This window comes from Leptonotus elevatus, chromosome 14, assembly GCF_054856555.1.
Source record: "Leptonotus elevatus isolate MCC_2025b chromosome 14, RoL_Lele_1.0, whole genome shotgun sequence".
NCBI classification, from domain to species: Eukaryota; Metazoa; Chordata; class Actinopteri; order Syngnathiformes; family Syngnathidae; genus Leptonotus; species Leptonotus elevatus.
This window is the reverse complement of record NC_141252.1, coordinates 19380364-19452452: the sequence shown is the minus strand read 5'-3', so window position 1 is coordinate 19452452 and position 72089 is coordinate 19380364. Positions and strand designations below refer to the sequence as shown.

General features: G+C 39.2%; 3 protein-coding genes across 4 annotated transcripts in view; all 3 read right to left on the bottom strand.

Moving 5' to 3' along the window:
- Nucleotides 1-23013, bottom strand: part of ccdc88c (coiled-coil and HOOK domain protein 88C) — a 72173-nt gene extending 49160 nt beyond the window's left edge. For both annotated transcript variants that reach the window (XM_086094310.1, XM_086094311.1), the window contains exons 1-3: nt 22437-23013; nt 21038-21150; nt 12112-12220 (exon numbers count right to left, since the gene is read on the bottom strand). In XM_086094310.1, the coding sequence (XP_085950436.1) occupies nt 12112-12220; nt 21038-21150; nt 22437-22496 (282 nt within the window). In that variant the 5' untranslated portion in view covers nt 22497-23013. The remainder of the gene's footprint in view (nt 1-12111; nt 12221-21037; nt 21151-22436) is intronic.
- Nucleotides 23014-31639: 8626 nt separating this feature from the next.
- On the bottom strand, nt 31640-34744 carry LOC147163253 (splicing factor 3B subunit 6). The gene is made up of 4 exons (XM_086094342.1): nt 34601-34744; nt 34275-34393; nt 32294-32432; nt 31640-32134 (listed from the first exon to the last, which is right to left on the bottom strand). Exons 1-4 carry the CDS (start codon nt 34628-34630, stop codon nt 32045-32047), a joined length of 378 nt encoding a protein of 125 aa, XP_085950468.1. The 5' UTR covers nt 34631-34744; the 3' UTR covers nt 31640-32044.
- A 6747-nt stretch (nt 34745-41491) lies between these two features.
- pals1a (protein associated with LIN7 1, MAGUK p55 family member a) lies at nt 41492-71799 on the bottom strand. The gene is made up of 17 exons (XM_086094322.1): nt 71609-71799; nt 55539-55840; nt 55099-55270; nt 54614-54714; nt 52520-52627; nt 50973-51050; nt 50726-50866; nt 49228-49389; nt 48943-49020; nt 48630-48813; nt 48474-48545; nt 44366-44437; nt 44117-44281; nt 43946-44035; nt 42746-42858; nt 42499-42609; nt 41492-42424 (listed from the first exon to the last, which is right to left on the bottom strand). The coding sequence occupies exons 2-17, from the start codon at nt 55716-55718 to the stop codon at nt 42248-42250; spliced, it is 2004 nt and encodes a 667-aa protein (XP_085950448.1). The 5' UTR covers nt 55719-55840; nt 71609-71799; the 3' UTR covers nt 41492-42247.
- Nucleotides 71800-72089: the final 290 nt, after the last annotated feature.

Genomic DNA, 72089 nt, shown 5'->3' with positions numbered 1-72089 from the left:
AAAGCATAAACAAGTATCTAAATTTTTAATGCCTCAACATATTTAATGCTTCTTAATGCCATTCAAGACCTTTATTTTAGTAAAATCTATTAAATGATTTTTAATGAGTCTCAAGTTGCTTTCACGGCCCCTCCAAATGATTGTTAATCACAGCATACAAGAGTTGCTACAGGGTTACGAGTATGTAAAACTTCAAATTGATTATATTATTGGTAATTTATTACAAATGTGAATTCCAAGGTAGTAAATGACCACAATGTACCCCACTAAGCATTCCCCATTTTATGGTCCTGTTTACCATAAACGTTGCAAAGACTCAGGTTCCAATAATGAGGTCAGAATAGACAGATAGAGCAGATGTGACTCAATTGGTAGTGCGGATGGATCATCCCCTGACTAAAGGATCGGTGGTTCAAATCCATTATCGAATGTCCTTGGGCAAGACACGAAACTGTAAATTTCCTTCAGGTTGGCATTGTTAGTGAGAAACTGTTCTCAGTTACTTTATCTGATTCAAAAAAGGAAATTATTATAGACAGAAATAGTACGATTAACTATCTTTTGAAGTGTATTAAATACTGTCTATGAGGGGAAAAATACTCATCAAATTTGCAGAGGTTGGAATCTCAGTATATGCAGTTACAAAAACACAACATTTGAATGCAATCTCAATCATTTACTGGATTGCTCATTGAACAAATCCCGATTCATCCTTCTGATTGATGCATTTGTAATTTTCAGTTTTACACACATAGAGCAAAAACAATGCAATAAATATAAATGCAGTGGCCTTTCTAGAGCATTCTGCGATTGCATTGATGATGTCCTGCAGCATAAACCACAGTTAATATCTAACACTTAAAATTGACAGGAGGCCAATATATGATGCAACAATGACCTATTTACACACACAACATCCATGCACACACGCACACAGACACACACAAACACAGAACTCTAATCCATGCAGCACTAACACTGGGTTTATATATCTAATCCGAGATCAATATGTTGGTGGCAACTACCAGGCGATCTGATGTTAACAAAGCCGCTAAGGTTTCACAATACTTTTGACAAAATTGTTATTTATTTATTTATTCATTTTTTTCGTGGTCTACAAACACACTATACAGGACAAAGTTATTTCTTTTGTACTTGTTTTGGAGCCTTAAAAATACCCAGTTTACCTGCCGCATGGAAAAGTGGAACTAACAAGTTTTAAACAGCTACTTAACTCATTTGCTCCCAAAAACATATATATAAATTTAAATTATTAAGTATAAATAAGTTTTTTAATACTTTGTCCTGCACTCCCAAAAACATATTTATACGGGGTTTTTTTTAAATGTTTTTTTTATGCTAGAGCATATAGAAGGCTTAGATGCAGTCTCTGACCTGAAGAGGTCGCTTAAAGCAATGATACAGTAATTTCTGGACTACAAGGCGTACCTGACTATACGCCGCGCTAGCTAAATTTGGGGAATACTACACATAAGCCGCACCCGACTGTAAGCCGCAGGTGTTTTTAATGTTACCGCACCGGGTTCCCGCTACTTTGTTTCCCAGAATGAGGGTGCAAATTGGCTCACTCTCGTTCTGTCTCTTCTACTGTATTTGGGCTCACTTGGTTTGTTTTGCTCTGCCTGACGCTTTTGCGCTTTCTTTATAGTGCGTCCCATTGTGATGAATAAGCCACACCTTTGTTGACCACCAGGGTTGAATGCAAGTGAAAAAAGTAGAGGCTTGAAGTCCAGAAATTACTGTAGTAACAGCAGGTGGCAGCAGAGTAAGAGATCAAAAAGCTCTTTTGCTCAGTGTTTTCAACAGGTTTGTGAATAATGATGAAACTTAGCTATATTCTAATGCTAATTGCTGCAAAACGGAAACAGATACAAATATACATTTTTTCTTGATGAAAGAAGAGACTCTAATCTTTCTTTTGGTAGGTTCCAAGTTTTTCTAGCAATAGAACACAATATTCTGTGGTCCTTGCAAAATCAGTCAAAATCCAGTACAACAGCCGGGAGCGAAGGGGGTTGCTTCAGTGAAAATGGAGTCAATGAGTTAAGAAAGGTGTTTTGAGTGGAGTGGAAAGTAGAAACTATTGAATCCGGGGGTCTGTTGGTTCTGGGTTCATTCAATCAGGGTTCCACTGTACTCACAAGGGCCTCACCAAGAAACCTGAACCCACAAGTGCCACCCACAAGGCCCAACAATGGAACAACTTCCAACAACTTCTCATCACCATCTGCTAGGGGAACTGTTACATGTTTGACCACAGCCGCAAATGTCCTCCTTCCAATTATATCCATTCGCCACACCTAATTACCCCCAGATTTGTTGGGGGGAGGGGGGGGGGGGGGTCATACGGTGAATGGTACCTGTCAGACAAAGGGAACAAGAGCTCAAACGCATCAAAGAAATTGAACAATACATGAGAAAAAAAATGACTGGAAAAGGTAATAAAGCCATTTCCAAAGCTTTGGGACTCAAGCAGACCACAATAACTCACAGCCATTATCCACAAATGTAGAAGACTGGGAACAGTAGTGAACCTTCACAGGACAAGTGAGAAAACCACAAAAAATAAAAAAAATATTAAAAAAATTACATCCAAAGAAATTAAGGTCAAGTCCATGACTCAACTTCAAGAAATATTCTGGGCAAATAGCACCAACACCACTGCTGACAAAAATAATACTAATCTGGCAAGAAACAACTTTATGACCCTCTTACGGAAGCATATTGCATTCCGTTCCGTCTTCAATTCCGCTTATCCGGGGTCGGGTCGCGGTGGCAGCAGCTTTAGCAGGGAAGCCCAGACTTCCCTCTCCCCAGCCACTTCAGCCAGCTCCTCCGACGGGATCCCAAGACCTTCCCAAGCCAGCCGTGAGTAGTCTCTCCAGCGTGTCCTGGGTCGTCCCCGGGGCCTCCCGCCGGTAGGACATGCCCGGAACACCTCCCCAGGGAGGCGCCCAGGAGGCATCCGAACCAGATGCCCGAGCCACCTCAACTGGTTCCTCTCAACGTGGAGGAGTAGCGGCTCGACGCTGAGTCCCTCCCGGATGACCGAGCTTCTCACCCTATCTCTAAGGGAGAGCCCGGCTACCCTGCGGAGGAAACTAATTTCGGCCGCTTGTATCCGGGATCTTGTTCTTTCGGTCACGACCCACAGCTCGTGACCATAGGTGAGGGCAGGAGATCACGGCTTGAAGAAGCCAACAGCACCACATCATCTGCAAAAAGCAGAGATGCAATATTGAGGCCACCATACCGGACCCCCTCAACACTCCGGCTGCGCCTAGAAATTCTGTCCATAAACGTTATGAACAGAATCGGTGACAAAGGGCAACCTTAGCGGAGTCCAACCCTCACAGGAAACTAATTCGACTTACTGCCGGCAATACGGACCAAACTCTGACATCGGTCGTACAGGGACCGAATAGCCCGTATCAGGGGGCCCGGTAACCCATACTCCCGAAGCACCCCCCACAGGACTCCCCGAGGGACACGGTCAAACGCCTTCTCCAAGTCCACAAAGCACATGTGGACTGGTTGGGCGAACTCCCACGCACCCCCAAGGATCCTGCTGAGGGTGTAGAGCTGGTCCACTGTTCCAAGGCCGGGACGAAAACCACACTGCTCCTCCTGAATCCAAGATTCAACTTCCCGACGGACCCTCCTCTCCAGCACCCCCGAATAGACCTTACCTGGGAGGCTGAGGAGTGTGATCCCTCTAAAGTTGGAACACACCCTCCGGTCCCCCTTCTTAAAAAGGGGAACCACCACCCCGGTCTGCCAATCCAGAGGCACTGTCCCTGATGCCCACGCGATGTTGTAAAGACGTGTCAACCACGACAGCCCCACAACATCCAGAGCCTTTAGGAACTCCGGGCGAACCTCATCCACCCCCGAGGCCCTGCCACCGAGAAGCTTTCCAACCACTTCAGTGACTTCGACCCCAGAGATAGGGGAGCCCACCTTAGAGTCCCCAGACCCTGCTTCCTCAAAGGAAGGCGTGTCGGTGGAATTGAGGAGGTCTTCGAATTATTCTCCCCACCGATTCACGACGTCCCGAGTCGAGGTCAACAGCACCCCATCTCCACTATACACAGTGTTAATGGCGCACTGCTTTCCTCTCCTGAGACGCCGGATGGTGGACCAGAATTTCCTCGAAGCCGTCCGGAAGTCGTTCTCCATGGCCTCACCGAACTCCTCCCATGTCCGAGTTTTTGCCTCAGCGACCACCGAAGCCGCATTCCGCTTGGCCAGCCGGTACCTGTCAGCAGCCTCCGGAGTCCCACAGGCCAAAAAGGCCCAATAGGACTACTTCTTCAGCTTGACGGCATCCCTTACCGCTGGTGTCCACCAGCGGCTTCGAGGATTGCCGCCCCGACAGGCACCAACCACCTTACGGCCACAGCTCCGATCGGCCGCTTCAACAATGGAAGCGCGGAACATGGTCCACTCTGACTCAACGTCCCCCGCCTCCCCCGGGACAATGGAGAAGCTCTGCCGGAGGTGGGCGTTGAAACTCTTTCTGACAGGGGATTCTGCCAGACGTTCCCAGCAGACCCTCACAATACGTTTGGGCCTGCCTGGTCGGACCAGCATCTTACCCCGCCATCGGAGCCAACACACCACCAGGTGGTGATCAGTTGACAGCTCCGCCCCTCTCTTAACCCGAGTGTCCAACACATACGGCCGCAAATCCGATGACACGACTACAAAGTCGATCATCGAACTGCGGCCCAGGGTGTCCTGGTGCCAAGTGCACATATGGACACCCTTGTGCTTGAACATGGTGTTCGTTATGGTCAGTCCGTGACGAGCACAGAAGTCCAACAACAAAACACCGCTCGGGTTTTGATCGGGGGGGCCGTTCCTCCCAATCACGCCCCTCCAGGTCTCACTGTCATTACCCACGTGAGCGTTGAAGTCCCCCAGCAGAATGAGTCCCCAGGGGGAGCGCTCTCCAGCACACCCTCCAAAGACTCCAGAAAGGGTGGGTACTCTGAGTTGCTGTTCGGTGCATAAGCACAAACAACAGTCAGGACCCGTCCCCCCACCCGTAGGCGGAGGGAGGCTACCCTCTCGTTCACCGGGGTAAACCCCAACGCACAGGCGCCTAGCCGGGGGGCAATGAGTATGCCCACACCTGCTCTGCGCCTCTCACCGTGGGCAACTCCAGAGTGGAAGAGGGTCCAGCCCCTCTCGAGAGGATTGGTACCAGAACCCAAGCCGTGTGTGGAGGTGAGTCCGACTATATCTAGTCGGAACTTCTCAGCCTCGCACATCAGCTCGGGCTCCTTCCCTGTCAGAGAGGTGACATTCCATGTCCCCAGAACTAGCTTCAGTAGCCGAGGGTCGGACCGCCAAGGCCCCCGCCTTTGGCTGCCACCCAACTCACTGCACACCTGACCCCTTTGGCCCCTTCCACCGGTGGTGAGCCCATGGGAAGATATTGCATTCACTTAAAAAAATAATAATAATCAGTTTTTCTGACTATTTTTGGGGGGTGCTTTGTTTTTTTGTGATTTCTTTTTTCTGTTTCTCTTATGATTTTTCTGAATATTTTTTATGACAGAAAAAAATATTCAGTAAAACAGAAAAAAAATCTGAAAAACTGAAAATAAAAATAAACAAAGCCCCCCCCCCCCCCCCCCCCAAAAAAAAAATTGGTCAGATTTTTTTCCCCCATCATTTTATTTTGTGGACTGACAAGACAAAGATTAAACTTTTTCTACACCTGGTGTAAAAATAATAATGATTACTTAAACAATGAATTATGCTGTCTAGCAGAAAATCTTTTAGGTGATTTCACTTCTTTTAGGTGATTTCACTTCTGAATGGCTGAATGAAAAAAAAATCCCATTGAGATGCTGCAGTAAATGAGCATTAAATTTGGAAAAATCCTCTTATATGGCATAGTTAAACAATTCTGTGACGTAAACGCTTAATTTCAGTTCTTGCTGCCAAGGGTAGTGCAAGTAATTACTAGTTCCAAGTGGCAATTACTTTTTCACACAGGCTCAGGTAGGTTTAAGTTTTTCCCATTCAAAATAAAAGCATCCTTTACAAATATAATTTTATATTTACTTGGGTTATCTTTATGAGATATTAAAATTGTATTGATGATGTGTAACGTGAAATAAACATGCAACAACAACAAAATTGGGCGGTGGAAAATACTTTTTCACAGCCCTGTGCAAAGCAGGCCAGAGGATATGGAGTTGAAAACATCCCATAGACTCTCAGCCCTTTGTTAGTTTCCAGAGTAACCAAGAAGGGTGAAGGTGCGGGCATGACGCAACCCTTAAATTTATTCGAGCTTAGGAACAGCAGAAGCTCGAAAGGCAGCAATGCGTACTATGATACTGCCAGTACACTCAAATATGACCACGCTATTTGTTTTTGAATGTGTATAAACATGATCAGTGTGTTAGATGGTCTTTGGAGCAGCTGGGGGGGGGGGGGGGGGGTTGGAGTAGTCTCGACAGCAGGTGATATCTTGTTACAGTGCTTTACACAAAAGGGAACAGGGAGAGGTGAGAGATACCATACTTCCATTCACACACATGCGTTCACATACACAAAAGTGTCACACTGTAGTGGGTGTTGGCACAGTCACATCGGTTTTGTGCCGTCTACTCATCAAAAAATTCCAATAAGCATATTTCACAAATGTGTTAGGGTGTGTGCGCATCAAGATTATTTTAGAAAACCAAAATTCAAAAAACATTAGTTTTCGTTAACGAAATAAAATACAAACGAAAATTATTTTTGAAAAACGAAAACTAATTGAAACTACAGTTTATGTTTACAAAACTAACTAAAACTAACTGTAGCAAAATGTCCTTTGTTTTAGTCTTTGGTAATTAATTTAATGCATGAGCCGTAGGGCATGATTTTAAATGTGATTTTAAGTATATTTATTTAACCCGAATAAGGACGTTTGAGAGTGTCACACAGAAGTGACGTCATCTACCAGCAGCCAATAGGAAAGCACCTTCAAATGACGTTGCTCCGAGGCAACAACAGGTAAGAAATTAGTTACTTTTCTCATTTTACCATAGTGTTTATACAATTTTGCGCACAAGCACAGGTGACAAATCCAGGTCCAGAAAGTAAAAACCCTGTCACAGTTTGGCTTTAACCCCAGGTGCTAGCTAGCTAGCTAGCTAGCTAGCTAGTTTACCTGCTAGGGAGCTAGCTAGCTAGCATCAATGGCTAAAGCCAAACTGTGGCAGGGTTTTTACTTTCTGGATCTGGATTTGCCACCTCTGCGTACAAGTAATACACACAAAAATAAAAAAATAAACTAATACTGAAACTAACTAAAGCTAAACTAAAACTAAGACATTTTTAAGTAACTACAACTATTAAAAACTAACAGAACCACCCTGAAAATGTATTAAAACTAACTAAATTTAAAAAAACAAAAACTCAAAACGAAATAAAAACTACATAAAATGAAAATTCCCAAACTATAATAATAACTAGGTGTGCATTTGTGTATGTGTTTTCAAAACTGAGTATCTGACCGTAGAGATCACCCACCCACCGAATTAACCCCAGACTGTGCAGAATAACCCACTTCAAAAGTGTGTGTACAGACTGTTCAGACAGAAAGACACACGGACCCACACCATTAGTTGAGATGCATTAAGTATGGGTATGACTATAGTTGGTGGTCTAATGACTTGGCGTGGGTCAAATTATTAATTCATTTATTTGGCGCTCTGTTTTTCTATCAAAAACTGCCTCCTCTTGCACTTCTCCTGCTGCTGGTAGGCCGGGAGCCAGGTCCACTCCGCAGCATGTTTTTTGTTACTTTTATTTTTTTTACTATGATTTCCTGTTATGTCATACCTTGGGCCATCACAAGTTGATAGGGACTACAACCAACTCGGAGTCGTTTGGTCACAGGGGCCAAAAAAAACACCTTTTGGGAAAAAGCTTCTGGCGAAATTGTGTAATTGCAAATGACAAGGTACAGCAACTGCATAAATAGTCAGAAAACTCTAAAATTGTGCATGGTGTATCCTGACACATGGGAGAACTAGCAGGAAAATAATCATGGGCTTCCTGTATTTCGATTCTCAAATATCACCCTCAACATAACCTAAAAGATAAAAATTAAAAAAATGTCTCTCCGCCTGACAAATTACCATCAAAACAAATCCATTTCAAACAATTTATTATACATCTCACTGCCTCAAATGTATATTAAAAACTTCCCACATTTGTAACCTTCAATTTAAGTCCAAGATGATCTTTCTATCCGAAGCATTAGAGGAGCTATGACCAAAATACTCCACTGTACCCTAAATTGGAAAATAAAAACCTGGAAATTCTGGAATAACCATTCCAAATGGGATAAAGCTATTTTTCTGCATCTAAATAAAATCTTAAACAATATTTGAAACATGGATTATGTAATACTATACTATCTATATATATAAGTGAATTGCATAAAAAGTGAATAACTTTATGTCCCCAAGTGGACCAGGGTGTCAAGACGCAACATTTAACATGATCACACAAAATTTGGGAACCAAATAGGAGATTTAAAAAAGAACAAGATCCTGACAAGGAATAAAAATGACTTGTAAAGTTCTGGTTCTTTTATCATGAATGCTTGCTATACTAATAATAACAACCGGGAGACTGCATATTCTCAGTTGAACTATTTACTGGATGTCAGAAAGATCGAGTTTACAGGAGTCTTATCCACTGAATGCACAAGAAGGTCTTCAAAATTCAAAATAGTCTCTACTCTTATACTGTCTTGGCTGCCCAACCACATGGGGGACAGCTCAGCCTAGCCCATATGAAAATGTGTGACCTGATGGTCTTAATTGGTTTCAACTGGATAAGTGTGCCAGAGTGCAGATAGATAGAAAGGCGCCAAGCCAGGACAGGACACAACGGCCTAGCTCAAGTCGCCCATCTACTCATTAAGAGGCCTAATCTAACAGACTTGTGAACATTTTTAAATAATAGATTAGCATTCTGTGTAGCCAAATGGAGAAATAGTGAAGTGCACCTTAATTATTAAATTGAACTATAATAAAATATAACTGGATTTTAATCATCCTCTTCTTCCTCTACCTGATCATCATCCATATTTGTACGGATGTCATCCTCATCTATTTTCTCTTCTGCCAAGACATCAACAAAGGCTTTGGGCAGTGGTGTCACCCTCAAAGCATAGTGGTTCTAACTTGCCAGTCTCTGTGTTCATGTGAAATCCATGGTCGAGAGGGGATGGGATCTCTGGGTAGTGCTCATGAGCTCTCTTCCAGACACATACAGTGTCTTGCAAAAATATTCACCCCCCTTGAGTTTTTCAACATTATAGCACGGGACGACCACAAACAAATATATTTCCCTGGAATTTTATGTGAAAGTTAAACACAAAGTAGCACACAATTGTAAAGTGAAACAAAGTGTTAATCTTATTTTAAACTTGTTTTACAACAAATAAACTGAAAAGTAGGGTGTCCAAAAGTATTCGTCCCCCTTGAAACAATCATTTGTCAAACCCCCTTTTGCTGCAATTACAGCTTCAAGTCTTTTAGGGTATGTCTCGATCAGTTTTGCACATCAGGAGGCTGAAATTTTTGCCAATTTCTCCTTGCAAAACTGCTCCAGCTAAGCTAGGTTAGATCACTCCACAGATTTTCTATTGGATTTAGATCAGGACTTTTGCCTTTTTTTTTTACTATTCCATTGTCGCTTTAGCTGTATGCTTCGGGTCATTGTCTTGCTGCAAGGTGAGCCTTTGTCCCAGTCTCAGGTCTATTGCAGACCCCAATAGGTTGTCTTCCGAGATTGCCCTGTAGTTGGCACCAACCATTTCAAGATTGCCCTGTATTTGGCACCAACCATCTTTCCTTCCACTCGCACCGTAGTCCTGCATGTTTTCGAGGTTTCTTTACTCCAACACACCTGATTCAATGATCACTATCATTATCAAGCTCCTGCAGAGCTTGCTTATGAGCTTAAATATGAATCAGCTGTGTTGAACGTGGGAAATCTCTCAAACATGCAGGACTCAGGCCCTCAACAGCCGGACTTTGACACCAAGCCTTTGTTGACGTCTTGGCAGAAGAAGAAACAGATGAGGATGACTTAGCAACTGATGAAATCCATACAAATACGGATGATGATCAGGAAGCGGAAAAAGAGTATGATTAAAATGGTAATTCTGCAACAACAAAACAAAAAACGCTAATAAACACTCAATATGCGTTGTCCAAAAAGGTTACCTGTTTACAAGTATCGGTTGTCTTCATGAGTATTCGATACCTTAGGCTGATATTTGTCTGATACCGATATCTGGGATAGGTACTCACCCATCCGTACTAACTTACGGAATCAAATCCATATTGGAAACCTTTTTCAAATAAATAGATATTGAATCAAATGGAATGGATTTGCGACCTGTAGAATCAAAATGAAATTGAATCACAACCTAAAAGAATGTAAATGGAATCTAAATGTTCTTAACAATGACTGTGCTATTAAATGCGATTCACTGATTTCTGACAGCTCTAACACAGCAACCGTCATAGAGCTTCATGAGGTATTAAATCCTAAATGAAATGTTAACTTGGTGCTGACACGGTGACTCCTCCTTGTGCAATCTAACTGAACTTTGAGACTGCGTCCCTCTAGTCGAGGGGTGTGTGTTTGTTCGGTGGGCCGGTCGGGTGGCTTAGTATGCACAGAATATTACCGGAGCATTTGAGAACATTTGTCTCTGGCAGTAGTAAGAACAGACACACACACACAGTTCACACACAAGACTTTGCATGTAAAGTCTAGGTTTACTAGCAAACACTCGAATGTGGTTCACACACTAATGTGGTTCTCAGCCCTGCCCATGCTATTTTTGTTAGTTAGTACTCGATATAAAAAGGTTCGCTTACATTGTAATTTTGGCAAATTAGGAAGAACGGATGGATAATAATACTTTTTAATTGACAACCTGTTAAAAGACTTCCAAATAGCAACTCTAAAGCTCAAAAGCGGAAGCATTTTACTGTCTGATTGATATTTTTAGAGTCTTGCCAAGCCTAATGGAAGGTGTTGATAAAAGTTATCTAGCTGCTTTCATCTGCATTGCTTGCTTAACATAAAAGACAGATGAACATTTATGTTGCTGTCATCATGAACCTCAACTTCTTTATACAAGACAATCCATGATAGGCTTATCACCATGTTGTCTGCTTTTTAGTCTCTTTCTGGAATATCAAGTTGCTAATGTTTTAAATCCTTGTGACGTTTACAGTAGGTTTCGCTTTACCTAAAAATAGGGTTGGACTTGGACCAATATGGTTTTTCATGGAAGTCAATGCTGATTTTGGGCAGGAAAAAAACGACTGATTAGTGATTTATTTAAAAAGTATAGAATGCATAAATCAGAGGTAGACATTCCATCAATATTGACAAAAGGTCCGTCAATCCGTCAATGACGTGTGCCCATTTTGTTGACAATTGACGGGAAACTTTGAAAAATGTACAAATTTAGCATTGACGAAAGGGAAGGTTTTGTCCGTTAATGTAATCGTCAATCAGTCAATACATTTGGCAATCCGTCAATGACGGACGTCCTATTTTGCTGACGGATTAACAAATGACGATTGACTGTATATATATATATATATATATATATATACACACATATACATATATATATATATATATATATATATATATATATATATATATATATATATACATACACATACACACACACACAGTGCTTAGCATAAATGAGTGTAATATAAATATAATGTAATATAAATATATATATTGTTTTTATTTCCGTTTATATTTATTTTTGGGGGGGATTTAATTTTTTAATTATATTTTTTATATCCATTTTTATTTCACTTTTAGTCATTTATTTATTTATTTAGTCATTTATTTATTTGTAATTTTGGCAGTTTTGATCCTCCATATGTTCGTACAGTATTTATCGCATCAAAGTTGATGAGGCATGTCAGAAGACACAAACAAATGTCAGCCCTTTAAACAGAGAAACAGACAGTTTATTGTGTGATGAATAATGTGTGAATGGTCTTTTGTGAGCATGCATACCTGATAGTACGTCCTGATGTGTCCTGTGAGAAGGGTCAAGTTGTGAAGGCGAAGCGACACATCATTGTTCACATTCTTGTTCAGCCTTTGATTGTTTGGACTGGGGTCACTATGGAGACAAAAACACACACCGAGAAGGTTTAGCTTGATGGCCGTTACGCCTATTTGAGACAAGGATCAACAGAAATAAGTGGCTTTGTTCACAATGAGGATTTATTGCATTACATGTCACTGTGTGCCAGTCTCATTTGCATATGAACTGCGTGTGAGCATGAAAGGTTGGCAACATTGCCTGACCTGGCCTTATGGGACATGAGAATAATGTCAGAGCTCAGTTCTACGCTTAGAGCTTCACCGGAGATGTAAAAACATCCAACGGTTTTTATTGGACACTGCGCCCCTAATTACAAAAATGTATTTCATTCATTTGAAATATAGATATCATGCTAAGCTGTCCAACATTCTTGTTCTGGGAGGTTGCTCTGCTCTACTTGTAAGTCTGACAGCTATTGGACACAGGTATTGTGTGATGCTTCCTTCTCCCAGATACTCTTAAAGTATTGCTCCGTCACAGCATCGGGTGGGTCTGTTTTTTGGTCTTGCTACCTTGTCACTGAGAGCAGACCAGGCTTTCCCCCAGTGCTTTATTAGCTTGGTGCAGAGGTGGCAAATCCAGGTCCAAAAAGTAAAAATTCTGCCACAGTTTAGCTTTAGTCATTGATGCTAGCTAGCTAGCTAGCTCCCTAGCAGGTCAACGAGCACCATGGGAGCTAGCTCCACATCCAGAAAGTAAAAATTCTGCCGCAGTTTGGCTTAAGCCCCAGGTGCTAGCTAGCGAGCTCCCATGGTGCTCGTTTATCTGCTAGGAAGCTAGCTAGCTAACTAGCATCAATGGCTAAAGCCAAACAGTGGCAGGGTTTTTACTTTCTGAACCTGGATTTACAACATCTGGCCCTGGTGGCCCACCAGGCTAAGCGTCAGATTTTTTTTCAACCTCTTTAGCTTTGCTTCTAGACAAGAAAATACAGTATGCTGCTTTACACAATATGAATTTAAGAAATAAAACTTTTGATTATGGGTGTATTCAGGCCAGAAAAGTATTTTAGTCCGATTGTTTCGTCCGGACCAAAAGCGGACTTAATTTTTTCCGTTTGGTGCGGTTTATATTCACACTGTGCTTTTTGCAATATAGTTGACTATATTGTGTAATCACGTCAACCGCGTGACAATCTGTGCTCTCATTGGACAAAAATGACGTGGGCTGAACGCATAACCAAACCCGGAAATAGAGGAAAACATGAAATTCCGACGTGCTGCATATGCCATGCATATTTGTGGCATTATTAGATGCAAGATATTTGCGAACGTCACTGGCAGCTCATTCAACGGGGGTTCCGTGACGCTGTTTCTAATTTTGGAACGCGTCGTCGATTGCGTGCAGTAACCAGAGGAGCAGTAGCGCTCCGTGTTCACACCACAACATGCTGACAACATCGTGGCTAAACAGAATACGGAAGATTATGAATGAATCTAGCACAATATTCACTACCGGGCAATATTCCCCCCGCGATGCTCGGCCACGGTGGCTTGTTAAGCCCAAAAAGGCGCATATGTGCTGTAGTTGGAGCGGATCAGCCGTGGTTTGTATTCAGACTGCCAAGCGAACCGCACCAAGTGCGTTTGGAAGCGGACCGAGACCACCTCAAAAAGTGGGTCTCGGTCCGCTTGTTTGGTCCACGCCAGGATTAGTTTTGTGTGTTTAGACCTGCACAAAAGATCAGCGTGGGAAACAAACTCTGGTCCGTTTAAAGCGGACAAAACAGTGCAGGTCTGAATACACCCTATATAAAAAATAGGGGTGTCAAAATTAGTGTGTTAATTTTGAGTTAATTTAAAATTCCTTTAATGCCTCTAATTTTTTTAACGCGCGATACCGCCCCTTACTTGGAAAGCCTTTACTGGGGGAATTCCAGTCGCAACGCAACAGACACATGCACATCAAAATTTAGCAGTAATTAATTTCATAATAATGCATGGATTTGTGGAAACTGAGGTCAAGTTGTATTTTACTATTTTAAAAATATTTGACAAGTTACTTCATGTTAAATTTTAGATAGCTCTTAATATGAAAAGAAAAATGCACCGAGCTGTCACCAATGTCTCACAAGTGCAATTATGCCATCTAGTGGTAGAAAAGTGACCTCAACACAAATCAATATCACACTATTTTTTTATAGTACAGTACATCTTTTTAATTTTAACTCTGTTTTATTAATTATGAAATTACTGTATCAATGACTAAAAGATGCAGACATTATTCTATTAGTTTAAAAATGTGTTCCTCTTTTATGTTAACAAGAGTATGAAAACTTAGAAAAAAATATTTTATTGTACATTTTATTGTAGATTTAAAATAGATATAAAATTTGAGATTAATCGTGAGTTAACTATTGAAGTAATTCGACACACCCACACACAAACGTTTGCCTTTGTATCATCGTGGGGACATCTCATTGACATGATGCATTTTCTAGCCCTTTCCCCTAACCCCAATCATCAAAAATGATTGCCTACCCCCATTCCTTACCCTAACCTCAATCATAACCCAATTCGAACCTAAACTCTAAAACCAGGTTTTGACTCTCAAAAAGAGGTCTGAACTTGTGGGAACCACCAAAATGTCCCGAGAAAGGTAGTTAAACCTGTAAAAACACACGTGTATGGGCCCCACAATGTAGCAAAGACAAAGGCACACACACAAGATAAAATAACAGATTTACTGAGTGACCTTCCTTTTAATACCCCTCCCATCTCCTCGATGCTGACCACCTCCTGTTTAACCCACTTTCTCGTACATACCCTACAAAACCTAAATCCTGCCTTGGGGGCAGGGGCCAGTCAGTCCAGGGGGCAATCACTGAGTGGAGAACAATAGCATTATTATAACATATCTGAAAACAATGAAGACAGACATGAACATGTGGTGTGATTGGGGACACGGGAATATCTGGATAGTACATCCACCCAGTGAGGAGAATCAACTGCCCAAAAGTAGTAGAATTACTAGTAGTATTACCCTTATGGGGGCAGAATTTCTGTTCAAAGGTCGACATGCACAAAGCCTGATATTGTGGGTTTGACTTGTATGTGGCAGAAAAGTCCAAAAAGTATCACAAAGCACCTGCTACCTGGGAATCCAACTCCCTCCAACTCAATAACTCCAAATCTGAAACAATACTGTTCAACCTGCCAAATACCGCTCAAAATATTCAATCTGGCCTTGGTTCCTTGGTTGGTAATTTCACGTCGTCTACAGCCAGAAACTTGGGAGTCATCTTGGATTCAGATTTCACCTTCATAACCAATATCAACAAAGTCATCCAATCGTGTTTGTTTCATTTGCATACCAATCATTACTTACTAAAAACAACCTAGAATGACTGATTGATTCCCTTATTTTCTCCAGGTTACATTATCGCAAGTCACTACTCTTCGGTGTTGATCAATAATCGCTCTCTGGCCTCCAGCTGGTTCAGAATGAAGCAGCTAGGCTTCTCATTAATTCCAATAGGTAGCATCACATCACCCCAATTTTAGCATCACTGCATTGGCTGCCAGTCCATTTGAGAACTGATTTTAAGACGATTTTAAAACACATATGGGACTGGCCTTGAGCTTTTAACCACACTGTAGAGTACATTTGACTCTATTCAGAATGGTACCAAATAGACTCAGTTTTAGAGTAACATTTACACTTGGAAGAGAGTAAAATAACGAATTGAAAAAAAAGAAATATCGCTCAAGTCAGCTGGAATCTTCGTAACTCCTAGAGACCAAAAAATGTGTTTGGTCTCCTTTTGGATATAAGCAAATAGTAGGAGTGGCATAGCTCAGGTGGTAGTGTGGCAGTCTCCCAAGCAAAAGGTCGTGAGTTGGTTCCTCAACCCTTGAGTGACTTTTTTTTCTTCAGTTTTTCATTTGACTCTCTTCAAAGTGTAAATATTACTCTAAAACTGTGTCTATTTGGTCCCACTCGAAATAGAGTCATATTTACTCTACAGAATTTATTGTGCACCTATGAGCCCCAGAGGTGGCAAATCCAGGTCCAGAGAGGAAAATCCCTACCACAATTTGGCTTTAGCCATTGATGCTAGCTAGCTCCCTAGCAGGTAAACGAGCACAATGGGAGCTAGCTAGGGAGCTAGCTAGCTAGCACCTGGGGCTATAGCCAAACTATGGCAGGGTTTTTACTTTCTGCACCTGGATTTGCCACCTCTGATGAGCCCACAATCTCAAATCCTCAGCATTTTCCGCCAGAGCGCTTGTTAGTTTTAAATGATTACGTTGTTCGCATTTTTTCTTTAATATGTATTCTAGTTGGTCTGTCAAAGCACTTAACAAAAACATGTTTTTTAAAGGCGCTATGCAAATAAAATTTATTAACCAATATCCTTTTTTCAGGACCAATACAGATACTGATTATTAGTAGTCAAGGAGGCCGATAACTGATAATTGCCAAAATATCGGCCCCGATAATCGGGTCTATCACTTGTAGTAATAATCGTAGTACTATTAAAGTTGATTGGATAGCATAATATCTGATATAACGAATGATTAGAGGATATTAAAACTGCCACATTTCATGTTGATACCCCGCCCCACCCACCGCCCATTCTCACCCTACCATGCTACAAAGCCACCTCACCATTTCCGGCAAATACACTATTCAGTTAAATGTCACTTGTCAAGATTCCACATACTGCAAACTATGATGAATCATTAAATAGTAAAAAACAAAAATAACATTTTAATATAATTTGTTGGAATGATTTACCATGGGAAAAGTATTTTTTGATATCTGAAAGTAATTTGGAAAAAAATCCCAATTCATCAATAAAGGGAAATTGTTCAAATCACAATGAAAATTTACAGCACTCAGTCCAAATCCACAAAAAAATGGTCTATGTTACACTGCCCAACTATTTTTTGTTGAAATCAACTATAGTTACACTGAAATATTATACACAAACAAAATATAATCATCCAAACGGGATCCCACCTTTTTCTTGAGATCATTTTTCCAGGATTTTTCATCTGCTACACAAGTTATCCCAACATACACTAATAAATTCTCCCCTCAAGTTTTGGAGAAGTGTTATGTTCTGCAATTATTAGGGATAGACCGATTATTGGCTGGGCCGCTTAGCTGCACCGATATTCAGCATTTTGACGAATATCGGCATCTGCCATTTTGAAGAATCATACGGTCGATAATAGATCCATTTTGAAAATTGTTCAAAGAATAATAATCAGGGAACTAATTATTTAAATAAGATGCTTCTGACCCTGGGAACTCTCTGCATTTTCTGTCTTTGTTTAAAATTAAAACTAAGATAAGTAACATTTTAATATTTCAGATATTTTGAAATAAAAAAACAACAACCTGTATTTACTGTAGCAAACAATAAGGAGCCATTTGCTCAAGCTTTTATTTAACTTTTGAAGACATGCTACTGCCCCTGAAAGATTCCTGAACTTTTTGTTAGATTTGTAAAACAAAAATATCTATTGACTAGGATTTTTTTTTTTTTTAACTCCAACCTTAAACATTGTTCAATAAACATGATTTTTTTTTTTTTATAAAATAAAATAAGAGCTGAAGTTTGCGTTTTTAAAATTTGTGATACCAATATTTTCCCTTTTAGTGAAAATGAATATCGGCTCCAAATATCTGTTATCGGCGTCCTTGACTACTAATAATCCGTATCAGTATCGGCCCTGAAAAAAACATATTGGTCCAGCTCTAACAATTATACATTATATCTTGTACATTTTAACCAGATTGTTTCCGTTTTACCAAATAGTGTACAAAGTTGGCCAAAAATTTAAAAAAGCTGTTCAAAAGGTCACAAGACTAATATACGATCTCACTTGGATGTTGACACCTAAACGACTTTCATTGGTAAGTAAATCAAGACGATAGAATGCAGCTGTTAAAATTAATGAAATCTTCATGAAATGAAAATACACTAAATTACTCCCTGTGAAGAAGACAGCAGTTTTAATATCGTGTTTCAGTGAAAGTACAAAAAAAACTATTTTCTCATTGAAAAAACATCCGTTTATGTCTTGATTAGTTTTATCGTAAATTATCGTGGATTTATTACCTGACCAATATCGATAATCGCAGTATTGTCATATCGTAAGATAATTGTTATCGTGAGCCTTGTATCGCATATTGTATCGTGAGGTACCCAGAGGTTCCCACCCCTATTCTATAGTGCTCCTCAACCCTGGTCCTCGGGGACCGGTATCCAACCTGTTTTCCATGTCTCCCGCAGCCAACACAGGTGATTCATATCATCAGCTAATTAGCAAGCTCTGGAGAAGCCTGATAACGATTCCCACCTGTGTTGGCTGTAGGAGACATGGAAAACAGGCTGGATACCGGTCCCTGAGAACCAGGGTTGAGGACCACTACATAATGTTAATACTTGGGCGGGCCACCCAAGTAAACTGGCCACCACCCAAGAAGTTTTCAAGAAAATGTTAAATTATATATATATATTTTTTTTTTAAACGTGTCGCGACCAGATATACCACATGTAACATTAGTTCGCCGTCACTCACTTGTGGATCATGAGGTTAGAGGAGACACAAGTAACAGGACTGAGAACACCCCCTACCATCTCTCGCCCACCCTCAGTCTACCCACCCAAGTAGATTTAAAATCTGTGGGAAACACTGTATAAGATGCAAGTAATAAACCTTTGTTGTGTTAGCATATCTCACGCATATCTTCAGCCTGTTGTCCATTCTTTATTAATAATATAACTTTCCTTCCAAGATGACGTAATATCAGTTTTTGGTCAAGTAGTTTGTAAAATAAATTACCCGCAAAAAATGCGACTTGTACTCCAGTGCGATTTATGTTTTTTTTTCTACCTAATTATACATTTTTGGCCCAGTGCAATTTATACTCCGGAGCAACTTATCGTCTGAAAAATACGGTATACAGTATTTTAATAGAGCTGCATTCCTAATGTTTTTGTCATTCACATACTTTGTATTTTCTGTCTCTGCTGTCGAACAATAGCGCAAATACAAAATACTGAGTGAAATGTGGCCCAGTAAGACTACTTACCTACCTGTTGTTTTAGCCTACCTATCTCAAAGCCGTCGCCATGGTCGCTGCGGCTCTACTAAAACCAGAGATGTATTTAATCTCAGAGTGCACAGCCCAAGGAGACGGTATGCCCACTACAATTCTCTGTCACTCAACAGAGGAGAGAGAGGGAGAAAAACCTCACACTCGATATACTGTGCTACAGCAACACGCTTTAAAATTAAAGTTACCAGTTTTGGTGCTTCTTAAGAGAAAATAAATCCTTACTTGGGCCTTAAGTCAGTAAATCTACCAACAAATTTATATGAAACTGTGCAGCAAAACTGTTCTAAGGGAATATGGGATTTGATTGGTTGAGAGCATCACATAAATGGCCATCTGTTATGAACTGTAAACTGTATTAAATAATAGAGAATTTCTGAAACAGCGCAGACGGAAATGTTGTCTAGTTGAAGGCATAAATGCTTAACTCATGCAACCCCAAAAATGTATAAATACGTTTATGTTCTTTTTTTATGCTAGAGCATACAAAAGGCTTTGATACAGCTTCTGACATGAAGAGGTCACTTAAAGCAATGGTAGTTATTACAAAAAACAGCGAGCAGGTGGCAGCAGAGTAAAGAGATCCGCCAGGGCCATGTTGCAAAAAGCTCTTTTTGTCAGTGTTTTCAACAGGAATGTGAATAATGAGGAAACTTTGCTATATTCTAATGCTAATTCCTGCAAAACGGAAACAGATAGAAATATACTTGTTTTTCCTGATGAAAGAAAAGACCCTAATCTTTCTTTTGTTGTTGTTCTTGTTTTTATAGCAATAGAACAGAATATTCTGTGGACCTTGCAAAATCAGTGAAAATTCAGTAAAACAACTGGGAGCAAAGGGATTGCTTCAGTGAAAATGGCTGGGAGTGAATGAGTTAAGAAAGAGCACCAGTTGTTTTACAGTCACTAGTTTGAGTGGCCAAACCATTGGGCGCGTCCCAAGCTTGTGGACAGGCCGAATCCAGGATACTAGAGTGTCGCCAACTAAAATCGGATTGGTCTACCTACCTACCCACGAAACACTAAAACAAGACAACAATGTGTTGAGACATTATCAGCATGGTCAAAGATGCTAGCTCGATCTAACTAGATTGAACGCCAAGTCAAGCACAATAACTAGTAACCCGCCTATCTCCCAAAGTCAGCTTGGATAGACTGTAAAACATTTTTTTTTAAATGATTGTCCTCATTGGCCAGGCGGGGTACAACATCTGGACTGGTCACCAGTCAATAATAGCGTCAATTCTGAACTATTTTACACAAGGAAATACTATGTGCTAATGCTTGTGATATGTTCATCAGATTTGCCATAACATAAGCACAAGATACTTGTGCGCAAGAACAACTACAGAAGAAGACACCCTTGATTGTAACTGTTGACAGCAAATCCAGCACTGACATCTTGTTTGGCTGTCAGTTAGTCCTGATGTACAAGTATTTTTAGTCCGTATTACTTCAACTATACATTTAATTTATCAATTCAATTACACTAACTCTACAAGCTTGACTCAGTACAAACACTGACTGAAGCTAAAAAACGATTCAGCTTTTAATGGCAAAACGAACACTTTTAAGAGCATGAGCACATCTGGCTGCGACGTTGACAATTTGAAACAAGCCAGTCAGGATGTGGTTGCAGAAACTCACTCACATAGATGCACACAGGATACCATTCATGCAGTATATCCTGTCCACATAGACCAAAGAGCATTTGTCAACTGAATCATGTCAGCAAGACTCTCACAAAGCGTTACCTACATTTGTGTCATGATCTTGTGCAGAAAGACACCGTCCACAAGCTCGACGAACATGTTGACGCGCTCCTCTGAGCCCGCATTGTCACATGACCCCAGTGGACCCAATGTCCGCACCTTGAGACAAACAATAAGAAGACAAAAAATATTAGACACAATTAACTTGTCAATTCCTACTTATGGTTTTAGAGGGTTTGAAGTTCTAGACATGTTCCGGACAGAGGCTAAAAGATCACGTAGCTACAGTTGCACCAGAGGAATTAAAGTAGCACTAAGGAACTTTTCAACCTTAATAAAATATTTTCATAACTCTTCTGATGAAACATGGACTTTAAACTAGTTGAATGGTCCCTTTGCCATGGCCTGAGTTTTTTTTTTTAAATAATTTTTACTGGTACTAAACAACTTTGAGGAGGATGGTAGGAACACTGCCACACACAAAACTACAAATGTGCTGAATACTTTATGGCATACATCACTTCCCCCTTTCCCCATTCGTTACAAAGACAAGTCAATTTGAATGCCGCAAGCTAAAAAAATTACGCAATGCGCTTGTGAGAAACATGGTCTTCCTTCAGGCGTAACGTTACCGACCTTGTCCATATGGCCATAATCAAAGTAAACTAAAAGTTCCTTAGTGTTGCTTTAAACTGTTACAAGTCAAACTGTGAATTACTTTGAAACCAAGAGCAAATCACCTATGAAAAAAATTATGCGAGACATTCAATGTTTCATTATGACACTGGTATTTCAGTATGCAATTTACAGTATGCAATGTGTTTTCTGCTTTCTGACCCTATTTTTATGAGATTTTTTCTGAGAAAATAATATGGTTGGCCAGAAAAGGTCAACAGGATGTGGGCCAAGGACAAACAGGAAGTACCACAGGGTTATTAACCTGAAGCCTGGTTTGATTTGAGGGCCTCAAGTAGACCGCAGCCACAAATAAAAATCACAATCAGTTTATTTTCATTTGCTCAGTGACCAAAACGCGTTTGCTTTCCACTCAAAACTTGACATTTAAAATTGTGTTAAATCATGAAACTGGTGTTTTAGTGGAAAGTTAGAACAAAATAAGGTTTGTTTTGAGGTCAACTAAACCTGACAGTTTATTGACATGTTTAAATCCTGTTCGAATCAGGGACACATTGATACTGAGGTGTCTCATTTTAATATTTGTTTACTGTGGGAAAACTCTCTCGGCTATGAGTTTCCAGCCTTTGGTTGTGCACTTTATTCGCTATTAATATTGACGTTTTAACAATTGTATTTTCATACGTTTTAAAATATTCATGTATTTTTCTATTTGCTATTAGATCCTATGACACGATGGATGAAGTGTCTCTGTATGCATGTACACTATCAGTATTCTGGCAGGGGGCAAACATGGCTCTCCCACTCACCCACAACACGAGCGGCGACTCCAGGAAGGCTGCCAGCAGCTCGGAAAGAGTCTCATCCATGATGCCGAATTCGGCCCAGCTCCCTGTTGATCAGTCAGTCGATGCTGGCGGCAGGCTCGCAGCAGGTCTCCACGCAGGGCAGAACAAAGCCGCCGCGAGGCATCGACCTCCCCCGGATGAGCTTTCTCTTCACTCACTATTGTTTCGCGCTGTCCCACTTCGCTCGACGCACGGTTTCATGTTCCAAAACGCGCCAAACTCGTTAAAAGCCGTTCATGGTAGTTCTTAAGGGCGCCGCAAACATGTCGAGTGGTTAAAGTGGTCAAATAAACAGTTTATTCCACGTCTCGGACAAAACTCTTGATGTAATCTAAACTTCGCCAGGACAGTCGCTCGCGTTGTCAAGGATACGCGACTCGGCCGTAAAGCAGCAAAAAAATCCGCGAAAAACAAGAAGGCAAGGCAGATATTTAAAAAGTAATGAATAAAATTAAACGCACACGACTTGTAGCAATTTAGTGTTGTTGCTGGCGTTTTCTTTCACACAAAAGATATTTCCACATCCCATCCACCCACTTCGCCCTTCAAATGACAATATGCGCACCAAACTGATTTGAGAGCGGGGAGCACCAAGTGCAATGTGATTGACGACAGTTTCATCCAATCAGTTTCTAGAAATTCAAAAGTCCCCGCCTTTTACGACGAATTAACCAATTATTATTCCGTAATTCGGTAGCGCTTTCACTGGGAGTGACGTCAGAACCAACAATAACCAGGAGGACTTTATGAGAACATATACTCGCTCGCTGTAATTAGTCGTATTCGCATGTGTATATTGTCAAATTGTATAGATAGTTTTTACACCAACTTTATCAAATGTTGAAATAAAACAAAGTTTGACAGATTGTTCCAAACTAATTTAACGGATATAACACGCGAGGGGATCTGACAGATTTGTAGATTAAAACGTGTCAAAGGATCAAATAAAACAATTTCATTTGCTATATTTTTATTGCTACAGTCAGAGCACAACAGTGACTCTTGTTACTTGATTTTAAACAACTCCAAGAAAATAACCTGGCCAAACGTGCACATGCTTGAATATGTCATATGTGGGAGATGGTGGCCCTTTTGATTTTTGATTTATTCATTTTTTACTATATGAGATTTTGAGGAGGAACGTGTGTGAACAATCCGTCGTTCTTGCAGTTCCTTGGACAGCAGCGTTATCAAGTGAAAATTTGGTGTTACTACAAGTCACTTCAGTTTGGAGGGCGAGGAGCGTGCAATAGATTACAACCACACATATCAACCATATACAGAGTAAAATTTCAAGAAACATTGCAATAATAAATAAAGCAAAGAGGGTATTAGACAGTAAATCACTCCACACTCTATAATGTTCACTAGTCTCCTTATTTGCAGTACTGTGCTGAAGTTTGGGGCAATAATTACAAAACCTCACTACATTCAATAAATATTAGAAAAGAGCATTACGGATTATTCACAAAGCTGGTTATCAGGATCACAATACATTATTTCAAAAGTCACAATTACTTAAATTTCCTGACATTGTACAGTACCAAACAGCACAAATAATGTCTCATTTTGTTTCTTTGATTATTGTCACTTATTTATGTATTGACAAATATTCGAATTAAACATTTCAACCAATCAATCAATCAATCAAACTTCGAGGAGCCAGTACAGGTGTTGATTGCAGTGTTTCAAGGAGAAAAACACACCACAGTGTGTGTGCGTGACTGTGTGTGAAATATACCAGCATTTGATGGTCTTGCTGTGATTCATGGAGCAATGAATTCTGCAGTCTACCAGGAACTCCTGCAGGTGACGTACGACCAGTTCTTGCCCTCATGCCAGAGGTCAGCAACAGGTCAACGACCCCAAACGCACCAGCAAGTCCAAATGAAGTGCTGGAGTGGTTAGATCAAAGCAAAAACTTGAATTCAAGTAAGATGTTGTGTATTGACCTTAACAGTTCTTGCCCAACCCTCCAAAGGTAAAAGAGGGTGACTTATCACCAGTGTTGGGGAATCCTGGTCTATAAAGTAAAAACCCTGCCATAGATTGGCTTTAGCCACACGTGCTTCTACTCAACTGGCAGGTAAACAAGCTTGTCTCCACCTGTTAAGTATAAGCACCTGTGGTGAACGCCAAAACTTATCCTGCTTATCATGCATATCATTGTGATTGTCTAGTCCATAGGTGTCAAACTCCGGTCCTCGAGGGCCAGAGACCTGCAGGTTTTGGATGTTTCCTTTCCCTAACACAGCTGATATATGATCAGCTCATCAGCAAGCTCTGCATAAGCCTGATAACGATCCTGCTGATTGGAATCAGCTTGTGTTGGAAGAGGGAAACCTCCAAAACCTGCAGGACTGCGGCCCTCAAGGACCGCAGTTTGATACCTATGGTCTAGTCTGTGATTGATTGTCGCAAGTTTCTTACCGTTTAAGCCGTTCGTCCACACGATGGCGCGGTTTCGGTGCTTGAAATCGATCACTTTTGAAACCGGGCTCCAGAGTGGAGAGATTTCAAAACGTGTCCGTCTGGACACCATATGCAGGATACTCAAGCGACTTCTGGCAAGATGGCGGAGGGAGCAAGCGTGCTGTAAATAGCTCCAGTAGCGTTCCCTAAAACAATGACATAAATTGGAAATAGCACTCCGTAAAACTCACAGGACTTTACTCTATGTGATTCAACCACTACTTTAGAAATTCAAAACCTGTCGAAAGAAGCAGCTGTGTCCCATTTTTGTAGACGATCACCGATACAACGATGAACAAAGACAAACGAAGAGCGCTTTCGGTGCACGACCACTGCGCCGCGGAAAGTATGGAAACTACCAAAGGACAGAAGAATGTCTTGTCGTCGCCCTCCAAAACGGCAGTGCCACTGAGGAAGCAGAAAGGTGAGGCCGCCATCTTGCAGAAACTTGCTATGCCGACATGGATGACAGAAAACCTTGGTAAGGACTTGAGACAAAACACAGAAACTATTACAAACATGCAACGTGAAGTTGTGTCCTGCACAGCTGATACAAACGGAAATTGGTTAACTTTAATAGTAATTATTGATCATTTAAAGTTTGTGCTTATCAATGTATATGGTTATAACAATACAAGAGACAACAGATCATTGCTGGGAAAGATTTGTATCCAATTAGAAGAGATTCGTTTCTCACATCCAACAGATAACATTATAATTGGGGGTGACCTAAATTTAACACATGATGATTTCCTAGACGGATTTCCCACTATATTCTCAATCAATCATCTTAATCTAATTTTTACGAATTTATGTGAACAGCAAGACTAGTTGACATTTGGCGCCACTTAAATCCAGAAACACTTAAATATTCATGCTTCAGCCCCAATTAAAAATTAAAATCACAATCAGATCTTGTGCTATGATGTCAATGCTGATATTTCTAATGCACGGACCGGTTAACTGATCATTGTGTTATGCACCTGTGTATTAAACCAAAAACACAAAGGAGTCGCACAAATAAGTACTGAAATTTAACTGTGAACATATTAGATCGCTGATTTTGGAGATTGTTAATCAAGATGACATAACAACTCCAGTTAAAAAATGGGAGTTTCTTAAATATAAAATTTGGCAGTTCATTATCTCATTAAGCAAAAAAATCTAAAATGCTATGCAGGAGAAAGAGCTATCCATAATTAAACAACTGAACATGCATTGCAATAAACTAGACCCAACAGAAGATGATAGGAAAAAAATCTTTGACCTTCAACCTCAACTTGATAACATTTTTATACAAATGGCACAAGGGGCATTTATTAGATCGAGAGCTGAATGGATAGAGGAAGGGGAGACAAATTTAGCCTATTTTTGTGGCCTTGTGAGGAAAAGACAGGGAAAGAACAGTGTAAAGTCTCTAATTATTGATGATATTGACGTTACAGATGAAAAGCAAAGTTTTCCAAATTTTACAGCAAATTCTACACGTCAAAGTTTTCCAGGGAATATTGTGACCTATTTCTGAAAGATATAGCTGCACATGTTCCTATTTTAAATGAATTTTATGAGAAAATGTGTGACGTTTTTTACAATGGCAGAACTTGATCAAGCCGCTGGTCGCCTATCACTCAACCATGCGCCTGGTTTTGATGGGTTCACAAGGGCCTTTCTTTTGGCAAGAAATACGAGAATTATTGCACCTATTTTTTTCAGAAATATTTACTACTTGTATTCTTCCTCCCACAATGGCGCATGGGGTTATTATTTCAATTCCAAAGCCTGATAAAGATCCAAGATACATTGAAAACAGAAGACCTATCACCCTAAAACACTCAGACTACAAATTATTATTAACTTACATTTTTGCTACTCATCTTTGTTCATGGTTATCCAATATTATTGACCAAACTCAATCTGGATTTCTAAAAGGCAGATTGATTCATAATAACATACGACTGGTAATGGACATTATTGAAAATAGTGATCTCATTGAGGATGACGGATTTCTTCTATTCTATTTTACAAAGCCTTTGATTCAGTGGAGCATGTATTCATTTTATCTGTGCTTAAATCATTTGGCTTTGGAATTAAGTTTTGGATAATGATCGAAGGTCTATATCAGAACATTCGTAGCTGTGTCTCCTTGCTTCACGGTACAACTCCAAACTTCAAGATAAATGTAGGTCACAGAGATGCTAACCATTTATGTCAAAAATTGCCAGGATATTAAAAAAACAAAATGTATTAGTAAATAATAATCAGCTAATTAATTGATGACACAACCCTCTTCCAGAAAGATAGTCATCAGGTTCCAATGGCCATAGAGAAAATTAAAAAATTCTCTCTAGCATCTAGGTAGCATTGAACCTGAAAAAGTGTGAATGTTTAGCTATACATGATACACAATTAAAAGATATTTGTAACATTCCAATAAAATCAGTTGTAAAATATCTTGCCGTTTATCTAACAAAGGACAAGAAGCAGAGTCAAACTCGGAATTTAGAGAACAGGATAAAAAAAAATGCGAGTCCCAACTTAATTTAAGGCTTCAACGGGACATATCTATTATCGGCCGAATTGATTTAACCAAAGTAGAAAGCTTATCCAGATGCATTTACTCAGCTTACTCCCTAGCAATTCCGAATAAATCTATCAAGGCTATAAACCAAATTAATTTTAACTTTATTTGGAGGAATAAACCACATTACATGAAAAAAAGTCATATGAAATAGGTGAAGGTGGCCTGAAGGCAATAGATTTTGATTGCCTCAATGGTACTTTAAAAACTGGAACATTTTCTGCAGAAAGTGTAGTAGTAGTATTAGTACTTGTAGTTGTAGTAATTTTAGTAGTAGTCAAATGGATAAGATGGCCGCCGTCCCAAGTGTGCGAGGGGTCAAGAATCCTGGGCGTACCTAATCAATTGGCCAAGATGGCCGCCGTACAACTACTACTACTAGTAGTAGTAGTAAAAAGATAATAATAAATAATAATAATAAATACATTTAGAAAATGAAGGGGGTGAGTTGAGTTCAACAGTGAGAGCGAGAGCGATGACAGGCAGCCCTGATTGGCTGAGGCAGTTGCTATGTAGAAGTGAGAGACTGGGCAGTATAACTAAAAAAGCACTATTTAAATAGCAGTCCATTACATTACATTTAAAAACAAAAAATAATGTTGTGCTTTTATTTTTGAAAATTCGAAACGTTTTTAACTAGGTCAAATGTTATATCATATATGTTATATATATATTTTTTTAATTAAAAAAAACGTTTTGTTTTCATTTTATTATGATAGTAAGAGCACAGATGCTTAAATATAATGTTAGTCAAATACAAGTAGCTGAGTGCTGTCCACTTTTGGTTATAGGGTTAGGTTATCTTGTAAAACATTCAATAGGGTTCTGTAGCTCTATAGTAATTTTCACATCTAAGCACTAAGCAGCAGTTTATGAAGTATTTTTATTAGATTATAATTTTTTTTACAGGTACAAGCTATTGATCGTATGTTTACACTGGTAGGCTTCAAATCTTGAAATAAAAATCGTGACTTCAATGTGTTCAGTTTTCGTGACAACAACATGAGATGAGCTAGCTAGCTAGCACCAGATTACGAGCTATGTTCGTACAATAAATCTTACCTTCATACTAAAACTTCTTTCTTTCTGCCCACTTGGAGTGCTCTACATGTCAATCAACGTTTAAGGTGTTCCACACGGTATTTGTATATTGAACCATGTTGAAATGTTCACGTCTGGGACGTCCTCTTCTTCCAAAATGACGCGTAAACTAGTGTGGCTACTCTGTTTGTTCGGAATTGCGGACTTGTGCATGGGCGTCATTTGAGTTCAACCCACTGTCGTTCGCTCAACCAATGAGGTTGAGCTTTAGCCCGCCCAAATCCTCCAGAGCCCGCCCTCTTCTTCTACGACTACAAATCACAGCGCTCTACAAGTACGAATCAGTTTTGCACCTTTTGTAGTGAGATATATGGTGCAAAACTCACGTCACTGGACAGCAGCAAAAAAAACACTTGTGACTCCTAGTGGCCACTTCTTTGACTACAAGTTGTCATTTCTACAGGTACAAATCACAACTTTTACAGGTACACATTTTTTTTTTTTACAGATGCAAATTTGTTTTACACATACAAATTTTTTTTTTACAGGTACACTTTTTTTTTAGATACAATTTTTTTTTACAGGTACAAATCACGACTTTTACAGGTACAAATTAGCAATTAGTTTTGCACCATATTTACCTCCATAACAGCACGCGCACACATTCAACTGAGTTGTATGAGAAAGCAAAAGGCTCTCACGACTTAACGGTTCAAAATGGCTTGTTAGAACGGCAAGGGTTTGGGGAACGCGAGGCATGTTCTCATATTTTATATCGGATGAAAAATGACCAAATTAGCAGGTTAAAAAGTTGTGACAAAAAAAGAGGAGAAAAAGGCGACCAAAATAAACGGCCCGAAAAGTGTGACTTCTCCTCGCTTGAAGTGAAATAAAAGGTACTAAATGACACCTTTGCCAAACAAAAGTGTGTTTGTCTGAAAGAAGACCCTTGTGACTACAAAACGTCAGAATTTGATGTTTAGTGAGCAAAGATTGTGGCCACGGTGACGAGTTGAAGTGAGATTTTTTTAAATAATTTTTTCCCCTCTCCTCTCTCTGACGTTGATTGCGCCACTATACACACCAATGTTAAAAGTTTTTTTTCCTCCATTTCGCTCACTCTCTTTGAGCCCGCACAGGAGGGAGAGCTTGCATTCCTTTAAAAAAAATTCGACACTGAGCTAAAGATGGGAAAAATTGCAACAAAATGAGCTAAAAAAATCATATCGATCGGTTAACAAAAGCACGCAAAGCGTGGCTTGGAAGAAGGTGCTTGATTTTTTTATTTTTTCCCCCCTTTTCCATTCATTCCAATGGGACTTTTTTCGTTTGGAGGGGGGGGGGGGCATTTCGTCGCCATGGTAACTCGGAATTCCGAAAAAAGTCATGCCGCAGCGAGTCAGATCAAGCCGCATCTTTTGATACCTCATTTGTGCCGGTGCATTCAACGGTATTGGCAGCATTTTTTCAGAAATATCAGTGGAAATAATATATAATAAACCCGTTTTACTAGGATAGTAATATGTGCCTGCTTTGCTTTGCAAGCTACTGCTTTACTACAAAATGTCCGAATTTGATGTTTAGTGAGCAAAGGTTGTGGCCACGGTGACGAGTTGAAGTGAGATTTTTAAATCATTTTTTCCCCTCTCCTCTCTCTGACGTTGATTGCGCCACTATACACACCAATGTTAAAAGGCTTTTTTCCTCCATTTCGCTCACTCTCTTTGAACCCACACAGGAGGGAGAGCTTGCATTCCTTTAAAAAAAATTCGACACTGAGCTAAAGATGGGAAAAATTGCAACAAAATGAGCTAAAAAATCATATCGATCGGTTAACAAAAGCACGCAAAGCGTGGCTTGGAAGAAGGTGCTTGATTTTTTCCCCCCCTTTTCCATTCATTCCAATGGGACTTTTTTTCGTTTTTTTTTGGGGGGGGGGGTCATTTCGTCGCCATGGTAACTCAGAATTCCGAAAAAAGTAATGCCGCAGCGAGTCAGATCAAGCCGCATCTTTTGATACCTCATTTGTGCCGGTGCGTTCAACGATACTGGCCGCATTTTTGCAGAAATATCAGTGGAAATAATATATAACTAGAAAAATTTCTGCGGAAATTTTGAATGGGCCTGCTGACTCTTTTAAATGAGCTGAACAGTTTAAAATTTAAACCATTGAAATTGCTCAAGAAATGTGGAAGTTAACCATAATCAACTAAAAGTATTACTGCCCCTTTAAGAAACATGCACATTCACGCACCAACAGACGTCACGCAGCAACATTCCATTGATTTTGTATAGGATACGAACACCTCAAACAAAAGCCTCTCACGACTTAACGGTTGAAGATGCAGATTCCAGAAATGGCTCGTTAGAACGGCAAGGGTTTGGGGAACGCGAGCATGTTCTCATTTTTTAAACGGATGAAAAATGACCAAATGAGAGCAGGTTGAAAACTTATGATTTATAAAAGAAGAAGAGAGAAAGGCGCCAAAATTAACATGGAAAAGAGAGGCGAAATAGTCCGACTTCTCCTCGCTTAAAGTGAAAATAAAGGTACTAAATGACACCTTAGCCAAATAAAAGTGGGTTTGTCTGAAAGCAGACCCTTGTTACTACAAAATGTGCGAATTTGATGTCTAGTGAGCAAAGATTGTGGCCATGGTGACGAGTTGAAGTGAAACTTTTGGAAATAGATTTTTTGGTTCCCGCCACTCAAAGCCTAATTGCTCCACTCAAGCCCATGCAATACACACCAATGTTAAAAGACTATTTGTTTCCCTTTCGCTCAAAAAGGTGCTTGATGTGTGATTTTGTCTTTCCTTTTCCCATTCATTTCAATGGGACTTTTTTGTGGGATTTTTTGGGGAATAGCGTCGCCATGGTAACTCGGAATTCTTAGAAAAATAATGCTTGCTCCGCTCAGCAGGCCCATAATAAGTTGAAAAATAATAAACCCTTTTCCTAGGATAGTAATATGTGCCTGCTTGCATAATTACACTCACGAAGTTGGTGGTTAATAGGTCACTATTTCAACTTCAGTAAATCTAAAATGTGTAAATGAGGAAGGAAACAACACTTAACACAGAATATTTATTTTAAAGATAGTGCAATATTATTTCTGTCCAGACTGATTTAAAGTCAGGTTCCTGTATTAAAAAAAACTAAAACAAAACAGGAAACATTAAGGTCAGATGTTAACGTTGCCAAAAAAAGGAGGGGAAAAAAAGAGGAAAACCCAAGTCACGTGAAGCAAAGGGCATTCCTGCCCATTATTTCCAACGCAAGTTTACCCTTAACATTTGCATATGCTGAATTAATTAAAAACAACAACTAATACCTCATATCAACAGAATACAAATATTTAAAAAAATAGATTTTCATTTTCAAAAATGCGGAAGTACTTGACCACCACAAATGGGGGGGGGGGGGGGTGGATTGGGGCGACAACAGAACAAAAAAAGGAATACATCTTTTCCAAACTCTACTTTGGGGGATCAGTGTTGATGCCATATTTCTCTTTTAGGAGCTTCAACTGTTCCTCTTTCTTTTTTGTGTCCATTTTCTGGAATGCCTGTTAAACAAACACACAAGACAAGAAAATTTAGCCTTGCGAATTGAGATTTAACTACATGGTGCAAAGATAAGAAACAGCCAATACAAACAGCGACATCTAAGATTATACATTTAAAAAACTAAATTAAAATGGAAAAAGCAAAAAGCTTGTACATACCCTGTTTGCGTTGTAGTAGAGAACCACCAGGTAGCGGTTACACACGTTGAAGCCTGACAGGTGATCGCAAGCATTTTTAGCATCAAAAATATCTTCATAAACCACATAAGCTGTTCCTCTCGATTCCGGTGTGTTACCCCTAAAAAAAAATTAAAAAAAATGCACAATGAATAAGTTTATACCGTATGTATCCTTCTAGGAAACCAAAGGGCAACACGCATATTGTACCTCCTATCAAACAAATTTAATCATCATCGTAAAAAAAAAAAAAAAAAGGTTTTATTGAACATATAAACACAAAGAAAACACATTACAAGTCTAAAATATATATTGAAGTAGGAAGAAAGAAAAGAGGTTATATGTTCAAAAGGGGTAGGAGGAAGTTAAAAACTAGGGGTGCACCGATCACATTTTTCTGGCCGATCCCCGATCTTTTAAAAAGTCTCACCTGCCGATCCAGATTTTTGTCGATACCGATTTTTTTTTCATTACAAGAGACATAAACCTTCAGTGTCCCAATCTTGTTTTATTGGAAAACATTGAACAATATCAGTGAAATAATTCAAATGGGTTGTTTTAACTGCACATGAAGTAGTTCTCTGAAATGGAAACGAAAATCCTATTAGTCATCTCAGCAGACCAGGGCAGTGGCTGACTTTGTCAGACCTCTGAGGAGGGAGATGAGATTGGTGGAGAAGATCAGTTTATTTTTAAGGGATCGGCCGATCACTGATCTTCCAAAATGAAGGAAATCAGGGCCGATAAATCCGCAGGCCAATCAATCGGTGCACCCCTATTAAAAATGTATCTAGTCCTACCCCTTATTTGTTTAATCGTTGATTTAATAAATAGAGAATGAGTTGGTTCTGTATATTTTGATTGATTTATAATTCTTATGGATCTTTTTTTGCAGTATAAAAACAGGATCGGTATTTGTTTTGTATGCGTTTCCCCAGATTTCCACACAATAGGTCAGATATGGTAATAATAATGAACAATATAATATGTATAACGATTTCTTATTCAGGACATCCTTAGTTTTAGAGAGTATCCCTATAATTTTGGACATTTTCCTTTTGACATTATCTATGTGTGACTTCCAATGTAATTTTTCATCAATAACTACTCCAAGAAATTTATTTTCATACTCTCTTTCTTTTTCAATTGAATTTACCATAATTTTGACCTGTTGTGTGGTTTGTCTAGTACCAAAAACTATCAACTTTGTTTTTATTTAAGTTTAGTGATAATTTGTTCATATCGAACCTTTTTTTTTTTGTTCTTTCTCCACAGTAGTCAGAAGCTGCTTCAGTTTCTCTCCTGAACAGTAGTGGGTTGTGTCATCGGCGAATAAGACACTTTTGAATATTTTTGAGACACAACAGATATCATTTATATACAATATAAATAATTTGGGGCCTAGCATAGACCCTTGGGGGACTCCATGAGTAATCTTCAAGTGTTTTGATTGTATATTGTTGAACTGTAAGTACTGATATCTATTATCCCAACAACTTTTCATCCATTTATATGCCGAACCTCTTACGACATATCTTTCTAATTTATTCATTAGTATAGAATGATCTGTAGTAAAAAATGTTTTTTATTTATTTATAGAAATTCCAACAGTGAATTTTTTATTAGCTATGTTAGTAGATATTGCTTCTACGAGTTTCATGACTGCCATTGAGGTAATCCGTTTTTCTTTAAATTCATATTAATTTTCATTTAAAAGCTTATGTTTTTCAATAAAATTGTCCAGTCTATATACAAATAATTGTTCTAGAATTTTTGAGAACTGTGGCAGCAGTGATATTGGTCTATAATTAGTGAATATATGTCTTTCTCCATTTTTATGAATAGGAATAACTTCTGCTATTTCCATTTTTGATGGAAATATACCGGCTTCTATAGTTATACATGTATATATTTAAGACACACGTTTAAATGGCACTGACTCATCAATATTTGCAATACTTACGTTCTGATTTGACGTATTGGTCCATATTTCCCAAATATATCATACATTTCCTCCGCTGTGATCTTGTAGGGAAGGTTCCTAATGTAAAGGATTCTGTTGACCTCTGGTGGCAGTCGTATCTGAACAGATTGACAAGACATTCACAGAATAACAACATTACAGTTTAGCTCCATCTGACTTTGGGTACAAAAAACAACGAACGTCTACCTTCCCGGAGCATCTAGTTAACAAACAACAGCGTGCTAACATTGCGAAATGTGTATAAAAGAGTTACATTTACATCCGAATAAAATAAACAAAAACAGCCTGAAGTAATAAAAACTTACGTTAGCGCGTTTCGCTGCTTGCATAGCCATGATGAATAAGTATTCTTGTCTTTTGGGGAGAAAGTCAGATAAAAGAGGCAAGCCAACAACACTTGTGTTTGGACGACGTCAAGGAAGATGGCGCCCTCGCCTGTTGGTGTGCCACTTCCGGTGACGGATTTGGGCTTGTCTGCCCCCTACAGGATAAAAGATACAATAACAAATTATTATTATTACAAGCAGAAACAACCTTAAATCAAGTTAAACAGTCCTTTCTAGGCTTTACCTTTATCGCAAGGCCAGTAGTGTACAGACGTTTTCTTCCAAGGTGCATACAATCAAAGAATGAAATTGAAATTATTTGATTTTAACATTAAACGCACTAAAACCAACCCATCGAGTGTAGTGTCAAGAGGCACTATAGGCTTACTTTCATTTATTTTTTCAATTTTTCATTTTTGTCATCTATCGTTTGAACACAATAAACATTTGACAGCATAGGTTTGCAGTTTTTGTAAGTCGATTCCCTTCCTAGTGTCTTGAAGTTTACTTTGAAGCAGCGTTTCAAAATGTCCGTATTGCAAGAAGTTTTTCTGGAAGTCAGCAACAGTTTTGAGAAGCTTTGGTTACGCTATCCATGACATGTGTTCTTGGGGAGTTTGCATGAGGACTTTACAGTATAATGTAGAAAGGAGATTAAAATAATAATAATAATAATAATAACGAGAACAATTTCCGCGGAAATTTTTAATTGGCCTGCTGACTCTTGCAAGGTGGAAAGACGCAATACTTGTAGTAGTAGTAGTACTTGTAATCGTAGTACTTGTAGTTGTAGTAATTTTAGTAGTAATCAAATGGCCAAGATGGCCGCCGACCCGGGTGGGCGAGGGGGAGAGAGTCCATGGCGTACCTAATCAATTGGCCAAAATGGCCGCCGCCCTGGTCGAGCGGAGTGGCGAAAATCTTGGGCGTACCTAATTAGTTGGCCAAGATGGCCGCCGACCTGGGTGGGCGAGGGGGAGAGAGTCCTTGGTGTACCTAATTACTTGGCCAAGATGGCCACCGCCCTGCGCGAGCGGAGTGGCGAGAATCCTGGGCGTACCTAATCAATTGGCCAAGATGGCCGCCCGTACATAGGCCAAGCCTTGAGTACACCAAGAAAAAAAGGGGGTGAGTTGAGCTCAACAGTAAGAGAGATGATTGGCTGAGGCAGTTGCTATGCAGAATTGAGAGACCAGGCAGTATAGCTAAAAAAACACTATTTAAATAGCAGTCCATTCCATTGCCTTTAAAAAAAAATAATAATGTTGTGGTTTTTTTTGTTTTTTTTTATGTATTTAAAAAAAAATGTAAATGAGCTGAACAGATTGAAATTCAAACGATTGAAATCGGTCAAGAAATGTGGAAGTTAACCATAATCAACATAAACTAAAAGTATCTTACTGTCCCTTTAAGAAACATGCACATTCACGCACACACATTGGAGTTTAACATGGAGACATCACGCACACACATTCAACACAAATGCATGAGATACGCACACCTCGAAAAACCAAAAGCCTCTCACGACTTAACGGTTCAAGATGCAGATTCCATAAATGGCTCGTTAGAACGGCAAGGGTTTGGGGAACGCGAGCATGTTCTAATTTTTTTTAATCAGATGAAAAATGACCAAATGAGAGCAGGTTGAAAACTTAGGATTTATAAAAAATGAAGAGAGAAAGGCGCCGAAATTAACATGGAAAAAAGAGAGGCGAAATAGTCCAACTTCTCCTCGCTTAAAGTGAAAATAAAGGTACTAAATGACACCTTAGCCAAATAAAAGTGGGTTTGTCTGAAAGCAGACCCTTGTTACTACAAAATGTGCAAATTTGATGTCTAGTGAGCAAAGATTGTGGCCATGGTGACGAGTTGAAGTGAAACTTTTGGAAATAGATTTTTTGGTTCCCGCCACTCAAAGCCTAATTGCTCCACTCAAGCCCACGCAATACACACCAATGTTAAAAGGCTATTTGTTTCCCTTTCGCTCACTGTCTTTGAACCCGCACAGAGGGGAGAGCTTTCATTCCTAAAAAAAAATTTCGACACTGAGCTAAAGATGGGAAAATTTGCTACAAAATGAGCTAAAATTCATATCGGTCGGTTAACGTATGCGCGCGCAGCATGTCTTGGAAAAAGGTGCTTGATGTGTGATTTTGTCTTTCCTTTTCCCATTCATTTCAATGGGACTTTTTTGGGAATAGCGTCGCCATGGTAACTCGGAATTCTTAGAAAAATAATGCCGCAGCGAGTCAGATCGAGCCGCATCGTTTGATACCTCATTTGTGCCGGTGCGATCTACGGTACGGGCCGCATTTTTGCGAAAAATAATAAACCCTTTTCCCCTTTTTCTTGGATAGTAATATGTGCCTGCTTGCTCCGCTCAGCAGGCCCATAATAACAGATTTATAAGACAATGCCTCACGAAAATGATGTTTCCTGAAAAACAGAACAAAAACAATTCATAGTAAATTTGATGTTACTACAGTAAACAAGCTGAGAACTATGTATTTGAATCAATATCCCCCAAAATGAAGGAAACACATTTTAAAATTATGAATAATATTTACCTATCTAAAGAATTATTGAGATTACGATTTAATATGGAAGACAATGTATGTTTGTTCTGTAACAGAAATATTGAAACCACTAACCATGTGTTCTTTTCATGTCCAATAATGCAACTGTTGTGGGAGGATGTACGTCTTTGGATTACTCCCATCATTCCCACCATCTTTAACCAGAAATCATATAACTTTTGGACTTACTCTACAAAACAAGAATGAAAAAATGTCTGCAAATCTTATTTTATGTATGGCAAAACGTTTCATTCACAAAAAAAAGTTTCAAAAAGAAGAGAATTGTTTTTTGTTTTTGTTGTTGTTTTTCTGTGACCTACTGTTTCCTGTTATTGTTGATTTGTATGAAAAATTGATTGCTGATTGTTGCCGAGTTTGTATGTCTTACTGGTTCATTTGAAAAACAAAAAATTTCATATTTAAAAAAAATTTGCTTTTAACAAATTGAAATCAATAGCCAAACATTAAGCAAACAAACATCATCACAGTAAACTTACAAGTCATATACAACAATCTCACAATAACAGTAAAGGGGGAAAAAAATAAAAATGCCAGAGGTCTTAAACTAAGAAATATTAAAAACACCAAAATGTTTTCATTTTTCCTTTCGGACACATTATTACAGGTTACATCGATCACATAATATCATTTGCAACATTGACATCCGAAAGAAGGGCTGACAGGTAGAAGCCATGGCTTATTAGTCTTGCCAGCGGTTATCCGCAAAACCTGTTTCCGTAGCCAAAATTAGCCTTTTTTTTCTTTTTTTTGATACGCTTCAAAATCCGCTGCCTCTAAGCCTAAAACATTTTTTTTTTTTTTTGCGAATTTTGGGCCCTTTTTCGAATTTCTATAATTTCCATTGCGTTTTATTTGTACATTTCTTGAAAATTTGAATACAAATGGATGGAAACCCTATTTTACTGATGGGCAGGTGAATCCCCATGAATCACTGAATCAGTGATCAGTGAATAATGCCATCTAGTGTTGGGATAGACATACTTGTTTACGTCACGTGACTCCGGTTGATTGACGGGTTGGCAAGCTATGACGTCTCGATTTAACCTATTCGGACCCATAGATCAGTGGTTCTCAAATGGGGGTATGTGTACTGAGACTTAAAAATATATTTTAAAAGTATACTTTATTTAAATATTTTAGAAAATATAATTTCATAAAAATAATTTTATATTCAGTAGACTATTCAATTTCAGTGTCCTAAAAACGCATCTCCCCCATACCAGAATGGTTCGACTCTACTTGTCATATGCCACCTAGAATTACCTGTCAATCACGTGAAAACTTTATTTAAAATTAAGTTATTTCTTTCTGAGAACGGAGCCTTATCCCAAAAGATGACATGTGACATGTTGATAATAATTTGTATGTACACAAATCTTTATTTGTAACAAATTTATTTAACTTATATCTTTTTTATTTCAAAATAGTTCAAGAGACCACATAAATACAAATAGAGTTTCGAAGTTTAATAAATCAGACAGTGATGGCACAGCACTCTTTTAAGTTTTACTTTTAGATTGTTTTTTCCCCCAAATCAGAAATGCTTTGCGCAGGTTAGGGGGTACTTGGCTAAAAAAATATTTCACACCTGAAATAAGGTTGAGAATCACTGCCAATTAAAGAGCACAAACACACACACACAAAAAAACAGTGATGATGACATGTTGACTTGGTAAGGCTGCTGACTGAATAATACTGAGCTCTCATACAAAATAAAAAAGAATAAAAGAGAGTCATTTTTAAATCAATCATCGATTTGTTTATTGTGAATAAGAATAGAAAAACGTCATATTTCTGATGTGATGTCAAAATAAACTAAAAGTGAATCAATCAACTTTACATTCAATACTTCAATACACTTAGCCACACCCCCACCAAAGGTATGGAGGTGCAGTAGGTGAAACCTGTAATCCTATTGGTGGTGCACATTGGACTTCATACATCTATTTCCAATATAACAAATACATAAACAATGTACACAGCGATAACAGTTATATCGTGTCAGGTCATAATACTTCATTGTCCTCAGAGACATTTTCATCCACTCACAAGCATACACGCAAATGAGAATCAATTTGGCAACTGGTGCCCTTTCAGAATGCAGCTATATGCTTTTATCTTTATAGCATTCGACTCCTCAAGGCTCAGGCTCAGAGGTCATTTATATGACAATGTGATCAGACGGGACAGTTTAAGCAGAGGTGGCAAATCCAGGTCCAGAAAGTAAAAACCCTGCCTGATTTGGCTTTAGCCCCATGTGCTAGCTAACTAGCTAGCGCCAAACTGTGGCAGGGGTTTTAAGCTAACTAGCTCCCGTGGTGCTCGTTTAACCGCTTGGGAGCTAGCTAGCTAGCTAGCTAGCACCTGGGGCGAAAGCCAAACTGTGGCGGGGTTTTTACTTTTTGGACTTGGATTTGCCACCCCTGAGTCTAAGGTACCTGAGAACAGGCAGAAAACAGTCAGCCATGAATGGAGATATCAAGTGCTGTGTTCATATTATTAATGGAAAAAGGCTGCTGTCAAAACTAAATGTCTAACTAGTCAGTCAGCTGAATTTATAAGGCTGCAGTTTGGAGCTTGGTACAGTTAACACACACGTTTCATAGCAGAACATGTACGGTGTTGGCTTTGTACTAAATGTTTGTGTGTATTAAAGAGATCCCAACAGTGATATTCACATTTACTACGATAGGCGTGCTCAAGACATAAGACAAGCCAGTACTTCATTATAAAAACAAAGAAAAAATGGTAGAATTAAAATTAAAAAAATGTATTGTATACATATATTCTTCATACTGCACAAAATAAAAATAATTCACTTTAATAATTTATATATTCAATTATGATGGTTGAAATGATGACAGGATGAGGTCAATGCAAAAAAATCATTACTATGCATTAAAAAAAAAAAGTCATGCATAAAAATGTTCTAGGTCCATGTTTTGGTCTCATCAGGAATGATTACATACATGTGACCAGTAGTCCAGAATCTCTTAAGTGTTCATTCATGATTTACTTTGTGTGACATCAATCATGTTAAATATACACGTTGCCTAGCTTTCATCACCCATAACAACTGACTAAACCCACTGTTAGCATCTCTTTCAATATGACATCTACTATGCAAACTAAGTCAAATGAAAACACAATGGCGTTATTTAAGACGACTTCTAATATGACATAAAGATCTACATTTAAAATAAGTATAACATCTTTCATTGGAATGTGACTGGATCAGTGGAGGTAGTCAGTCTTTTGAGAAGATGATAGCCAGAAAAAAAAGTGTGCATTTTAAATTAAATAATTCTTCTTCTTGTTGTCTTGCAAACCCGAGCAATTGCGGCACATAGCAGCAGTTACTGCAAGTTCACCAACTACTTCTCCAACAGTGGCCTTAGTACCTCGTAAATGACGACAGCCACACTGAATGAATAGTGCAGGTGAGGCACTGTATACTTACTCTCTAAAAATTATATCCTGTACAGCACTTAACATAAGTCTTTGACCACCACCACCTACGGTTTCAGGTGCTTTAATGTGGATTCTTTCAATTTCAGCATGCTCTTTCTTGCATTACTATTTTGGACAGAAAGTAGGAATTTTAAATGGAATTCACTTTTCTTATATTCAAATCATCATTTGGCTTCTTTGTAAACTCAGCAATTATTCAAGCATATTATTTAAGCACTAAAATATATATTTTTTTTTACTCTGCAAGTCAATCATGATTTAACAATAATGAAATAACGTGCTTCATATTTTTTTCTTGTTTAAAATAAATTACATTTGAAAATGAATTAATAATAATAATAATTATTATTATTATACTTCAGCATTAAAAATATTACAGTAAAGGGCTACTACATATCTACGGAGGACCAAAAGTGCAAAAACTACAAATAAATAAATGACTAAATTAATAAAAGTGAAAATAAAAACAGATATAAAAAATATAATTAAAAAATAAATAAAAATAAAATATATATATATATGTAAAATAATACAAGATTCAAAAGATAAAAATATACAAATTAATTTCGAAATAAATACAAAAATAAATATATAAATATAATTAAATAATCAATAAATAAAAACGCTCTGCTCTCACATTTATTTATTTCATGCTGCAGACGCTCTGCCAGGACGAAATGTTATTCAAATGAGGGGCGGTCCTAAGCGTGTCTTGGGTTGGACTCTGCTGTTGCAAACTGGCTTTCATGGGTCAAGTGAGCGGGTCGGCGAACAAGGAAGTCTCGCTGACTTGCATAGAGAGCTCCAACAATGACAAGGTATCTTGTCCACTGTCACCAAGACTTGTTGTCGAGCAACTTGTCGCAAGTCGTGGAGACAATGGACAAGATAGCCGTCCATTGCTGGAGCTCTCCATGCTAGCCGGCAAGATTTCCTCGATCGCCGAACCGCTCACTCTTGCCAGTTTGCAAAGGCGGCGTCGAACCCATGACACGCTTAGGACCACCCCCTAATTTGAATAACATTTTGACCTGACAGAGCGTCTGCAGCATTAAATAAATGTGAGAGCATAGCGTTTTTATTTATTGATTGATATTTAATTCTATTTATATACTTGTTTATATTTATTTTTTTAATCTCGTTTTTTCTTTTTGTATTTATTTTTACTTTACACACACACACACACACACACACACACACACACACACACACACACACACACACACACACACACACACACACACACACACACACACACACACATTTTTATTTCCATTTATATAATTTTTTTTGCATTTAATTTTTGAATTATATTTTTATATCTGTTTTTATTTTCACTTTTAGTTATTTAGTCATTTTATTTATTTTTTAATCTTGGCAGTTTTGGTCCTCCATACATAACATGCCTAAGGGTTTACCATTACAATAACCTAAAAAATATATATTGGTACTTGCTAATGTTGTAATTTTAGGGCTTCAGTGGCATTAACCTTCCAATAGGTGGTAGAGTATCAAATTTGTTAAGCACTGTATTTCTGTGTTTGTGTGTGAGAGCATGTCAGCGCAGCCAGGAGCAAGGCACCCACTGGGGTTCTGTGTCCAGTTTGTTGATGAGTCTTAGCAGCTCGGCATAGGCTTTGTCCTTGTCTGTGTTGACTATGATGGCATCAAACAGGTGACCGCAGCTCTGCTCCATCTCCCGCGCTCTCTCAATGATGTCTCGTAGCTCCTCGGGCTGTCCCAATCACACAAATTAGGGTTAAGAAGGCTCTGGCACAATAATCAAGTTGCGTAGATTTTCACAGGCACCTTGGGGTTCTTGTTCTCTTTAGCCAACAGGGCTCTGAGTCTTTCTTGGGAAGGTGGAGCTATGAAGATGATGTATGGTTTCAAATCGGAACTCCTCAGCACCTTTAGGGCCTACAATTATACGGACACACTTCACTTAGAATTAATCACTAACTCAAGAAACAAACCAGATTTAAATTGACATGAAAGCACAAAAGTTGCAAGTTTAAAGTCATGCATAAATGTTACTGCTTGTGTGTGCATTTACCTGAGTATGTAGACAGAGCACACATATTTTTCCAGTGTTGATGACTTGTCTCACTGAGTCAGTGCTGGTCCCATAAAGATTCTTCTCAAAGTCGCCGGACTCAATCAGTTTACCTAAGAAAATAATTGAATGTGTATAAACATAAGCGTCCTTGGGTGCCTTGAAAGGCACTACAGTATATATACGTTCATCACTCGTGATTATTCTGACAATTGATGAAAAAGGCATCTCATGCACATTGAGATATTGGCTAGAATGTTCTTCTATGATCTTAATATGCTTCTTTGATCATTTTGATTCTCAACAATAGTCAAAACTAAGTAACTCAAAAACGAATATACCCTCACAGATTTGTTAGAAATCTTTGAATTTCCTTACAGAATTAATATTTTCTTCAGCAGACTATACTACAAAATATAGCCACAAATGTGGGCCATTAATCAATTCAAACCCAAAAACGTGTAAATATGTTAATTTTTTTATACTTTGCCCTTCACACCCAAAAACCTATTTATAATTATTTTTATGCAAGAGGATACAGAAGGCTGTGATGCAGCTTCTGGTCTGAAGAGGTGGCTTAAAGCAATGATAGTTATTACAAAAACGGCCAGCGGGTGGCAGCACAGTATAAGAGATCAAAAGCAATTGTTCCCAGTGTTTTCAACATGTTTGTGAATTGTGATGAAACTTAGCTATATTACATTGCAAAAATGAGTTAACACCAATGAAATCTAGCAAAGCTAAATTTTAGATTAAAAATTCAAATTGATAAAAATTCAAGTCTAATCATCAACTTTGTGAAAATGTTTTAGTGCTCGAATAGGACTCCTACGCATTAAATTACCCTCTCTTCACAGTTAATTCTCATGTAATGTTTCCACTTTGGAATATTTCCAATTTAGTTCCAACTGTAACTTCCCATTTAAGTTGACCAGAAACTCTTGAAATTAAGTGGAAAAAAATTCCAGCCCTTTGAAATCCATTTCGCACCCCCCAAAATGTGTCCAGTTTTTGAACAGGGTCTTCATTTGGGCGATTGCCATTAGTTAGGGAGTTCATGTTCATAATCCGATGAGTAAATAAGGGACCTGCGGGTGGCAGTAGCGTAAAGCTTAGTTTAGAAAATGAGACGTTTTGCTTATATCATAAGAATTCAACTAAATTATTTTGCATTTAAAATAGTGACATGTGAAAGCTTACCAGCAGCCAGCTCCGTCTCAAACGTCTGACGAGAAACAAAATGGTAATCTCGACCACCGAGCTCTACATCTCGCCGGCTCCGCGTTGTGTCTGCAACACACAGTCCCAGGTAGGCAATGCAGTACACACACACACAAATGTTGCACGCCCGTGTGTGTGTTGAAGTCTTACGAGGTACAGCAACAGCAAAGCGTTCTGGCTGGTTATTCAGAAGTCTCTGTCGAAGTTCCCCCTGCCCACAGCTGGTTGGACCAATCAATGCAATTGGCCGCTTCCTATTGGCTGGCTGGTGGTACAGTGCCATCTCCTCATAGGTCAGAATCTCTTCATCAACATCTAGGCCAGTTGGCAGAGGGCAGACAATAAACAATGGTTATATAGTGTTTCGTCTATGACATACTAATTGCATACAGCTTGTACCATCATTTTTTGGACTGTTGTTAAGCAGCTTCTTTCTCTTTCTCTTGTTCTTTTTTGCACACCATAACTTCCCTGAAAACAAAGACAATATGCAAAATGAGTGTTATCAGCCAAGCAATTTGCATATTTTATGGGGTATGTCTGCTCAATGATGTGTGACTCAATGATGGATAACAGTTTTTAAGGTTAAGTTCTTAAGTTTACGGATAGACCGATTATCAGTCGGGCTGATTATCGGTACCGATATTCGGCATTTTGACAAATATCGGTATCGGCCTAAAAAAAGAAAAAGTGACAGCCGATAAAAGAGCTATTTAAAACTGTGTTAACCACAGGGACCGAAATTTACAGTTAACTTTATAATAGATGCTGCTGACCCTAGGAACGCTCTGCACCTTTTGTGATTGTTTGAAATTATAACAAAGATAAGTAAAAGATACTGTATTTTGAAATTTTGAAAAACTATTTACTGGAGAAATTAATACGGAGCTAATTACTTAAGTTTTCATTTAAGTTTATAAAGGGCACACTGATGATCTTGGGAACTCCCTGAACTTTTTGTTAGAATTAAAGAAATAAAGAAATAAATAAAAACAAGTATGTCTATTGTGCAATTAAATAATTTAAAAAAAGAACATTTGGCAAATCTGAAATGGTCTTCAATATGTTCAGGACTGGAAATTGTATATATATATATAAAAAAAAAAAATTCACGCCAATATTTACTGCTCTCCAGTGCTTGCACATTTAGACCAGGCATGCCGCTTGGTGGTTAACCAGAAGAGCTGCTAACAAAAGTATTTTTTGCCATCCAGCATAATGGACATATCATTAAGGTATACTGTACATATGACTGTTACACTAAAAATGCAAGTAAATTAATGTAAAGCATTGGGATATGCATCGCCTTGAAGAACCTGTATTGGGATCCATATGTATCACGAAACGTATTGTATCGTGACCCCTGTATCGTGATACGTATCGTATCGTGAGGTTGTTGGCAATACCCAGCCCTATTTCCTGATCTGATAGTCAGTTGGTATACATGTATATCACTTAGCATAATGGCCATGGATATATTTGCAGTGTACAGTCAAAGGTGGGATTCAAACCCGTGACCTCCTGTTTCCTGGACAATGCACTTTACCAACTGAGCCACTGAGCAGTATCTGACAGGTGGTGATGATGATAGGTTTTATGTGTAGTGACCCTCTTGCCAATCAAAACAGGTCACCATGGTTACCTGTGGGTTGTTGTTTTGACGCGTGGTTCAATTACGAAAACTCACTCCAGTTTCGACTTCACAATGCTGATTTATTTTACTTACAGTTCGTTTCAATTTTGTTTACACTTGGACAGAAAACGTGAGTCCATAATGACACAACACGCCACCAACCACGGTCTAAAACTGTTTTTCTTCTACCACTGGTTACACACCTGAGACTCATCATCCAACTGATTAAGTAGTCTGAGGCCAGGGCAAATGGGCACCACTGCTTCCCCAAGTGGTGGGAGGTTTAACAAATAAACAAGTGAACAGAAATGGCTCTTACAGTATGTATGGAAGTGGGCGTGGAAAGTGGGATTTAGAAAAATTGCAATGTATGTCCAATTGAAAATGAATGGGGAAAAGTTTATATTTAACGTTAAATAGTGCAAATACTGTAAGTAATGTGGAATCAGATTATATATACCCCGGGAGGCGTGAATTTTTCAAGCAAGTTGAAATTTGAATGGTATAAATCGGAAGTATTATGTGGGAGTTGTTTCATGGCAAAAAAGTGTGAATAAAAGAAAAAAAATCACAATAACATACAGTTGAGGACAGAATTATTAGCCCCCCTACCAAAATGTCATTGTTTTTAAAGAATTTCCCAAATGCTTTTAATCAGAGCAGCAGCTTTTTAACACAGCCTTTGTAGACATCCTAGTTTCATTTTGGATGCTTACATTATATTAGTTTTGACGCAGAAATGAAAATATTCCACAAAAAACAAAAACTACCAGGGTCAAAATCATTAGCCCCACGAATCCTAATAGTCAATTGAACATCCTTTTAGCTGGATAACAGCCTGCAGTCGTTTGTTCTAGTTTTCAACAAATCTCTCACACTTCTTCAGAGGCCAGACCATTCTTTTTTGGCAAACCGCTCCTCCAGATTTGATGGATTTCTGGCATAGGCATTCTTCTTTAGGTCACCCCACATATTTTTAATGGGATTTAAGTCAGGGCTTTGTGCAGGCCACTCAATTACATCCACTTTGGTCTTCTGGAGATAGCTCTTCACCAAGAGAGTCGTATGTTTTGGTTCGTTCGTCATTTTGGAAGTTAAAACCATGACCCAGACCTAGGTTTACTGCTGACTGCTTAAGGGTTTCTTTCAAAATGTCCACATATTTTTCTTTGTTCACGGTTCCTTCCATCTTGACAAAATTTACAGTTGCAGATGCACTGAAGCATCCCCCACAGCATAATACTCGCACCACCGTATTTCATTGTGGGGACGGTAATTTTAATTTCTCCGCAGGGGTAATCCAAGGGTCCATACTGGGCCATTGCTCTTCAGTCTGTACATCAATGACCTTCCTTCCATCTGTGACAACGTGAATGTCGTGATGTAAGCGGCTGCCAGTTTTTTTTCCACCCACGGCTCCGATGCAAATTCTGTTGCAGCTAAACTATCTTGTGCAATGATTAAAGCAACTGTGTGGTTGAACAAGTCCCACCACACGCTGAACACAGAGAAGACTGTTTCTATGTACTTCTCAGACAAAACAATCACATATAATACCCCCACCCCCCCTCAAACATCTATGCTGATAGTTTCATGATTCGAAATGTTGAATAAGTCAAATACTTAGGTGTGTCCTTAAATCCCACACTTAAATTTAATAACCATGTTAAAGCGGTATGCCGTAAATTTAAATTTAACATTGCTACTTTTAAACACATCAGGAGCTCCTTATCTTTGGAAGCGGCAAAATTATAAAAAGGCTGGCTTCTTGAATACCAGTCCTGTGCACATTACTACTACTTGGGTACATGCTCATCAGACGATACCCTCATGGGTACCGTCTGATGGGTACAGCTAAAAGTATAACTGCTGTTGCTACAATAACTGCTACGATTACTACCTCAGTGACTTGTGCATTTTATGCTTGTTATAGATTTTTTAAATTGTTGTATTTTATAATCCCGCACTTTTTAAGACTTGTAATTTGATGTGTGTATTTGGCACTTTGCATGTTGTTCGTATGTAATTTTAACTTGCTCTTATCTTAATTTATGGGGACTACAGATGGAAACTAGCATTGTGCTAAATCTGGTGCAGCTATCTTCTTAATGTTACTGCACACTGTCCTTTTAATAAACAAACTCAAACTAAATTTAGAAATGGCGGCTATAATTAACACTAGAGGTAACAGCGTTTGACTCCAATAAATAAATAAATTAATTAAGGATTTGTTTGTTAAAAACATTAGACAGGGTAACTATATAATAGCTGCTTTCATAACATATCGAATAAAAAACGTAAAACCAAATTATTTTTAACTTTAAAAATATACATTTTTTCTTATTATAATGTTGAACTACAAAAGAGGATTAGGGCCAGTGAAGAGGAAAAAAAAGGTTGTCAGGATTCTGACTTTATTCTCAGCATTCTGTCTTTAAAATGAGAATTAAAAAAAAAAGATGAGAATTCTCACTTTATTCTCAGAATTCTGACTTTTTGACCCCCCCCCCCCCCCCACACACACACACAATTCATAGCTCTACGTCACAAAGTCAGAATTCTCACTTTAAAGTCAGAATTTTTAGATTTTTGTCAGTTCTTTAAAGTGAGAATCCTGCCAACCCATTTTTTCCTCTTCACTGGCCCTAATCCTCTTCCGTCCTGTGCAGAACTGTTTGATAAATTATTAAAAACTCTGAAAGCAAATGCTTTAATTAAGGTCAAAATTTAAATACAGGCCAATCTTCTATTTTGGTCAAATATTTTTTGATCTGACTGCATCGGAGTCAGTGCCTCACCATTCATGAACCTCACTGGTGTAAATACCTGAAAACATTTCATTTGCAAAATTCTGACATTGTCATGAAGACAAACCTGACTTCTCAGGCTCTTTGTCTTCTTCTATCGTCTGTTTCAAGGCTTCTCTCTGCTGCTGGAAACTCTTCCCTATTACAAAAACAAACAAGATTCAATACATCATAAACAGTAAAGATTTTTTATTAAAATTATTATTATTATTTTTTAAAGGACCTGGTACTAATCCAGCTAAAGGTTGATTATCTTCATCCCCATCCCTATATGCCTGCCACCAATTTGGGTCAGACTGGCTGATTATGTGGAGAATATCTCCTTTCTGGAAGGACAAGCCCAACTCTCTGCATGGCACGTAGGGGTCATCTGATGGGTCATAGTCAAAATGTGCTTTCACATGAACCTAAAGGAATCAAAGAGGAAGAGGAGAAAATGGGATGCAATTAGATTTTGTACAAATATTTTTTTTGTTATGACATATTTAGACTAATCAGCAATAGACTGTAGATGTCAGCACTGCTTCAGCACTTACTACATTCTCTTTGACTGGGGGAGGTTTGCTCTGAGTGCTCGGAATGAGTACAAAGGTCAGGAGGCCGTGCATGTCCGCCTGAAACAAAGACATTTTGCAAATTACTTTTGGATAGTGTGGTTGTTGTTTTGCACTTTTGCTGTGGAGCTCCAACAGAATAATTCCAACTTTAAGCATTTTTTTTTAATAATGCATGCCTTTTAACAGTACCATATATACGGTAACACAAACTTAAATACATCTAAAGAAATGCGGTAAATATTTTGTTCATTTGTGTATTCTTACTAGAATGTCAAAGACTTGGTTGACATCTTTCCCTTTTATTTCAATGCCATTTATTTCCAAAATTTCATCTCCTTCGGCTAAAAGTCCACTTCGTTCGGCTGCTCCGCCTCGAACAATCCTACTGATAATCACACTCTCCATTTCATTACGGACCGTCGCCCCCTGCAGAAAAAAAACAGACAGACCAGGTGTGAGATGACAGCTGCCACATTTTTTGCATACATACGCACAGTGACCAGTCAGGTCAGAAAAAAAAGTAGGGCATGACTGATATGCATTTTTTGAGGCAGACGCAGATTTTTTTTCCTGCCAATTATTTCAAAATGTATATTTAATGCATAAAATTTCCCCCCCACCCAATTCCATTTCAATGGGTGGCACAAACTTTCGCTATTAAGATTCTCTACTTTGAATGACAAGTCCATAGTATGACCTTATCAACAAATTTCATGAAGTATACAAGGTTATTGTATGGATTTATGTGTCAATAATAAAACAATTTTTACTTGTTTACAACTGCTGCAAAGCATTAACCTTTTCTTTTATATATTTTTATCTTGTGTTACTTTCACAAGTACTGGGCTAACTTGAATCCTCGGGGATTGTATTTCGTGCCATGTCATGTGGAAATGTGTGTTAACACAAAAAAAATAAAATCCTTGGGTGTTTGCATCCTTGAATTTTGAGAAAAAGTCTTTGAATGCTTGAAATATCAACTTTAAATATAACTTGAAAGGACAATGACAAAATAGAAAAATGCGTAAGTGAAATAAAAATAGGATAAACTAAACTATTAGCAACTGAAAAAAACAGTAAGAACAAATACTGACTGTTCTTACACATTTTGGCCTCTTGGGGCAGTGTGCCTGCATCCATGGTGTACACACTTAAAGTGAGTACAGAAGAGAGTTGTGATTGAATTCTATTAAAATAACTTGTTAGCATTTGAAAGGGACCCTCCCTTCACTTTTAGCATTAGCGTTAAGCTAACGATGTTTTAAAAACAAAGCATGTTTTGTATTTAAATATACAGTGGATGTAATTCTTATCGCCGTGTGTTTTACAGTTAACTCCAACTGGGGTGTCATTAAACAATTTAAAGGACGCTTAGGGATAACAGAATAAGAATAACCAGAATAACATACGCCTCACACTTGCTAGTTGCTAATGCCACGCAAGCAAAATGGTGCATTCAGGGTACTTTCACAGCGTCCGAAACTTCGGTTTTCTTCGATGATAACCTTTTAGGGGAAAATAATCGGCCGATTGTTTTGGCTGATGTTTGAAGGGCAATAATCAGTCGATTATAATCGGCGGCCTATTAATAAAAATAAAAAAAGTCAAGTCAAGTCAAAAAGGCATCATTATTGTAATTAGAAACAAAATAAATGTTAAACACGAAGACAATACAGTAGACCTATTTGATATTACAAATCACAGATCAGAAATTCAAATCAGAGTTATAATATTGCATCTGTTTGTATATCACTTGTCTTACCAGTGGTATGTCTCGGGCCTTCTCTATCTGAACAACTTTTACAGTCTCTCCTCCCCATTGTGTCAGTGTCTCTGTTTGGCTGGTCAGTGGTTCCAGTTCCATTTCTTTCTCTGCTATGCTGTCATGTGCCAACAGCAAAGACTGCAGCATAAAGACACGGACATTCCATAGGAACTTACTCACAACAAATACCAAATTACTATTTTCTTAACTTGTTGATAGAGTTTAAGAAGGTATGAGTCTTCACCTGGAAGTGAATGTCTGACAGGAGACTGCAGAGTTCCAGTCCTTCTTTGTTCTGACTTGTTTGGCAGAGATTTCTGACCTGAATCAACAACATTGATGCAAAATAAACACAAAAGTGTAAGCAAGACAATGGGAAAATTTCTTCCTTGAATTATGACTTAGACTTTTGCAGCCACACTAACACACAGACTAAATTGTTTGTGTTTACATTATTAGGCATTTGAAGCTTTTTTGAGTAATTGAGTATAGTGATCCATACAGTAGATCTGTTTAGTTGACAAAAATGTCTGTTGAGTGCTAGGTTCAGATCGAACACGAAATATCGGGTCACCCCGTGTGTCTATCGCAATCGCAAGGCAATTAAAAAAAAGCGTTTTTTTAAATGATCAATTTTTTTTTGCAGTGAATTAAACTTTTTAATGACCATGTGACACCCCACTTTATGATTTTTAAGTTTTCCTGAACTTGTATGCCGAAACATTTCTCTATGTTATTATGGAAGGAGACTCTTTTTCAATGGAGAAGCTGTAGTCCTCCCTCACTTAAGAGTAATACATAGTTGTGTGTGTGTGTGTGTTTTTAAGTGTTTTATTTCTTTATAAAAGTGTCTTCACTTAAGTCTATATTGAATTATATTTAACGTGTAAATTAATTTTGGGTCTGAAAAAGATTATTACATTTCCATCCGTGCTCATGACCCAAAATTATACACTATGGCAAGCATGCTGTTAGTCAGTAGGTAACTATTGAATTACATGTGGGTCTTGCATTAATGACCAACAAACAAAGAATTATTGCATTACAAGTGCATTACCCCTAGAGCAGGGGTTGGGAACCCTGGTCCTCAAAAGTCACTGTCCTGCCTGTTTTTGATGTCTCCCTCTTCCAGTACAGCTGACTCAAATGATCAGCTCATTATCAAGCTCTGTAGAAGCTTGAGAACAATCCTGTTGATCAAATCAGGTGTGTTGGAGGGAAACAAATATCTAATGTAACATTAAAAAAATAGGCAGGACAGTGGCTCTCGAGGACCAGGCTTCCTTACCCATGCCCTAGAGCAGAGGTGGGCATCAAGGGCCGGAGTCCTGCAGGTTTTGCATGTTGCCCTTCTCCAACACAGCTGGTATATGATCAGCTCATCAGCAAGCTCTGCATAAGCCTGATAACGATCCTGTTGATTGGAATCAGCTTGTGTTGGAATTGAGAAACCTCCAAAACCTGCAGGAACCTGCCCCTGAGGACCGAGATTGCCCACCTCTGCCCTAGAATGATGTTATGATGTGGGACTAAGAGTTTTTATGACGGATTTCAGCTAATGCTGTGCGACAGGACGTTTAGTAAACCTCACTCCCCGATGCCTTCGGAGCTGCACTTTCCAGTAGGCTACAAGTCTGGGCGTTTAGCTAGGTTGTGCTACAATGTAGTCAGTAAATTTCCCTCCCTGATGCCTTCAGAGCTGTACAAGGCGGTGGCTTAGGAGCTTGGACCTTATGCTCTCAAGCTGTGGTCGTGGGGTCAAGTGCAAGATGATCATCAGTTACACATTACCTCCAGTGCCAGCTGCAGTGCCTGGTGTGTTTGCGGGTATGGGGGAGAGGGTCTGTGCATGCTGTTGGCCACAGCATTATGGATCTTGAGTGCAGACTGGAAATCCGACTAGACACAAACATTTAGCGACAGAAATGGGTAAAAACAAGAGCAAACATCTGCCAACTATTATGTCCAGGTTTGTACAACAGACAGGCAAGTTTGAATTTAGAGTAGTGCGCCATCAGTGTAGTACCACATTGTGCCGTTGAGGTTTACTGGAAGACATGCTGCTGATGATGAATTTTTTTTTTTGATGCTTACATTTATTGTTAACAACAGGTAATTAACTCCTTCACTCCCAGCCATTTCACTGAAGCAACCCCCTTCGCGCTCGGCTATTTTACTGGATTTTGACTGATTTTGCAAGGCCCACAGAATATTGTGTTCTATTGCTACAAAAACATGGAACCTACCAAAATAAAAATTATCTTCCTTCATTAGGAAAAAAAGTATTTTTCTATCCGTTTTGCAGCATTATTCACAAATCTGTTTAAAACAGTGGAGAAAGAACTTTTTGCAACATGGTGCTGGTTGATCGCTTATACTCTGCTGCCACCTGCTGGCCGTTTTTTGTAATAACTACCATTGCTTCAAGCATTCTCTTCAGCTCAGAGCCTGCATCGAAGCCTTCTGTATGCTATAGCGTTAAAACCTGGGACAGTTTTTAACTGTGTGTGTGTGTGTGTGTGTGTTTTTTAACAGTGTTGAATTCTTTGTTTTATGAGTCTGTGTTTTAGTAAACCTAATATTGAGAAAGAAACAGCTTCAAGCAAGAACAATTTGTTTATCTTTGGAGATTTGTGTAAATGACAAATTGAGGCCAGGAGCCAAGGAATACTTTTAAAAGAGGAAAATTATTAAAAAGTGTTTCATTAAAAAAAAAAAAATCTCTATAATGTCAGATTTGCACCTTGTGAGTGGGTCTAAAACAAACGGGGATCAATGTATGAGAAATGTGTATACATTTTAAAAGTGCTTAATTGAGTTTTAGATTGATCCAAGCAAGTTCTCTCTACAGTTAGGAATTATACTTTAAATTAAATTATCACGTGAAGAATTACAAGAGTAGAAACAAAAACTATAAGCACCAACTTTAATGTACTCTACTAGGTTTCACTGAACTTAACTATCCTACTTGAAGTGATAATATGGGAGAAGGAAGACAAACATGGCCATTTAATTTTCATGGACCTCAGATTTAATCTACATGAAGACAGGGGACCAAAATGTAGAGAATTTCATGCATTTGATTACTCGCTGTTGGGGGCGGAGCTACTGCAAGTCAAAAGAACCTGGATGTTTTTCCCTCCTTGAAACCTTATTTCCACTGAATGTGGAACATGGCGCACCAATGTTTTTGAAAGTCAGAGCTACTTCTTGGGTACTGATGTGAAAGGCTACCAGTTTGACACAAGCTTGTGAAATAACAAATTTACCCAAATTACATTTATACAGTATGTTTGTATTAAAATTTATGTTTATTTACATAAAGACACTGCTCATGTTTAATATTTCTCACAGTTATTAGGAAACAAAAATATAATAATGCAGCACTTTATTTCTATAAATCTCTGCTAGCGTTCACACGTTCTAATAATCACTTCTACAACATTGATAGAAAATAATGTCCCTTCACTAATGAGCTATGTTTAGAACAGGCCTGTTGGTTAATCATGTATTCCTCAGGGGCTACCTGGCGCCCGGTGGCATCACGTTGGTGACCCCTGTATTAGGGTCCTGCAGCAAGAGCAAATGTTTGAACTTCAACCTCACACTCCCCGATCTCAAAACACAATTAAAATGTGCCTTCTGTTCTTAAAGGACTAAAAGATCAGTTTCATGGCGTAAAGCAGTGTACAAAGTAACATAATATCACTGTTAGTTATCAGCTTTTGATACAAACCACGCAATAAACAAAAATATTCCCGAGTTTAACTGAACTATCTTCGATAGCAAAAATCTATGGCAATGACTGTTCCAAAATCTCCATATGTAGGAACTATCCTTATTGAACTTGACCAAGTGTTCTTCTTTAAATGCCCAATCTTTTACCTTGTTAAGTAGTGCAAGAACCAGCTCTATGTCATTCTGACTCTGCTGGTCGGACAGACAGCCCCGGACCTGCTTCAGTGAGAGCAGCAATTCCTCCAACTCTGCAGAAAATAACATTGATATTACAATTCATAGCTTCTACCATCTAAACTTCTTGCCCAAGGGCATAATGAGAATATTGCCTTGCACTGGCTTCACAGTAATTGAAAAATGCTTTTGTCCCATTTCCTAGTGAAGAGTAGAGCATGTATAAACATTACAGTCCCCAAGAGATTTAATTAAGTTGCTTCCAGGAGTCTCTCATGTCTGTCTCTCCCTCCCTGTGGAATTCCCTCCCACATGTTCTTCCGTACATTCCTTTCACTCCAAGCTTTGCTTCCTCTTCTACAGCTCACCCTTTTCACTAACAGGTCCATTGATGTATGCTCCAAAAGTGAAATAAATGCCACTTCTAATACTTTATTTATACTGAAATGTTGTCATACCAAGCAAAGTGTGCCGACTGCCGAGCGGCGGTTGCTGTGACGTGTACGTGTCCTGCAGGAATGTGGGGTTGTCAATGCCAATGTGGGGATTCTGGGAGAGCTTCTTCAGTCTGAGTGAGGCATTCAGATCTAGCTGCCGACCCTCCTCCTCTCGACGGCGACGCAGGTCCTCCTAGCAAACACACAAGTCAAGGACGCACGTGAGACTATGAGACGTTTGGCTGCCAATTGGCAAAGTTTCTCTACAAACAAAGCAAATATAATACCAAATACTGTCAGAAAAAAGAACATTTATGTACTGAACAAGGATGGAATGACCAATATCCTCAGTTTTTATTCTCGTCAGGGTCCGTCTTAGTCATGAAAGATACTGTAAAAATAGAAACTATATTTTTCGGTAAAATCTTTAGTGCATGCAACCATATGGTGTGTTTGCATACCTGGTGTTGTCTTATTCTCTCCAGTTGAGCAGATCGGCGGACTGGCAATGTCCGGCTCCCGAGTTCTCCTGGGCAGTCGACGGCCATTTCCCTGTGCTGCTGTCCTACCCTGAGCTCTTCATCTCCTCCTCTTCCTCCTCCCTCGCCAGCAACATGGCCATTCAGATGAGAGGTGGTCATCCCTCACACACTTAGAGCCACAAACGTGTACAACTACAGATTTCAGGGTTGCCCAGTTATATCACTTTATAAGGATTTCTAGGAGGGTAGCTCAGTAAACATGGCAGCCATGTTACCTGCACCTAGTGGAGAAAGCAAACGCACCAAAAGTTTAACTTGTGCATACTTTTTTTTTTTTTTAATGTTTAAATACAGTGGGGCACACAAATGTTTAGTCAGCTACCATGTGCAAGTTCACCCACTTCAAATAAAAACAGAAATAGAGAATGTGAAAATGTGGTGCGGCCGTAGCTCAGAAGTCATCCAGTAAACGAAGGGTTGGTTGCTCGAATCCTGCTCTAGCCAAAACGTGTCGTCTTGTCCTTGGGCAAGACACTTCACCCACTTTGCCTCCAGTGTACGGCTGGGTGTGAATGTTTTGGTGGTGGTCGGAGAGGATGTAGGCGCATACTGGCAGCCACGCTTCCATCAGACCACAACCAGAGCATGAATGTGCGAATGTATGAATAATGTATTCATTGTGAAGCGTCTTTGAGTGCTCAAAAAAGTACTATATAATACTGATGCATTATTATTTTATTTTTTATATTGTGGAAATCACGCAAGATTTTCAGATCTCTGCCATAATTTTAAGTTGGAGAACTTGCACAATCGGTGGCTGAATAACTAAATACATTTTTTCAGATTATTTTCTTTAAGTGGAAGTCAATCCGCCCAAAATTCTTTACATTAATATATTGTATGCAACCCCGACAAGTCTTAAACATGATATTCTGATTAATCTTGCGTTTGTGAAATATCAATTAAGCAAAATTCACCTGTTTTTATCCATGCACTAAAGGTTGCCTAATCCCTGAGCAATTGTGATGTAATTTTCAGTGGACAGCAAGTGGCAACCTGGCCACCCGCTGAGATGGATGAAAATTATATGTATATCAGTAATTTCAAGTGAAAATCCATCCCTACAGTTAGGGCTGGACGATTAATAGAAATTTAAATGATTTCAATTTTGGATTCTCTCGATCTGTAAAACATAATAATAAAAGAAAAACGATTTATGTGCCGGATGGCGTGGTGCATTTACAAGTTCCCTATGTTGTGAAAGTACCCTTGCAAGGCCGGAGCGAATCAATGTGATTCTGCCGTCACTAAGCATCCTTTAAGCTGTTTAATGACACATCAATTGGAGTTAACTGTAAAACTAAACACACAACAAGAAAACTTACATCCACTGTATATTTAAATACAAAACATGCTTTGTTTTTAACACATTGCGAGCCTTGCGCTAATGCTACAGTGAATAGAGGAACCCATTCAAATGCTAACAAAAATGAGCAACAACTCGGGGGTGATGTTCCTTCAAATAATGAATATTCTTGCTGTGGAAACGTATGCCCACAGATAAGATAACATTAATCACTTGTGTAAATTATCCCAATCTGTGAAAAAAGACTTAATTTAATAGAATTCAATCAAAATCGTTCTTTTGTTGTGCGTACACCATGGATGCATGGCACCACGCTGCCCCCAAGAGGCCAAATCGTGCAGGAGCACCCAGTATTTGTTTTCAATTGTTATTTTAGTATATTCTTATTTTATTTTATTACTCCATTTAATTTCTCACTGTCCTTTTAAGTCATATTTAAAAAGCTGAGTTTTCTTTATCACAGCTACAACATTAAGTTTAATCTGCTGTCTCTCACCAGCAGAGCTGTAAATTTACGTGTGTACGCACACACAATGCTCAGATCCCATGGTGCAGGAGTGAGGAATGCCAGGCAGTTCTAGGAACAAAATTCCACGGCTGGGGGGAGGTATGTGTGTATACAAGACCATGTATTTGTGTGATCAACACACACATACCTTACAATATTTACACAAAGGGTGGGACTTTTTGGAGTGTTAGTATGATTAAAACTTTACCAGGACCGTTACCAGTACCGTACTGTGATATTTAGTGGGCATAAATGACTTGATACTATCATTTTAAAGGACTGGTAGTAGACATGTTCCGATCGATTGGCCACCGATCATGATCTGCCGATATTCCTGAAAAAGTATGTGATTGGAATAATTGATCAAAGCCTTTTATTCCCGATCAAAAACCCTATGATCCGCAGGTCATGCTTTGCAGCCTGCCTGGCCTGAGAGACCAGACTCAGGGCAATTGCGGTAAATCTTCTTCCGTCCCCCTCTCCCCTCGCTTTACACAGCAGGCGGCCCGCTGCCCCGTACGCACGCGGCAACACAGCGACTCGAGAGCGATGAATTCACACCGACTGCGGAGCGGTTTCTGTACGGCATCCGTATGGACTGCAATTCACACCGAATGCGTTACAAGAGCTGTACGTGTCGGAAAATCTGCACTTGTGAAACCACAAGATTCCCCAGGGTTCACGCTGGACAGTTGAGTTCACGCAATAACAACCGTGTATATATAACGTTACTGGTAAACAATAGCCACGCTTTTCTGTCGTCACATCAATATGCTTTTTGGACATTATTTCTGGCACTTCTACCATGGGTAAGTACGTTTTGTGTTTAAATAGTGTTTTGTCATTTTTTATTTATTTTGAGCTTGTTTTTTGTCTTTCAAAATGTCTGACTCATGTCAAGCTAAGTAGTTAGCCAGCTTCCGTCCTAAAAAAACGAGTTCCCAAACTGTTTTATTTTGAAATATAACGGAGCTACCTTGATGCCGACACCTGAGTTCTTGTTTGGCTCGTATTTTGTATTTTATATTCAGTAGGGTATTCAAAAAAAAACCTGCATCACCCCCATATCAGAATGGTTCGACCCAACTTGTCTTTTGCCACCTAGATTTACCGGTCAATCACTTGAAAACTTTATTTACAATTCCGAACATTCATTGTAAAGACCTCAAAAGTCTCATCAAAATTTGGGACCACCTTTATTGTGGCAACAAATAACATTGCTGATAACAAATATTTTATACTATATTAATATACTTATAACCTTAATGCTCACTCCTCATGACGGACATACACTGTAACAGAAGTAAATTCACTTCTGGTTCTGTTTAGCAAGTACGATTTTCTCTCCAGGCTTCAGACACTTATTAATTTGCCTGCAATTTTGCTATTCAAAGGTGGATGTTTTCCCACTTTACCCCGGCTCTAGCCAGATGTCTGTGATAAGTGGACCCCGTCACCAAGCACTTAATTCCTGGATTAAACATGCTCGACGAGTCAATTTTAGGTTATTTTAGCAATTAGCATGGCTCTTCCATCTTTTCTCATCACCCCTTTTGTGAGACTTTTCAGAAATGTAGTTTCTTTATGATTACTAACTTTGGAGGAACTCCACAGCGTGTTTATGTGCACCAGAAGCCAGCCAAAGCTTGTTGCTAGCTATCTGCTGTGGCATAAATTGCACAGAGCATCCCTAGACCTCTGACTACCCGCAGTAGGTGACGCTTATTTTGAACCTTGCGACCCAGTTGGAGCTTATTGTAAAACTAAACAACAAATGGATTGCATTGGTTATTAATATACAAATATGCTTTGTTTTAAAAACATTGCCAGTGTATTATAAACCAGAGAAGCACAAAAACTATGGAGCGTAACCTCGCGTAGTTGTCATAAAATTACAATTTTTGTGTTTTAAATGAACATGTTTGACTTGGAGATGGACAAAGTGAATGTTACTGGCACTCATGTGCTGGCCTCTGGCATCATGCTTTGCACGCTCTACTGTGTCATATGGATTGAATTTTGTTAATCAGTTGAAATGGGCTTATTTGTTTGAAAGTTGAAGGTGATATGATTGCCACAATTGCTACAAATACTTTTATTTTCATATGATGAACCTGATGGAATCAGGGATAGGATAATCGTTTCTAAAAAGATTAATTTGCGACAGCCCTACTTTTGTAGCTCTTTGAATTTGTGATAGAAATCAACATGCACGGTCCAGCTATCAGTGAGTTCTTAATCTTGTAACAGGTAGCTTTAGAACACAAGTCATGTTCAGACAGACTTCCAATGCAAAAGAGTCCAGACAACATGGTGTGAATCTTGTTTCTTCGTGAGGATGTCTGTCGGTGTCTCTGTAGCCAATATGTGCGACATGCTGAGCGTTGTAGAAATACAATCATTAGATGCTCACATCCAAATCATACATGCTTTTAGGACTGTGAAAAGTAGACCTGGCTAACGCTAATGAAAATATCACTTAGTATAACAGAATGGGTCAGACAGCAGGACACAGGACTACACCTGGTATGGTTTGCGCAGAAACAGTCTTGAAATCAGAGATTTAGGCTGACCATGACATGGATGAGAGAATGTCCGGCAGGTTTGATTTGAGATCCAGTCTGGCAAGAAAAGCAGGTAATTCTGAAAGTGACATGCAGCTGCTTCCCCGACTGCAGAGTGCAGACAATAAGTGACTTAATTTAATACAATTTATTGAACATTCCAAACTTTCAAGTACAGGTGACCTGTCTGTGTGCATAAACACACAAAAACAAACACACCAAGACCCGTTCACACCCAGTCACGTGCCACCAAAGCTTACCACCTAATGTGAAATCTTCACTACGAGTGGTGTGATGGCGAGATTTTAGCATCCTGGCGCCCCTATACTGGTCAGCAGAGACTCCAATCATGTGCCTCTCTCATCTGCAAGCAACTTCACATAACATGTAGGCCGTGCAACGTGAGGGAGTAAAACTCAGAACCTTCCGTATGACAAACGCTAAATTCAGAGGAGCTCTAGTATATTTAAATTAGAAAAGAATATCTTTGTTAATATTATTTATTGTGTTTGATGTTTGATCTTGTACACATCACTTATATCACAACATTCAAAACTGGTGCTCGAGGAAGTCGAGGACAGCAGTCAACCAGAAACAACTGTGAAACCAGTCCACGAATTTACATATGCAGACAAGACACAGGAATCAAACTCCTAACATGTCCATGGAACCATTCCACCAATCAGGAGCGGGGATTCGCACAGTGATATTTGCATATGTCACTGACAGTTGCTTGCTTCCGCGGCTTGGCTGGAGGGAAAACATTGAGTTTGTGCCCAGAAAAATCCCAGACAGGCCAAAACAAATCGATCGGACAATACCTTTAAAAAAAAATGTTATAAATATATTGTTGGAAAAAATAAATCATACAAACTGTGTCAATTATACCAATATTGTAAACATTTCAATGGCTTTAACACTTCCACATATCCAACAGACTTCATGTTTCATGACACATGATGTATGTAAACATGGATTGCAGTTCCGAATCCCTCAATTTATCATATAGACAGATGATAAAAAATGTATAAACATGCTTAAAAAATTACAGTTTATCGATCTCCAGCCAGTAACATCACACATGCTAACATGTAAGAAAAGTAAGATTATACCTGCCTAAGATCTAGACACATTTTGGTTTCGTTCATGAACATTTGGCCACACACAGCCAAATGCATCCTCTTAATAATTGACCACTGACCACTTTCAGTCACAGCTCTAAAAGGCTGTTGGTGATTCAATCCCTGGCAGTTCAAGCTTTGGTTTAAGAAGCTGGCCATAGTGAAATGTTAGCTTCACCTATTGGGCAGGAAAATAACCTGACCTGGATCATAGTTGAGTAGTTCAGACTCGATAATAGTTGGGCTCACCTCTCTCATTCTGAAGAAAAAATAAATAAATAGAGCATTAAATAAAGTCTGGCATCATTGACGGTCCTTTCCATCCTGCTCCATGCTGACTTATCATTTAAGACTCTTTTCACTCGCAGGTAATCCTGTAACCTAGCTTGCGGTGGGTTATTATTATCAGCTATTATCAGTTCATCTCATGCCATCCATACACCGAACCTCAGCTTGTGGAAGTTTAGATTACATTTTGTTCAAAATAGTTTTGAAATCGCCTGACAGCACTAAAATATATGTATAATGTTGCTCCTCTGTCAACAGGAATAGAAGTGCCAATATATTAGGGCTGCCACAAACGATTATTTTGCTAGTCGATTAATCACCAACAGAAGTCGTGCTTAGTCGACTAATCGGAACATATCGTCGTTGTCCTGTGGAAAACATTTATGTCCATTTTTTAAAACGTTTTTGGGATGTCTGTATTCAGTTTTATCTCATGAATGTAAAAATGTAAAAAATGACAAAAATTGACATGTTTTTCACAGGACAGCAACGATATGTAAATGGCAGCATATTGCACCAACAAGCAGCTGTTCTTTTTAAAACCATCATTAGTTTATACTTTTAATTCTTTAAAAGTATGTACACATTAATAATGAAGACAATTAAGATTATAGTATATTGAACTTTGATTAGATTTTGTAGCTTGTACCATAATTTCTGACATGTTTATAAATTAATGATGATATTGTGGCTTTAGATTTTTGTTGTTGTTGCTGCTGTAAATCAGTGTATTTTAAAATTGAACCAAAAACTATGCAAAGTAGCACTAATACTATGAAACTATAATATTTCACTCTTCTTGGAGACTAAGCTTATTATTATTTTTTATATAGGTCTAGAAGGTAGTGAAATCAGATGAATAAAATTAGGAAAATACTTACAACTAAAATGAAAACTTATTTTGTTTTATTTAACATTTATTAGATATATTGTTTTGCTTCACTATTATGTGTATTTTAAAAGCAGTAAATTGATCTACACAAACAAAATATGATATGCACCTGAAATGGGAAAAAAAAGAAATAAATCCTTAAAGATTATGAGGAACTGCAACTGTACTGCATATTATAACGAACTATGTTGTGTTTTATTGTAATGTGTGGCCGTTGAGGGCTTGTGGCAAAGCTGTCATGTTTTGTTGAGTCTTGCTATGTCCGAGTTCATAAACGCAACACTGTGCGTGGTCGCGACTCGCGAGTCAAAAGAGAGAAAACGACCTCTGTGAGGGAGCGCGTTCGGCGGCAAACTGTTTTGGTTATTAATAAACGCGAGTTTGCTGACTAAAGCCTCTGTAAACCTTACAAATATGTTAGTGTGCCAAACAGAACATCATGTTAAACACACTGTGCAAATGCTAGCTTCCAGACATGACTATATACACTATGCCAAAAATATTATTAGGCATCAATCATAACATGCTTCCTTTTTAATTGCTGCTTTATCACTGCCGTGGTGCCATGAAAGGGATGTTTACCTTGTATTAAGTATTTTGGTTGAGAGATGTGCCTGAAGTTTCAGGCTCTGTTGCCAACACGGGCTAGCCATGACACACTAGACTACCAATAATGCTTTTCTTTCCATCGCAGATGACCCGGATGAACACGACTGCGCTTGTGCGTCACAGACATGGCATCGAGCCCCGGGAGAAGTGCGAGACTAGGCAGTTTTCGACAAAAACGTAGCGCCATATCAATAAATACGTAAACAGGGTTTTTCCTGGCTCAAATTGAGGCAGAGGTGGTATCATTCTGACTATGATGGGTGACTACCGATACCAGGTATCGGTATTGGTGCCAATACAAGTCTTATTTTAAGATATTGGTACTCACGGCGGTAACCAATACCATTATCGGCCGCCCTCCTGCGGCTGTTTTATAAACAGGGTCAAGAAATAAGAACTTATATGATTACAAAGTTGCCATTAACGTCATGCAATTTTAAGGAAAACATATAAATTGAGATATATAGGTCTTACTTTAAAATCATCTGTCATTTATGGGTGGGGAATTTTATTTCCTAGTGGTATCGGTGACTACTCAAGAGTTGCGTCTCGGTCGGGAAAAACGTGGTATCGAACATCCCTAATCCTGATCATGCGCCATGACGTGCATGTAATCTGCAAATTCTTCGCTTTTATTTTTTACAGGCAATATAGGCAATAATAACTTTTAATTTGTAAAATAGCAGTCGCCAAGTCGCTCCGGGTCACATCCACTTCCATTCAACAATCATTTCCTTCCGCCGTCCGTCATAGGGCAATCACGTGATCACGTGACGTCGGTGCAAATGGTCAGTATGTGGCCTAATTTTAAGTCCATCAGGTCACAGAGAGAGTGAGAATAAGAGTGAGAGTACATTCCAGAGAACAGAGGACTTGTGTATTGTGCTGGATGGTAGCCCATTCGCTTGTCCTGGTTAGCTTAATCAGTCTCCGTAAATATCAGCCTTGGCCTCATCACCTCAGCAACATGACCAAATACAGCATAGCCTCGCCATTCCGATTGAAGTGTATACATGACGCGCGTTCGGATTGACGAAAGGAATATACCACTCCTGTGATTCCGAATGAAATTCCATTCGGATTCAGCCTTTTCATTCTGATTGAGGTGTTTATATGGAGCATTTTCGTTCTGTTTGGCCGTTCTGATTCATTCTAATCGGAATACATGGCTTCATGTAAACCAGGCTATAGTGCAGCTTACTTTATATAACAGTGTAAATGTACAGCCATTAATAGCTAAACCCCTGTAAACAAAAGTGAGTACACCCCCCAAGGTGAAAATGTCCAAATTTATCACAGTTAGTCCTTTGTCCCTCCCCAGTGTCATGTGACTTGTCAGTGTTACAATGTCTCAGATGTGAAGGTGCAAGTATGAAAGTTCAATCTGGCACCTCATGGGAAAAAAACGCTCTAAAGATAAAAATAAAAAAAATAAGGAAAAAAAGAATGCTTACTCTACATAAAGATAGCGTAGACTAAAAGAAGATAGCCATCAAACCTGAAGCTGAGCAGCAGTAGAGTGGCCAAGACCATCCTGCGATTTAACAGGACAGATTCCACTCAGAAGAACAGGCCTCGCCTCAGTCAGCCAAAGAAGTTAAGTGCACATGCTCAAAATCACATCCAGAGCTTGTCTTGTATAAATGGATGTACGAGTGCTGCTAGCATTGCTGCAGAAGTTAAAGGTGTGGGGAGGTCAGCATGTCAGTGCTCTGGAAACTGTTTGATGATGACAAGGAGCCTAAGGACATGGATTACTGGAACAATGCCGTGTGGTCTGATGAGACCAAGATAAACTTATTTGGTTCAGATGCTGTCAAGCGTGTGTAGCAGCAATCAGGTGAGGAGTACATAGACAAGTGTGTCTTGCCTGCCTACAGTCAAACATGGAGATAGTGTCGTGGTATCGGAAAGACTGCAGGAATCAGTGTTTAAAGTAATCCGGGAGCACCATGCCAAAGAGAATGAAGGCAGTGCTGGAATGTAATGGTGGCCACACAAAATATTGACACTTTGGGCATTTTCACTTAGGGGCGTGCTTGCTTTTGTTGCCAGGGGTTCAGCCATTAACTCTCTCAATACATATGACGTATAAATATGTCGTAAGCTTTTTTTTTTAATGCACAAGTGTACAGGAGGGGCTGGCACAGCTTCTGACTGAAGGATTAGGGTTGAATGCAATGTCATTGAAACGAAACGGCCAGCAGGTGGCAGCAAGTATAAATTCAGCCAGTATCACGCAAGGATCTTGTTGCAGAAGAAGAGAAACAGGAAGTGTAGATTGGGACTGGGAGCGTCCTCTGTCACTACTGAAAATGAGCGATCGGCAGAACAAAACAGTTAACCCTGCAGGATTGCTTTTTGGCTTAAAAAAGCACCCTTATCGGGTCATCAAAGCATGATGGCAGTGATCAAGTTGCTGCACGTCCAGGAATGACGCTTCCTTCGTCGAGATGCTGCGGCAGAGCTTCCGTCAGACCAGCCAATTGTTAATTTATATGTGCAATAAACTGTTATTTTGTCCTCAAAAGCACCATATGGAATGTTGTCTTATTGCACGAAAACATTATTTAGATGTTTGAGCTGTCACAAACTAATTTTTTTTTTAGTATTTAAGTCCAAGTTATTCTTGAAATGTTTGTTTTACAAAAATCTATTTTTCAACGTTTTTTTCCCCTCAGGAATTGGAATTGCGGCAAAACTTATACGGGACTTTGATTCCATGTTGTCACTTGTAAACACTTCACCCGTCTTCCTCACGGCTGGCGCCACCGAGTTACGTGACTGAATCCTGCCCGCTGATTTGCAGAATGACGACGTATCACTTCCTCCTCTTCCGTCTATGCACGCTAATTCGCCAAATGAGAACTTTCATTACTTCCTCCTACTTTTCAGCCAATCAATTGAGCCGTTTTCCCCCCCGATTTAGAGATAGTATTAAAACTAGATAATGTCAAATTGGACATCGTGAAAGCCAAGTTGACGATAATATCGAAGACGATGATTGGGACGAAATATCGTTTGGCAATACATCGCAATCCTGTCCGTCCCGAATCGCAGTATTGATCCATTGAGTATCGATACTTTTGGATACCTTATATTGCCGTGCAGCGCCGGCACCACCGGCTTCTTACAAGGTGCCTGTCATATCTTAACTCTTTGACCGCCATAAACGTTATAAAACGTTTAGTATAAACCTACGGAAGGGCGCCGAGGACGTTAAAAGACGTTCACTATGTTTTTTTTTGGTTTTTTTGGAAACGGGTGGATGAAAGCCTTGGGCAGCTGTGCTGAAAGTATCAGGCAGATCTAGTTAGTATAATGACTCGTTTTGGCCCCTAGATGGCAGCGATGACTCTTTGCACAAGGTTGAATGGGCCGCCCACCGTGGGCGTCAGTAGAAGACGTGAGGCGGAGCTAGAGTCTTGAGGAGACAATGGCTGATGATGCAACAATGGCTGATCAAGCAACCGGTTGCAAGCAGCTCACGCTTGAGCATTTTTTTCAAAGACGGAAAGCATCGATCAATACTAAAAAGCGCATTGATGTCGATGATGATGATGACTCCGAGCTTGACGCCAAAGTTGGAAGCCTTGACGCGACCGTTATGATCACGTAGTAAGCCTCACCGGCTAGCGCGGCTAACGCCGGAAAACGCGCAGCACAACCGACCGGGTATTCGATCGGGCGAAGGAGAGTTGTCGAAAAGCATCGACCAATGCACATTGATGATGATGATGATGGTGAATCCCGATGATGATGGTGAATCCCGAGGTTGACGCCACAGTTGGACGCCACAGTTGGACGCGGCCTTTATTCTCACGTCATAAAGCATCACCGGCTAGCGCTGCTAACGCCGGAGCTGCACATGCGGACTTTCGGTCGGACAATGAAGAGTACCCCGAGTCCAATGCATATTCATCGGAGGAGCGGGTACAGTCTGATCATGGAGAAGACACTGTTTCTGGACTACGATGCCACCATGAATGGAGTGGATAAGATGGATCAGAACATCTCTTACCACCCGGTATAGCAACTGAAGGACATGAGGAAGCCAGACGTAACACCACCGTAACATAACCGTAGCATGATCCTGATATTAGACTTGATGGCAACACACACTGCAGTATATACTTGCTATTCCCCGGAAAAAACGGCCTGCAAGAAAGTGTAGCTTCTGCACGCGAAGAGGCAATCGCAGTAAAACTAATCTGTTGTGCAAATCATGTTGCGTCTCCTTGCACGCAGGGGAGTGTTTCACAAAAAGAAAAACTGTCGTTGAAACATCCACATATTTGTAAATAGCACCACAGTTGCACACATTTGTAAATAGTTTGCCAAATTGTTGTCAAATGGTTACACTGTTGAATGTAAATAAACGTATTTTGCTATCAAAAAACACTTTTTCATTCTTGGTGGTAGTGTTTTATAGAAGTAAAGCACTATTTAGGTGTTGGTGGCATCATTCATGGACAAAAAGAAGTGTAAAATTCACTAGAGTGCATGAAATAATATCGTTTCACTAAAAGCTTGATTTCTCCGTATTTTAGTCCAAAACAAGCGAAATCGGGTGAAACTAACAATTTTCTATTGTTGATTACTAAAGAACGGAATAAGGTAGAAACAAACTTTTTTTTTCTGATGAAAGATGAAAGTTCAATCTTTCATTTGGTAATATGTGTGTTTCCATAGTCCAAACAGAACATTTTCTGTGGACCTTGAAAGATCAGTCAAAATGCTTAAATCGGCTGGCACTGACGGCATCCCTTTTCTGAAAACGTCTGGCAGTCAAAGAGTTAACCTGCCAAGCCGATAAGTGGCAGCACTGCACCACCGCAGCTTAGAGGCAACTCAAAAAAGACACAAACTAGAGTCTAGCCTCCTAGCTAGTACGCCGCCGATGCAGCAATCGCGGGGCAAACATCTGTCTTTCTGCCAGAAATGTTTAAGGCTGGGGTGGGCACACCCGGTCCTCGAGGGCCGGAGTCCTGCAGGTTTTGGATGTTTCCCTTCTCCAACACAGCTGATATATGATCAGCTCATCAGCAAGCTCTGCATAAGTTTGGTTAATGATCCTGTTGATTGGAATCAGCTGCGTTGCAGCAGGGAAACCTCCAAAACCTGCAGGACGCCAGCCCTTGAGGACCGAGTTTGCCCACCACTGGTTTAAGGCCACAAGCGTATAAATGTGCAGGCTTGCAGCTCAGCGTCGCTCGTGTGGCCGGCGCTTGCCGTGGCAGCGACAACTGTCGGCTAGAGCGCTCCACAACGGCACCTGAACAAAGCGCACACCATCGAAAAGTTGGACTTTTGAAAAAATTCAGCACGCCAGTCAGAATAGTTTGTGCAGAGAATATCTGGACATTGGAGCACCGGAACAGGGGAGCTTCAGCGAGGAGGCTCTCCAGCTTGGTGTGGACCATCGTAAGGAGAAGCGGTTCGGAAAATGGATGAATGACTACTAGACGTGTTTAAAAAGCAAGTCCTAACTTTTATAGATTAAATGTAATACATAAAAACCTGCCAACAATTCAGTTTAAGAAAAGCCTCTCGGAAAGCATTGATTGCGTTCATTCATATCTTGGGGATTTAGAAAAAAAACGTGGGCTGCTCTTTTCCTTATTTTTTTTCTTTTAAATCAGATGTGGAGAAGCTAATCGTTTGATCAAAGTGGGCATAAGGTGGAGATGGCCACGGTAATGTTGGTACGGATTGAGAGACATTTTTTGGACATTCTTAGCAATGTATGCACAGTATGTGCAATGGTTTTGAAAGGAAAACTTTTGTCGGATCCCCACTTTTACTGATATTATTTACGGAATTACCAAGACAGATGGCTGACATTGATAATGCATGATAATATCGTTTTCTTGATAAAAAATAAATAAATAAATCCATGAGTGAGTGTAATATGGGCGATCCCGGACGGATGATCCCTTTTTTGTTTCTTTTTTCTTTTTTTAAATACATAGGTTAAGGTTAATACTAGCTAAAAAAAAATCCCAAAAATAAAACAAAAAAAAAAAAAACGGATCGCAATACATATCGGTTCGCCACCAAAGTAGTCGGATTGGATCGGAACAGAAGTGGATTGTCCCAGCCCTATAAAGAACTTACTAAAATAACTAGAAATGCACGATAATATCGGTGGCCGATAATTATCGGCAATTATCAACCAATTTAACGTCATACAGATAAACCAGATAATAAAGAAATCCGCCGATAATAATAGACATGCCACGTTGGTCCATCTATTGTGGTTGTGGCTCAAGTTGTGCCCAACTCCTCAACCCCTCCACTCTCCTATGGTGGTGTTGCATATTTGTGACGTCATTATGCACACGACCTCATGTTCACAGAAGATGCATCATGGCGACATGGCAGTCGCCAGTGTGGGCTTTCTTTTCTGTGTTGCATTTTTAAAACATGACTGTTTTGTTTTGGCAAACTGAAAATTAGTTACTGGTTGTCTTTGAAGCAGAGATATCAATAAAATGCTGCTTCATGATTCTTTACACAATGTTTCAATGTATTTGTACACGTTAGGATTTGAAAGTATATTCGTATTCAAGTTCATTTTGCAAACAATTATCGGCTTACTTATCGGTTATCGACATCGGCACTTCCTAAATTATTGGTTTATCGTATCGGTTGAAAATAGCATTATCGTGCATCCCTAGAACGTACATTAACAGAGTGGAGCAAGTAAATGGCAGAACAGAATGGATCACGTCACATGTAAACAGGTGGCCACAGATCTTAATTCGGAATGATTTAAATCGGAATGACAAAAAAGTCTTCATGTAAACTCGGCGACTGACATACTGTGTCACAGTGACATGATCATTGACACACTTATTTACTTTTGAGGGACTATCTAGGGATTTTGAGAAAGATAGTGGCTTTTCCATATTGGTGTTTCGCTACAAATTGTTTTGTGAAATGCACTTCCTGTTTTGCAAATGTCAAGGATGAATGATTTGAGACATGTACCAAAGCGAGTGAATTAAATTGCAATCCCCAAAACCGGTCATATAAGGCTTCATGTTGTGTGTGTGTGTGTGTGTGTGTGTGTGTGTGTGTGTGTGTGTGTGTGTGTGTGTGTGTGTGTGTGTGTGTGTGTGTGTGTGTGTGTGTGTGTGTGTGTGTGCCAATCATGGCATTGCTGTTGATGCAGCCCCAAAAGTGTATCTATTTTGGCTGCATTGGGGGAAAAAAAATATATTGCAGTAGCGTAGGATTTTTCTTTGTCTTTATCACCCTAACTTGTCTTTATGCAAAACTGTTCCATGGTGCAAAAATGATTGGGGACCACTATCCTAGAGAACTGCAAATCAGCTGATTGTGTGGTGCCAATCTGTGAGTCTGAAAATTCATTCAGACAGTGAGGTCAGTGGGTCAAGCAAAAAAAAAAAAAGAAGAGCACCAAGCAACAGAACAAAATCGTTAAGTACTTGACACACAAATATATAAAAATGTCTCACACACAATCCTCTAGCACAGCGGTTCTAATCTCAACCTTTTTTTCAATGCCCCCCTGTGAAGTACCCCTTACCAACACAAAGCATTTCTGGTTGAGAAAAGACTTAAATTTGAGTGTCGTGCCATCATTGTCTGATTTATTACATTTTTGAAATTAATTTCATTAATCGCTTGAACTTTTTGGAAATAAAAAAAGATGTTACTAAGAAAGACTGAAATAATTAAAATTAATTATAGATATGTGCAAATAAAAATTGTCACCATTAACTGTTATCCTTTGGGGGTCATAGTAAAGATGTGTTCTCAAAAATAAATAAGTATTTAAATGATTGACAGGTGATGCGAGGTGCCAGACAGGTTGGGTCGAACCATTCTGCTATGGGGAGACTCAGGTTGTTTAGGACAATTAAGTTCAATAACATTTATTTTATGAATTTAAATTTTAGTGAAGTATTTGCATAAATTAGCAAATATTTTTAAAGCATTTTTGCATGAATGCTACGTTTTAATTATTCTTTTAAAATCTCACGTACACCCTGGAGTGCCTTCACGTACCTCTATTTGAGAAACATTGCTCTGGCGTATAGGCATTTTGATATGTGATGTAATGGGTTAGCTGTTGTAACATCCGCGATAATAACCCCAACAAACAGTTTTACATCATACGCCTCCCTCGGCAGGCATGGCTAATAGATTTACGTCAACAAAACTGGTATAGTACACGAATGTAACAGTTATTATAATAATGTTAAAATAATGTTTAGCTGCATCAGTGACAGAAGAGTTATGCTTTCTCGTCCGTAATTAAAGTTACGTGAGGACCGAATTTAAAGAGCGTTTGTTGTTTTGTGTTAGTCTTTATTGTTGGTCAGTTCTCATTATTTCATCGTAAATTACTTTGTCCACGATTTCACATGTTTTTGTTGTATGTGGGCAGGGCGCGGTGACAACTAGCTGAGAGACTAGACTATCCAAAGTTACGTCTTTGCCAACAAATCGGTGCTGATAAACGCCCATTTGTTTCAAACACTGTTTGCTGGCGTCCCTCAATCATAGCACTTTCTGAACAGGCCGAATGAATGTTACCAGTGTGTTGTTGTTTAACTTACAGTTAGCAGGCTAATATTAGCAGCTAACTAGCTAGCTCACTTGCCCCTTCCTGCAGCACCTGTTGATAACAAAGCCACTTCATGTGGTGCCAAAACGCGACAGTACTCACGCAGTTCCAAGGAAGTCTCACGTTCCTCTGTTGACAACAGTACACTTTAATCCAACCAGTTGGAGTTCTTCAGGCGCTATGTCAGTTTAGTTTTACTCTGACAAGTTTTAGTGCTGCTCGGTTCTTGGGCTCCGCAGCTCAGACGTCTACCGCCCTCTTCCTCCTCGCTCTTCCCACACTACTGTCATCATTTCCACATCCACACACAGAGCAAAAGGAGACGAACGCCCACCCCGGAAACGTGGCCTGACCAATCAAACACTGTTTTTCCAACCAGCTCGGAACATAAATTGCATCTGCATTCGTCTCATACCACTTGCCTATAAAGTCTGAGATCAGGTTTTGTAGATACAGTATACATATCAATAAAGAGTGTCACAGCTGCCATTTTGAAATATATGGGGTCTGAACGATGTGGAATTTGAGAATTGTCTGAATGCCAGATAAACTACATTCCACAGGGCAAGCTGTTGGTTATGCG

Bases quoted from the DNA above. Each gene is read 5' to 3' on its own strand.
- LOC147163253 (XM_086094342.1), bottom strand. From the start codon at position 34,630: ATGGCTATGCAAGCAGCGAAACGCGCTAAC. The intron at 32,433-34,274 runs GTAAGTATTGCA...ATTTTTTTTTAG, and splicing joins CCAATACGTCAAATCAGAAC to GGGTAACACACCGGAATCGA. The intron at 32,135-32,293 runs GTATGTACAAGC...TTTGTTTAACAG, and splicing joins TCTACTACAACGCAAACAGG to GCATTCCAGAAAATGGACAC.
- pals1a (XM_086094322.1), bottom strand. From the start codon at position 55,718: ATGACCACCTCTCATCTGAATGGCCATGTTGCTGGCGAGGGAGGAGGA. The intron at 44,438-48,473 runs GTTTGTCTTCAT...CTTTGTTTTCAG, and splicing joins CAAAGAGCCTGAGAAGTCAG to GGAAGTTATGGTGTGCAAAA. The intron at 42,859-43,945 runs GTAAGCTTTCAC...TTATTTTCTTAG, and splicing joins TGAGACGGAGCTGGCTGCTG to GTAAACTGATTGAGTCCGGC.